At 39.0% G+C, this 72,089-nt stretch overlaps 1 protein-coding gene and 1 non-coding gene across 2 annotated transcripts; one reads left to right on the top strand and one right to left on the bottom strand.

The window, feature by feature from the left end:
- Positions 1-34,083: 34,083 nt before the first annotated feature.
- On the bottom strand, positions 34,084-51,739 carry Tasl (TLR adaptor interacting with endolysosomal SLC15A4). Its single transcript, XM_028857914.2, has 4 exons — positions 51,479-51,739; positions 37,504-37,575; positions 37,000-37,041; positions 34,084-35,509 (listed from the first exon to the last, which is right to left on the bottom strand). Exon 4 carries the CDS (start codon positions 35,506-35,508, stop codon positions 34,612-34,614), a length of 897 nt encoding a protein of 298 aa, XP_028713747.1. The 5' UTR covers position 35,509; positions 37,000-37,041; positions 37,504-37,575; positions 51,479-51,739; the 3' UTR covers positions 34,084-34,611.
- On the top strand, positions 40,769-40,909 carry LOC114683599. The gene has a single exon (XR_003733176.1). It is a non-coding gene; the product is annotated as a U4 spliceosomal RNA (small nuclear RNA).
- Positions 51,740-72,089: the final 20,350 nt, after the last annotated feature.

The raw sequence follows: 72,089 nt of genomic DNA, 5'->3' as shown, positions 1-72,089 counted from the left end.
GTTGATATCATCAGTGTACTCCATTGTGTTCCTGTTTGTATGCCAAATAATAAAATATAGATGCTTCTATAGTGTTGTCATGAAAAGGCTAGTTGGCTGGTAGCCAAATTCAGGTAATTTTTATTATTTTGTGAAAATTATCTCCCAGGTTACTTGGGTCTATATTTACAATTAAAAAAGAGATTTCAGTATTAATACCTTCACAATTTGGTTATTTTGGGGGGAGTATTTCACATAACAAAAATGATTAATTCTAAATAAAACTCTTTTCTAGGAGATATATGAAACATATACAGCCACACATAAATACCCTTGTGTTTAAAGCTCAACTGTTGTCATTCTGCGGCCTTTGTATAAACAGTCTACTACTTGTTTCTTCCTTACCCAAAGACCATGCAGTTTTCATAAACAAGACTTGTCATAGCAAATTCCCCATCTTTCTGTAGCTTTCTTATTTTAGTCCTACAAGTCACTTAATAGAAGTAGTCTATCCTTAGCTACCAAGGCAAATATAAAATCATTTAACTATCAACATTACTTCACCCTCCATTTACAACTAATTCACCCATACAAGCCAGATTCTTCTTATTTTAACTACTTCCTCACACTCTTGGTTCAATGTGTCCACTATTTTTTAAAGAGCTCTAGTGATGTTACTCACATTACTTTTTTTTTTTTTTTTACATTGTCTCTCTGTCATCATTTTCAGGATTTGACCGGCATCAGAGCATCACAGCATCACATTTTCTTCTCCTTCTCCTTCTCCTTCTCCTTCTCTTTCTCCTTCTCCTCCTTCTCCTTCTCCTTCTCCTTCTCCTTCTCCTTCTCCTCCTCCTCCTTCTCCTCCTTCCTCTTCTTCCTTCTTTCTTTTTTTTTATTTTTCTTTTTTTTTTGGTTTTTCAAGACAGGGTTTCTCTGTGTAGCTTTGGAGTCTGTCCTGGAACTCGCTCTGTAGAACAGGCTAGCCTCAAACTATGCCTCCTGAGTGCTGAGATTAAAGGTGTGTGCCAGCAATGCCTGGCCACATTGACATTTTCAACAAAGATTCCACCTAAGTTCCTAGAAATGGTTACTCCTGTCAATTCCTGGAACTCTTTTATCTCCAAGACAACAGTGTCCCCTTGTATACCCTTCAACTCCCTTATTTGCACTTTCATTTCAGACCAACTGATCAAGTGTTACATTCTCATTGAAAAGTTTATCCATAGTTCCTGGTATTTTCATTCAACCCATTATGTTTCTTCCGGCTTTGCTCTATATCTGATTCAACTTTCACAACTGTTCAATACCACCAACACTTCTAAATTAAGTATCCCTTCCTGAGCAATGAGTCAGCTCCTGCCTCTGAGTCACAGTCTCATCTACTTTCTCTAGTCAGAAGCAGCAGAATAGAGGTTAGCAATTTTGTTTTGTAAGGAGCTAGACAGTAAACATTCTGAAGGATACATATAGTCTCTGTGTCCATCACATTCTTTGTGTGCTTTAAAGAAAAAATAACTAATCAAAGAACATAAAAATAATCTCATCACACAGCTACATGAGCTGGATATGGCCCTCTGTAATGTCCACTCTAACCTCTATGAAGGAATCGCTATTGCAATTGATTTCTAAGTATATTCTCCTGTTACAATGTTTTCTTCTGTTTAAATTCCCACCTCTATCTCTCTGCTCCATTCAACAAATGTTCCAAACCTCCCCTTTATATGAAGCTTAAAGGCCATCTCTGGAACTGAACTTACATATTCCATTATACCATCTTAAAACTCTCTTTGGGCTTGAAAAAAATGGGTCAGCAATTCAAGGTATTTTCTGCTGCCTTTCATAGAACTTGAGTTCAGTTTCCAACACCCACATCAAGTGGCTCACAATTGCCTATAACTACAACTGCTGACAGTATCCACTGCCTTCTTCTGTCTCTGTACCTGCATGCATGTGCAAAGATACAGAGAGAGAGAGAGAGAGAGAGAGAGAGAGAGAGAGAGAGAGAGAGAGAGAAATATATATTACATTCCCAACGCCTACATAACCAAATCCAAGTGTTGAAATGGTAAAAATTTTGGACAAAGAATTCAAAAGTCTACTTTTACAGATGATTAATGACCTCAAGGTGGATTTAAAGGAACAGGTAAATAAATTCAGCCAGGCAGTTCAGGGAGAGATGAGAACTCAACAACTATGATACAAAATATAGCAAAGAAACAGAGGTTTTGCAAAGACAAAGATACAGGCAAAGAAAAACTGAATAAATCAATATTTGAAATCAGTGGATCACTGGTCCCAGGAAAGGAGGAGGAGCTACAGGCCTAGAGATGAGCATGTCAGGCCAGATGGGGACTGTGAGTGTCACAACTCACGTCCTTCAGTGGGAATCACCAGTTACATAGCACATATGTGGGTAATGATGAGAGTGCACAATTCACAGACACATTTATAAATCCTGTAGGAATGGTTAGGAATATGACCAATGTAAAAGAAATATACGGATTTAAGGGGTGGAGGATGGGAGAGGTCAGAAGAGAGAATGTAGAAAGTGATAACTAACATGAAAAGCCTTTCAAACCATCCAAAGGGAAAACCAGTACAATAGAAGCTTCCTGAAAAATACATGTACATGTTTAAGTGAAATGATAATATGAAATGGAGGGACAACAACCCAAACTGACAGTATATGCTACCAATAAAAGCCTTAGTACCTGGAACTTCTTTTTGAGTTACTGGCCAAAGGTTTCTCATAGACCCAGTCCCTAACACTATAGGCCATTGCCTATGCTGCTGGTAACCCTCTACAACTTGACAAGAATTTCAGAGTAGTTTTAATTTGCTGAACACACCACATAGTTATGTCATGGTACATAGAGAAACCCAGCTGGTACTCAACTGGAAGCTTCACCCTTACTGGCTAGGGTTCACATTACTAAAATGTACTATAGACACTACCGACAGAAAAAAGAAATAATCAACCTCGTATAGCTATGAACCCTCTGAACTCAATAACCACCTGGCCTCAAGGTATGCTCACTGGCACAGTAGTGGTAAGAATGTTATGGAATGAAGCAGTTTTTCACTGGACTTAAGGTTCATCCTATGAAATGGGATCTATAACTGATACTGCCAATGAGGCCAATAGCCTGTGACAAGATAGGTCTTGGGGCCCTAGTGTGTGTGTATGGGGGGAATCAACCATTATTATTCTGCTAAATACACTAAAATGACTCTTAATGACATATTCATTGATCTGTGCATCACTCAAACCCTGTCAGAAAAGCTTCATGAAGTAGATGGCAATTAAAATGGAGACCTAAAAGTAGACCACCTGAAGAAAGTGAGAGACTTTGAAATACCCAACCTAACACAGGATGTCAAACCTGTATGTCAGGATGTATCAAACCCCTGCTGTCAAGGCTCAGGGATCTATGTGGAAATGAGGACAAAAAGACCGGAAGAATCCGAGATGGTAGAAGTCTTCAAGGAGACAGGATTTTCAGTATCTAACAAGGCAGATACAGAAAGGAGCTCACGAAGACTGCAACAGAATGAATAATCCTTGAACAAGCTCAAGCCTGACAAAATCCTAGAATGGAGGAGGGGAAGTAGGAACAAAGTCCCAGCCCTAGCCAAGAATCGATTTCCAATGGAGACCTGCTGGATAAGAGAAGATCAGATTTGTACGCCGGAATGACACTGGCTACCATTCCAAGGCAGGCCCCATGTTCCAAATAGTCTGAAAACACTTATCAGACTCCCATTCTTATGTGCTTTGCTCTCTTTTATTAATTAATTAAAAACAGGAATTCAGGTGAATAGGGAGGTATGGGAAGATCCTGAAGGAAATGGGGGCAGGGAAAGTATATGATCAAAATGAATTATATGAAATTCTCAAAGAAAAGCATTAAAATACAAAATCTAAAAAAAACATTTTAAACAAAGGTGCCAATAAAATGGAAGTTTTAGGTACATTAGAATTTCAATAGTCAACAAATAGTCTAATTTTCTCAAAAGCAGGCTTTCATTAAATACCAAGCATCACTGACTTATCACAGTGAAAATTTCTAGCAATTTAACATTAGTCTACATTTTTATTTGTTTTCATAAAACAGAAAAGAGCCTTTCCTTCTGAAAACACTATACTATTATTCAATGTATAGGAATCATCTTGTAAATTGATGCAGAAAAAAAATGTTAATCACCTGGGGCTGCTTCTATACTTTTCAAAGCTGTGGCTCCATCTTTCCAAGGTCTAGTCACTCCTCTGCTCTTTGGTTTCTTTTCAGCTTTTTTGAGAAATAAAATGAAAAAAAACATGTGTTCTAAAAGCTAGAACATGTTAGGTTCTTGTATGCACGCCAAATATTAAAGCTTCTAGTAATAATTTATACATTCTAATATAGTGTTGTCATAAATAGCATTCATTCTCATGTGATACACAGTTTCTAGTTACCTGGTGGCCTAATTCACACAATTTTAATACTGTGTGTGACAATAACCTGCCAGATAAATTGTGACTATGTTCAGTTTAAAAACAGATATTTCAGCACTCAGGAGGCAGAGGCAGGTGGATCTCTGTGAGTTCAAGACCAGCCTGGTCTACAGAGTTAGTTCCAGGACAGGTAGGGCTGTTACAGAGAAACCCTGTCTCAAAAACAAACAAAACAAAACAAAAAACAGAGGTTTTTCAGTAATCATGCCTTGACAACTTCTTTAGTATAAAAACTATAGTTTACATAGTAAACATTATTAATTCTAAAATTGTTTTTTGGCTGGTAGAGACCACATAAACACACACACACACACACACACACACACACACACACATACTTTTGATATAAAGCAAGATGGGATTTTATAGCTAAGAGAGCCTACATTAAAATCAGATATCAATTTAATAGCCTAATGATACATGTAAAGGTCTTAGAAAAGTAAAAACAAGCCAAACTAAAAATTCCTAAGAGAGAAAAAGACTAGCCCTAAAATTAATGAAATGGAAACAAAAACAACAACAAATAATTGATATTTTAAAAGATAAATAAGACTGATAAACCTTTAAGCTAGCCAAAACAATGAAGACTCAAATCAGTAAAGATAGGGATGAAAGTGGTAGTATCACAATATAAAGCACTAAAATCCAAGGATTTAAAAATATAGAATTAAGTAATGAGGATAATGTTCAAATTTGAGGAAGTTTACATGCAAACCTCAAAGGAATACAATTTAAAGTAGTGTTGAAAATAAGCACCAATGTGTTCTCGGTAAGCCAATTTTTAGGTGATTTAGTTTTCTTCCATTTTATTGATATACATGTTTATTTTGTTTGACCTCAAAGTAATTGCTTTGAGTAAAAATAACTGAGTTTTCAATTTTATAGGTTAAATATACATTCTAGCAAAAAAAAATATCTACACCAAATATTTGGAGGAGTACTTTCTGACAAATTTCTTTGTTCTTTAACATTTCTTAGAGAAAATTTGTCTACTAATTATAATAATAATAGGATAAGTAAATAGAAACAAATCAATATAATTCTATATACATGAAAACAATATGATACATGCTCTGTAAGATGTTTCCAGTTGGTCTCTATGAGTAGTGGCAATTAAAATTCTAAGTTTTAATTAAAATACCCTAAAGCTTATATACTAAAATATTAGCAATCATTATTTCTAGAAGAAAAGCATATACACAATTCTAGGTTAGCCTCTGATCACTGCTATCTTATTTTCTGAATGTTCTGTAATAAATACCAATTTGTAATGAAAAATGCAAAATGCCTCAAAAAAAGATGAACAATGTAGCCACTTCTGTAAATAACAGAATCAGCTTTTCTGAAGAAAAAAAAAATTTGATAAAGCACAACATTCCACTGAAATAGTCATATAGCTGGCTCTATAGTAAATCTGTAGATTTGACCACTGATGGATAATGCTAAGAAAAAAATTCTGCATCATTACTGAACATATACATACTTGTCCTTATTTCTTAAATGATATAACTATTTACACAGCACTTATATTGGACCAGGTTAAAATATTCTAGTGACAATTTAAAATATAAAGGCGGCGGCGGCAGTGGCGCACACCTTTAATCCCAGCACTTGGGAGGCAGAGCCAGGAGGATCTCAGTGAGTTCAAGGCCAGCCTAGTCTAAGAGTAAGATCCAGAACAGGCACCAAAACAACACAGAGAAATGCTGTCTCAAAAAAAAAACATAATAATAATAATATAAGATAAAATATAAAGGATGGTATAAATAGGTTATATACAAATACTCCACCATTTTATATAGGATTTTGGCATCCTTGCGTTTTGCTATCTCTAGAGGCCATGGAACCAATCCCCTCAGGATACTGAAAGATGACTGTCTATGAATGAAGCAGTGAGCTTTAGAGTCCTCAAAACTAGTACACAATAATCTACAGCTCAGTCTCAAGCAACTTCAGAATTCAAGTGTAGATTAATTATATTAAGTAGAAGTCCTTCAAAATGCCTGACTTGTCATTCCATAAAGGAAAGGGCCTCTCTGTTGTCCAGGTAGCTGAATTCTAACAAACACACAATGCTACCTCTATTTACAAGAATAGGTGTTCTCTGTTATGTTTTAGCCATCCATCTACACACATACACCTCAGTTCCACAGATTTCCACTTATAATTCTTCTTGTGTCATCATTTAAACTTCTAGCTACCATTTTCCCACACAGTGCCCCCAAGAAGAAAAAAGATGATTTTTTTGTTCCCTAACTTTTCCATTTTCAAATATTTATTATTTACAAACCGATTGTAACAAGGAAAAAGAACTAGCTACAAAGGAAAATAATGTGCCTAAAATTTAGTGGTAACTGTCCCAGTTTTTATTTTAAAACTTGGTGGGTCTTGCATCAATTTCTCAATTCTTTTCTGAAGATTTACACTAATTGCCCATTTATCTATCACATATATTCCAGGACTCTAATAATATTAACAAGTCTGGACCTTAGCTCCTCCATCATCTTTCCTGAGTCACTTTGATGTCCCAAATAGATATCTCTCTAAGAATCAGTAACACATTTTCTAGTACTAAAAACATCTAAACACATAATAAAAGGTGACTCCTATTTAAAAGGAAGTGATCCATTCAGAAAACCAAGGATTCATGGGAACGACTTTACTTTGGAAGGTGTCAAATATAGCACTGTCATTTGAGAAGCAATTACTTGCCATTTCTAAGAGATTTAAAACATTATGCCTAGATAACTAAAGCAAAAATGAACTATATTTAAAGGCTCTATCAATAGCTTTGATTCAATCCTATTTCAAAACTTGGCTTGTGGATTTAAGTTATTTTTAAAAGTTACAGAAGGAAAAAACTAGAATGGTTATTGAGGCCTATAATCCCAGCACTTGGGAGAGGGTAAGGGAGAGAGAGAGAGAGATGGAAAAATGGCTGTAATTCAAGTCTGGCCTATAATAGAGTGAGATCTTGTCCTTGAAAAACAAAAACAAAAGTGTCTTTTTTTTCTCCTTGGCATACATTCTATACTAAATTAAAATTAGATCTAACAACATTTAGATGTTATTTCAGTCTTGTCATATAGTTGTGTCTCATAAGTATTCAGTCTAGTAAAGAAGTAAAAAAAAAATCAATAAACAAGAAATCACAATCAGAATTTAGAAGGGCTTTAGAGTCAGATTTTAAAAGCATGAGTTTTCTGCTTGTAAATCACAGAAGCATTGTAAACTATTCCCTTCAGCTCTCTGGGGAAATATTTTCCATGGTGACTATTTTATTTCACAACTGCTACTAATATATACTTGACAGTATTAAAAAAGTACAATAGCTATAATCTTTAATATTTTCAGAAGAAAGTGCACACAAAAAAAGCAGGTTTAGGTCAATTGGAAATTCATTAACAATATAAGCTTTGAAAAAATCACTTGAATTTTAAATCATAGTATCTTTTTTCTTCCTGAATAATTTCTAACACTGACTTCCACTGTGTTGTTCAAAATAATCACAGCAGGAACTGCTACAAATTTCACAAAGAAAAACCATTTAAATGTTTTGATGTAATAACCAGTAAAATGTTATTCATATTTCCATAGCATAAAGTTTTTAGTAAGTCTCAGTCAATGTCAGTGGAAAATTGTTTATGGTCATATTCCTAAAACTTAAGAGAAAAAATATACTTTCATTATAAACTGCTCATCTAAATAATTAAATATTACTTATAATCAGATTGTTCCTTGCTTTTAAAAAAATACAAGCATTTTTATGGTAGGAATAAGCAAAGACTGAATTTTTCCCCATGCATTTTAAAAACAACTTTTGAAAGTGACTATTCAAATAAATAGTGCTAAAAGTATCAATAAGTAATATTTAAAACAGGACTGTCTAAAGTCTTTGGTATATGTAGTGCACAGAAACTAATAAGGCAGACAATAGATTTCTTTAACCAGATTTTAGCTACAATATAAAGATAATCCCTACCTTTATAAATACCCCAGAGTGACAAGCTGCTGCTGTATTTACCATTAAGATGACTTAGGTTCCACTTCATAGCCTTACTCTTTCTAACCAGGATTAAAACTGTATTTCTGGAGAAAAGGACTCAACAACAAAGCCCATGTTGCCTGAGCAAGCCTGTATTTCTAGCAAATGGGGATGGAGCTATTTGCATTGTTGATTTAAGGAGGGAGGAGTGAAGGGAATAGATAAAGGGGGCTGGTAATGTAATTTGTATATTGTCTGTGAGCTGTTGAGACAGGGATCATCAGTCACCTGCTCAAACTCCCTTCATTTTCGCCCTCCAAGAAGGACCAAAGGTTACCCTGGGTCAGAGGATTTGGAAAGAAATGAAAAGATACGCAAAATCTAACTACCAATCCATTGTGTCTGTCGAGAACGTTATCCTTTTGAACTGCATGTTCCTTTAAACAAGGCATTTTTAATAGCCTTAAGAGAATCCTGCTAAAATATATCATAGCACAGAACCAAGGAAGATTTCAAAGTCTAGGCACTCCTTGTAATTACTGTAATACTTAGCAAGAAATATTTAAATCAGAGAAAAACCTTTTTATTTATTCCAAGCTACTTCTTTGCATCATAATAGCTTTGTCATTCACACAAGTGAAACACGTGATCCAAGCTGTTCATACAAGACAGAAAATAATCATGTTTTAGATTTCATGCCATTTTGCATCTCTAGCTATTTCATTCATACCTAACAAAAAGAATGTTCAGTGTACTAAGTATATTAATCTATACTGCATTACAAATCACACAAAGAGCAAAAATATAAATGAGTATTTGAATGTCAGTCAGCAAGACTGGCACACTGAATTTTGTTTAAACATTTTTGTGAGAATTTTATATGTACATATAATGTATTATGATCAAGTCTACCTTGAGCTCTTTACAGCCTTCATTATATGAACATCTACTATTATCTGTTCCACCTGACAGAAAACTACTTAATGTAGTTTTTAACTAAACACACACAGTCCTACAATAATAAAATTGATAAATACATGGTTTAAAATGTACAAAAATATTAATTTTGAAATTTAGATAGGTAAAGCATAAGTTGTAGAACATACATACTCCTTTAAACAAAGAAAACAGCAGCCACAACTTAAATGTTTTGATGTGTGTATGTTGGGGGGGTAATAAAAAAGTAGAAAATAAAGCTGTTTCTTATTTGCAAATTAAAGATGTGAAATACCTCCCAAGAGACAAACTTTGAAACAGTTAGGAAGAAAAATGCTAAATGCTACTTTTCCAAAATAAGGGAAGACTACATAAGAGAAGCAGTTACACATTTTTAGAGGATCAAATTTAGATATCAAAATCTACTCCTTTAAAGTTTTAGTTAAGAAAAAAAAAAACCTAAGTATTTATGCACTCCTGCATGAAAGTGTAAAATAAACATTCAAAGAAACAGCAAATAATACAAAGATAATCATGGTTAAGATCTACTTCATTTTTCTTTTACTTTAACCTTAGGAATGGTACAAATTAAATAGTAATGCAGCTACACCTCGCTGAATCTATGTTTGCCCCTCCTCCACAGTTCCTCTTAGAAGAAATTCCTCCATACCCTAGAGATCCTGCAACTTTACAGACCCAAATCATGTGACAGTCTGCTTCTTGCTCTTCATGCTAGTATATAATGCTACAATTGGCCACTCAGGCCAGAAGACCAGAAAGGAAAGAGAAAGCAAGGGGGAAATCAACCAAAAAGTATCCATCCAACAAAGGATAAACTGAAAAATCAGTACCTAACGTGATATAACCCCAAACACAGATGACTAGTAGACCAGCATAAGAACAATATCTGTAAGCACAAGACAACTTCACACAACTGAAGATAATTATTACAATCAATAATATATAAATGTGTAGCTAAATTTTAAAAATTCATTGTTTTAGAAATTATTTAAGTTCAAATTTAATATACATAGTTTATGTTTAAAGTACTTAAGGATTGTTAAAGCAAAGAAAACATTTACAATAGAACTATTTCTTTCTTTCTTTTTTTTTTTTTTTTTTTTTTTTTTGGTTTTTCGAGACAGGGTTTCTCTGTGTAGCTTTGCGCCTTTCCTAGATCTCGCTCTGTAGACCAGGCTGGCCTCGAACTCACAGAGATCCACCTGGCTCTGCCTCCCGAGTGCTGGGATTAAAGGCGTGCGCCACCACCGCCCGGCTAGAACTATTTCTTAAAGACTGAATAATTTCATCTTAGGAATATTACTGATGCTAATTTTTTTAACTAATTAATTTTTGTTTTATGTGTATGTTTTGTCCGCATGTATTTCTATGCATAATGTGTATTCCATGCATAATGCCTTCAGCAGACCTAAGAGGTTGTCAGATACCCTGGGACTGGTATTTCAGAAGGTTGTGAGTTGATATATAGGTGTTGGGAATAAAACCCAAGTCCTCTGGAACAGCAGCCAGTGCTTTTAAACACTGAGCCAATTCTCCAGCCCCTGGGGCACTTTTTTAAGCAGAATTTTATTCTTCTGAATGCCTCAAATGACAAATGTATATCCCCATCCAAAAAAAGAAAGAAAAATATTTTCATACATTAAAAAAAAGGGTCATTCAAGTTATGATCCTAAATTACTGGAATGTCCTGTCTGTTCCTTCCTGTATTATATATTTGTAATGACTGGTGACAAACTTCTATAACATGCTGGAGACATGGGAGGGCCAATATGAGAAAAATAAATAGTAGTTTATAAGGAATCATTAAATGTCTATCAGTATATAAATGATCTAAAGGCAACTGAGATTTACAAAGAAGATATGAGAGTGTGAGAAACTGAAAAAAAGAAAACAGCAAGATCAAATAAATTGTTCAAAGAAAATCACAATAGGCCCTGTGTTCGCTTATGGAACTGTCTCCTCCAAGTTGCTAAAAGACACAGCAACACATATGCAGTGCTACCTTTGTCACTAGATACCCTGTATTGACAGTCTTGCAAAGAAATTTGATCTGTTGTGACGTCCCAATGAGCTTTGAAAGAGTACAGGGTCATAACAAGAGCCTGGAAAAGAAAATGTGGATAAACAAGAAAAAAAGCACAGATTTACTAACCCCAGGAAAGCCCAATTAAAAACTCCATTATTTTGGATCATAGCAATGTTCAGAATTTAAAGAAATGAAAGAAGTTTTAAAGCAAATTAAACTTTATTACTGTTCTCTAAATCAAGTAGTATTTGTTTCACTGCAACTTTATTGCTTTTAGTGATTTTTTTCAAAAGTTGTAAGTGCTATGAAAAAGCAATTGTTTATAAGTTAGAAAACATTTATAGTATATTTGAGAAATACTCAAAATCAATATAAAATTTTAATTTACAAAATCTGATTGTCTTAGTATCATTTATGCCTTTTGAAAATAGTTAAAAGTAAGGCCCCTAAATTATTAAGTCAATAAAGACTATTGTTAGCTGAAAAGATTTATTCATTTTACAGTTAAAAGAACTGAATTCTATTTATTTCTTTTTAATTCCTATTTTCTATTTTCAATTTTATTTTTTTGCTGGGGTGACCTGAAAAAGTGCTTTTCACCTGCTAGGCAAGTACTCTTAATGCCAAAATTACATCCCTAGCCCAGGATATTTCTATTCTTACCTTGGCTTTGTAAAAGAGTGTTTTAAGACCTGTTCAGTTACTTCTAAGAGTTTTTAGTTTTATTTATAAAACTAGGGTGAAAAATTCTAAACGGCTATCTCTAGTATCAAAAAACAAAAACAAAAACAAAACCCACAAAACAAACAATAAAAAAACAAACCAAAAACTAAAAACATTTTATTTGGAGGCTAGAGAGACTGCTCAGCTGATAAGAGCACTTACGACTCATGCAGATGACCCAAGTTTGGTTCCTAGTACTCACTTTAGGTGGCTGACAATGTCTGAAACTAAAACTCTAGAGGATCTGATGCCCTCTTCTGTCTTCCATGGGCTACTTCACTCACATGCACATACCCACAGACACACACATACACATGTAATTAAAAATAAAAATCATTTTTTAAAAAAGACTTCATTTGAATCGCCTAAGGGACAACAGAATAAGTAAGGGCAATAAAAATGATTTCAAGAAACAAATATAAGAATTCCAAGTATGCAGCGAAGAGTTTATTGAGATTAGGAGCCATTTAGTTCCTCCCTAACTTGATGATTTTCTTCTACATAAAGAAGCTTCTAAGAATGCTGTACTCTAATCAGTTGTCAGTATGTCTAAAGAGAAATCTAAGAAAGGATTTCTTCTTTCAAATATGCAAAAAATAATCATAGGAGGAAAATATGAGAAACAGACAGTAGGGAAAAGGGTATAACTGAGCAGGTAGCTCTTTAATATTATGTTGTTTGTTAAAACATTTTAAAGGCTTTATTTCACAAGTTTAGTATATAGTAAGATACTTGTTAAAACAACTAAAAATTATCTTTAGATAGGCAAATCTCCCCTTCATTCACTTTTGTCCCATGGTATTCTCTTCTGCTTTACTTTCCTACAAAGGAAAACAATTAATGCCTTATTTTAAGTACCATAAATTTCGGAGAGGTAATAGTAGCAAAAATGTGTTTCAGCATCAGATCACTTCAATAAAATGATAAGGTAGCTGTTAGCTAGAAAAGAGTGTATGAGTAATAATTGCTAATGGAACATGGGTAGGTATAGGGCTTCATTTTAGGGTATCAAAAATGAAAGGGTAAATCAGAGATGATGGTAGGTTGGCAGTTACTGACTTTTGATTTAAGGCCATACCAGAGCCCATGTAATGTTGCTGGGAAGTAGAAAAATCATAAATGCAATGAAAGGTTCCATGAATCAAATCTCCTAACAAGAATTACTTGTTAAGATCCAAGTAAGTACTGTGGTACAGGCTTTTAATCTCAGTACTCAGGAAGCTGAGTCAGGAGGATCTTATATTTAAAGTCATCCTGGATTATATAGTGATATTCTGTCTCAAAATTCAAGTAAATTAATTTTAGGGGCACATTGCTTGTTAGGAGGCCTGATAGATTTAAACCACTATTAGTTAGTTTGATTTTTTTCCCTGCATGTCCTCAACATGTCCCATACTCTAAAACAAATATATTATTAGACTGTCCTTCTACCAGAAGAACTCAATCAAGGCCAAAATTGAAATATTAATAAAACACAGAATAAGCATTATAAAAAAATATCAGGTGCATAGGAAATCTCAATACAGAATGCCAACACTATATGCCTGTTGTTACAATGTGATGGTGTATAGACTGAATATCATTTGGTAATTAAGGGAATATACTTATGAAGTCACCCACAAAGACTTCTGTATCTCTAACCTAAGAGATTTATTTGCATTTAAAGCCTCAACTCCCACAACTTTGCTTCTTCTGATAGTTTTCTCTCACCAATACCAACACTTCTCTCAATACTTAGCTGTGCATCTATTCTTTCACTCAGTGGCCAATAATATACTACACACCTAATTTCCCTTCCCCTTGATACTCACTGGTTTGTACTTTCATTCACTTCTTCCTGGTGTAGTAACACAGCTGTTCAAATTGTTTTGTCATTGGTATACTTTTCTACCATAATAATACATAATGTCAGATATAATCTGGACTGTTTTCCTCCTAAATCACCCTCCTGTTTCAACTGGCTATCCAATTAAAAAATATAGAGCTTTCTGCTGTGGGAAAATGCTCTTGTACACTGTAATGATTTGTTACTCCTATTGGTTTACTAAAATGCTGATTGGCCATTAGCCAAGCAGAAAGTATTGGCAGGGAGACCAGACTAGGAGAATTCTGGGAAGAGGAAAGGAGAGCTGGGGTCACCAGCCAGATGCAGAAGAAATAAGATGAGAATGCTGGACTGAGAAAAAGTACCAAGCCACATGGCTAAACGTGGAAAAAACTATAGGTTAATTTAAGCATTAAGAGCTAGTTAGTTATAAGCCTGAGCAATAGGCCAAACAGCTTGTAATTAATATAAGACTCTGCGTGTTTATTTGGGACTGAATGGCTGCAGGACTGGGCAGGACAGAAACTTCCATCTACAGCTTTCTATGGGTTAACACTAAGATCCTCCACAATTTCAAAACCAGCAGACATATATCACTCAAACACACCCTATACACTAACCCAAAAAGATTGTTTCAATGACTCCTCATCTTATTTTGACTACACAGAATACCCTTTTCTGCTTTTTGAAATACTACCAGTGTTTTGAGATCATTAATAAATACAACCTATTTTCTGAAAGCTTTCGTGTTTCTTTATTCAATACAAGTATCTGGTTCTAGATTTGGTTTATTCATTTACTTAAGTATGATATAATTCCTATGATGTACTTGGTACAATGTGGATAGAAGATACACACTCTAGAGTTAGCAGTGGAGAACATGCCTAACATGCCTATAATCCCATCACTTAGGAGGCTCAAACAGGAGAATCATGAAGTTGAAGCCAGCTTTGCTAACTAGCAAGACCTGTAACTGAAGGAAGGAAAGAATGGCAGGAAAGATACACAGTTTACTACATAAAAGCTGGGAAATTGGGGCTAGAGAGATGGCTCAGTGATTAAGAGCTCTGTCAGTGGACTGGAGTTCAGTTCCCAGAAAACATGTTCATGAGCTCACAGATGCTGTAACTACAGTTCCAGGGGATCTGAAGCCATCTTCTGAATGCCAAGAGCATAAGACAGACAAGAGCACAAACACAAATCATGGTAATAGACAGACCCAACCCAGACCAGACCAGAATGGCACAGACCAGACAAGACCAGACCAAACCAGACCAGCACAGACCAGACCGGCACAGACTGGCTGAGACCAGCACAGACCTGATCAGACCGGACTGGATCAGACCAGCACAGACTGGACCAGACCGGAAAAGACCAGACCAGATGCAGGCAGGCAGGTAGGCAGGCAGGCAGCTTGAGCACACATGCTATCTTTTTAAAAACTGAGCGTTGTGGACTATTATTTTAACAGGCAATGATGTGTTACATTTGGTTATGCTCTGGAATATTACTTTAACTGTGTAAAGGTGTGTCACTTTTGTTTATGCTACATTTGTTTAATGATGTAAGGATGTGTGTTTAATTATGTGAGGATATGTTGCATCTGTTTCACCTTGCTTGCCTAAGGCACCCGATTGGTCTAATAAAGAGCTGAATGCACAATAGCTAGGCAGAGAAAGGATAGGTGGGGCTGGGCAGGCAGAAAGAATAAGTAGGAAGAAAAATCTAGAGAGAGGAAGGACAGGAGAGAACAAGGGACATAACATCCAGGGCAAGCCTGGCAGACGTCAGCCACCCAGACATAGAGAAACAGTAAAATCAAGAGTGAAATTAATTCATACCACTGGCAAAAAATAAAATGAAATGATTCCTAATGATATTCTGCTATACTCATAGATTGGTGTCTAGCCCAAATGTCATCAGAGAGGCTTCATCCAGCAACTGATGAGAACAGATGCAGAGACCCACAGCCAAACATTAGTTGGACCTCGGGGGGATTCTGCAGAAGAGGGGAAGGAAGGATTGTAGGATTGAGAAGAGTCAAGGACATCACTAGAAACCCCACAGAATCAACTAACCTCGGTTCATAGGGGCCCAGACAGACGGAGCCAACAGCCAGGCAGCCTGCCTGGAACTGACCTAGGCCCTCTACAGCATGCTACATTTGTGTAGCTTGATTTTCTTGTGGGACTCCTAACAGTGGGAACAGGGGCTGTCTCTGACTCTTTTACTTGCTTTTGGGACCCTACTCCTCATACTGGGTTGCCTACTCCAGCCTTAATATGAGAGGAGGGGCCTAGTCTTACTGCAACTTGATATACCATGGCTGGTTGATATTCGTGGGAAATCTGCTCTTTTCTGGAGAGAAACAGAGGAGGAGTGGATGGGGGTTGGGGAGAAAGGAGGTAGGGGAGAGATTGGGAGAAGAGGAGTACGGGAAGTGCAGTCAGGATGTAAAAATAACAATTAAAAACTGAAAAAAAACAACCAAATTAAAAAAAAGAATGGGTATATTTGCTACTGTCAAAATTGTTTATTTAGAACTCCTACAATGGTTGAACCTTATAGAAAAACAGATTTATTCATTCAGCTGAAGTAATAATTGTATGATAACCACGATTAATGTGAAAACAACATGAACTACAAAGAAATAAATTTATTGTCATCTGAGATGTTCAAAGAAATGGGAATTTTTTTTTATTAGTTTAGGATGCTAAAATACACACACATGTATATTCTCCTTTTTTGCTCCCTCTCCTCCCACATTTCGTCCCTTGCTCCCTGTGTGTGCATGTATGTGTGTCTTTTACTCTCACTTTTCTTATCCTCTCATTATATCTATGATGCGCACAATAGCCTTGATCACGGAAAACAAAAATTCATCTAAAAGTAATAATAAACCAAGAGTGGTGACTCATGCATTGAATTTCAAATGGGACACTGGGTCACAAAAATTGGTACAGATCTGAGGCCAGGCTGGGCTACATAGTAAGTTCCAAGACAACCTGGATTATACATTGATATTCTGTATCAACACAAAGAGAGGCTAGTAATAGCCCCCTCATGTGTTTTAGGGAGCATCAAGTGAGCACACACATTGACATCCATTTGTGAATCATAAAGTCCTATATACGGGCTGGAGAGATGGCTCAGAGGTTAAGAGCACGAACTGCTCTTCTGGAGGTCCTGAGTTCGATTCCCAGCAACCACATGGTGGCTCACAACCATCTGTAATGAGATCTGATGCCCTTTTCTGGCCTGCAGACATACATGCAGGCAGAACATTGTATGCATAATAAGTAAATCTTTAAAAAAATAAATAAAGTCCTATATACATATGAATGTCATCATACTAAAGTTCTATTCCACAAAAGTGTGAATAGCATCAGTAACTATGTTTTTGGCACCAAATCAAAGCCAATCAGGAATCCAGACTTGTCTGGCTAATTGTTAGAACAGGTGGTCTGAAGTTTATTTGCATAAAAGACTGGGAAGGGTCTATAAAATACTCATTTTGAGGCTAGATTGAGACACAGTAACAAAGCAAAGAAAGAGATTAATGTTGCTACATCCAGAGACTATAGACATCTAAAGTCAATTGTGAAGATCTGCCCTGGTGTGGTAGCACATGCTACCTATAATCCCAGCACTCCGGGGATGGAGGCTGTAGAATGAAGTGTTGAAGGTTGTCTTTCATTTTATATGATACCTTACTTCAAAACCAACAACTCATGAAGCTCTCCAACTGACACCAGAAGCTGTGATCACTGAGAGTGACAAAGTGATGGCAATCATTTTAACTTTTCCTTCCAGCAAAAAGACTCCTATGTCTTTAATTAGGAAAGACATCTGTCCCTGGCACATGAACTGGCTCTTTGGAACCTATTCCCTGTGATGGGATGCCTCTCTCAGCCTTGATGCAGGCAGGGAGGAGCTTGGTCCTGCCTCAAGTTGATATGCTACGCTTTGTTGACTCCCATGGAAGGCCTTACCCTTTCTGAGGAGTGGATGGGCGGCGGAATGGGATGAGAGGAGGGAGGGGAAACTGGTTGCTATGTAAAATAAATTTTAAGAATTTAATACATAATCAAAAAAGAAAAAAAAGAAAAGGCATCTATAACACAAATCTAGATGACTGCTTTTCGGCTGGAGCACAGTGAAGTGCATCTGAGCCATGTTTTAACAGTCCTGTAGCAAAAGGCCAATACACAAAGTGGGGAGTCACAGAACATGAAGAAATGTTGACATGTTAAAATTCCAGAAATATCTGGATAGTTGTTGGAATAATATACAAGGATTGGTAAGAAAGAAGGCCTACATCAACTAGTCTACCCATCAACTTGGAAGACAGAATTCACACAATGACAATATATAAACAGAACCGATTAAAACGAATTATTAGTTGGGCATGGCAGCTCATACCTGTAATCCCAGCACTTAGGAGGCTGGAGTAGGATGATTGTATTAGCTTGAGTCCAGCCTAGACTACATGGTACATTCTAAAACAACATGAGCAATAATGAGAAACCTTATCTTTAAAAAAAGACAACAGAGGCAAGATGTTGATCAGTTGATATATTCTTTGTCTAGTGTGCATAAAACCCTGGATTTGATCCACATACAATTGAGCATCATAGCATAGGTGCAGTGGGATGTCATTCTGTATGCTGTGAATGTGTGTTGCTCTGACTGGTTGACAAATAAAGTGCTGATTGGCCAATAGCCAGGCAGGAAGTATAGGTGGGATAAGCAGACAAGGAGAATTCTGAGAAGAAGAGGGCAGAGTCAGGAGTCGCCAGCCAGACACAGAGGAAGCAAGATGACAAGGCAGAACTGAGAAAAGGCACCACGCCACGTGGCTAAGCATAGATAAGAATTATGGGTTAATTTAAGTGTAAGAGCTAGTCAGTAATAAGTCTGAGCTAATGGCCAAGCAGTTATAATTAATATAAGCCTCTGTGTGTTTACTTGGGGGACACGAGTAGGAGAGATTTGTCCTGACCGATGGCTGGCTGAGACACAAGAAATTTTTCAACTACACATATGTCTGTATTCCTAGCAAGGTAGAGGCAAAGAATAATAAGTCCAAGGTTCTCCTAAGTTACACAGCAAGTTTCAAAGGCAGCCTAGAATTTGTGAGAACTTTTCTCCAAAAAGGGTTTGTTTTAAAAAATGTTTTATCTCAAAAGATTTTACATAAACTATTTAGAATTACTTTTCAGTAAAAAAAAAAAAATCTGCAACCTGCAGGGCTACAAGCACCACAATTTGAACAGCAATGATTTTGAGAATAAGTTTCCTTGTTCTTATACATACATGCACACACACACGCACACACACACACACACACACACCGAGTAAACTGCATTGAATTTTGAGGTGTTTATGTCTGAGAGCCATAAGCTTTACAAATTTTGAATCTTTGGTATCAAGAAAAAGGAAAATAACTGACCTTTTCTATTACTCAATTTCCCTCTAGAATTTTTCTGAATTTCATAGGTAGTAAATAAAATTCTACAATTCTTTTCTTTAATATCCATGGTCAGACATTGTGTTTTCAGAATTCTGTTAAAGCAAAAGTTTTCAAGACATGGGGGGAACAATTAAATGCAGATCTTGGTCATTGGTATACAGGAGTAGAGTTCCTCCAAGACAGATTTTTCTCTCTTCTTGATAGGCTTATTCCAGTTGTTGGCTTATGTATGTTTGACAAGTGGGAAACATGAAAATTACCATTACCCCATTTTGTCTTGAAATCTTTTCACTTTCACTTGTACCCCACGAAGTAGACATCTTCATTTATGATTCAGAAATGGAAGAATTGTGATAATAGTGTGGATTCCTTTAGCCAGAATTTTTACTTAAATTAACAACATGAATTTATTAAATGCAGCTATAATAAACAAAAAATACTGAAATTATTGTACAAGTATATGTCTTTAAAGACATTTTTCAATAAACAGGTTAGTGTTGTTGGGATTACTAAATCTTAAACCCATGAAAACGTTTTAAAAATATATACATGAACATGGATAGGAGCCAGTCCAGTGAAACTCAGTGGGTGACACACACACACAAACATGAAAGCAGGAAGGTGGCTGCTTGAGAAAAACAAGGGTTCCATGGCAACTAAGAGGGAAGATGGAAGAGGGTAATGAGTGTCAAAATGACTAAAATTCATTGTATGTATAAAGCTGTCAAAGAAAAAGTAACTAAAATATTTATAGTATAACATAAAATATATATAATACAGTCTAAGAAAAATTGTAGTATAGCATAAATTCTCAAAATAAGTACTATAAACTGTTATCACCAAATATAGTTATAAAAATAAAGACAAAAGTCATTTCCACTTCCATTACCTAAATATAATGACTTAGACTATGTCCTTTCTTTCAACCTACTTTCTATAGACATTTTTAATTTTTATTACATTTTATTTATTTGTTTGAGTGTGTGAATTGGTGTGTGCATGCTTATGCTAATAGCCTGAGGGTTACTTTTTAAAAACATAACAGAACTCATACAGGAGCTATATTAGTATGTAATGGTTTTTCCGCTTAATGTTACAGCCTAAGTATTTTCTATATTGCATAATATTCTCAAGCGGCCTTTTACATAGAGTAACAAAATAATTCACTTAATTATATACTGTAGATCACTTTAACATCCTCTTTTTAATTAATATTTAATGATACATAAATGTTAATTTTCATGATAATCATTACCTTGGATAACAATAAATTGTACAAAAAAATGATCTTGCCTATGCCATGTCATTTACTCTAACTCTTTTTTATTATGGCTGATTACTGTAGCTGTGATAAAATACATAAGGAAACAACGTAAGAGAAGGATTAATTTAGGCTTAAAAGCTTCTGAGGTTTTGGTCATGGTTACTTCACCCCATCACCACAAGCCCGTGTCAAGTCAAAGAATCGTGACAGAGAGGATATAGCGGCACAGAATGTTTCCTCTTCTGGTGGCTGAGCAGTAGAAAGAAAGTGTACCTGGACTATCTGGCTTCCTCCTCCTTCTCCCATTATCTCATCCAGGCCCTAACATGTAAGATTGTGCTAACCACAATCAGGGTAGGGCTAATTTCTTTGATCACCTTTGTAAATGCTTTCAAATATGCCCAGAAAGGTGTTTTCATAAACTAGCGTCTCTGAGTCTAATCAAGCTGATAACCACAATTAACCACTACCCCTTTATTTTTTTTATAAGAGGCATACTTTTTTTCACTTTAAAACTAGAGTAAAAATTAAATTTATTCTAACATAATAAGCTCAGTTGTTGTAACTTAAATAATGGTTCTGAATTTTATTTGGATAAGCTTTTATTTTGGATCATTCTTGCATGTATTTTCAGGGCACTAGGGGAAGAAAGATCATATCCCATCTCTAGTTACTCTATTGGCATCTGCTGCTCAAGTGTGTTAGGAGTCAAACACAGATCCTCTGCAAGAGCAGCAAGTGTTCTTAACTGCTGGGCTGTCTCTATAGCCCACAATCCCCACTTTTATGTCATACTTTAGATCAACTCAGGGTTTTGTATATGCTAGATAAGCACTTTACCAGCTAAGGTTCATCCCCATTCCTAGCCAGGTGGACTCTTTCAGTGTGTCCATTGATCTTCAGCTACATAATAACATATCATCCTAGAGTATCTAATATTTTGAAAGGATCTAGTTCCTGATGCTGCTGGAAAAAGTTCCTTATTCAGGTCAAGCTCAAAGGAATGCAGCTTAGTTTGTTCATTTCCTTATTGTCATTTGGCAGGTAAATTGGGGGCTCACAGTCTCACCATTCATAAGCCTGTTGGATGATGGAGGGAAGGGGAATTACTGGCCCCTATAACCCTTGCTTTCTGGTTGGATGACTGGAATTTTCCTTGTGGAGAAAACTGGATTCCAAAAGCAGACATAGAACAAACTTCACATGACATTGTTTTAGCGCCATTGTTTCCATTATGGCAGCTGGCGTGCAGCTGGTTAAAGCAGATGGAGGAGTGTACTATCAAAGGGCATAGAGGAAAAGAAATGTTATGTGGCCACTTTCATAAGCTACAACGTGCTACCATTACCACTCAGTTACAGACCCTGTACCATGTAACCTGCTCTAGGGTACTACCCAGTTTGTTTTTCGGCAGCTGGTAGGGTTGAGAACACAGAAGCAATGATAGCTTTGGAATACTGCCTCCAGAGCTTTCCGACTAACTAGCCCACTGTCTGTTGTTTATGGGGTAAACCAGGAAATGAACTGTGCTGGCTTTATCTTCAACGTCTCTTGGAGATATGAATTCTTAAATGCAGAAAACAGAATCCACTGAATACTTTAAGCACAAAATGTCTATCAAAATGTCAGCTGTGTGATATTAAAGTAGAAGCAGCCATGTTGTGGTTGAAGGTTTAATCAATAATGGGGGCAGGGGGAAAAAGGAGCAGAAATAGTGGAGATAAGGTAACCAAAACTGTTGATGTATGAATATGATTTATGGGGACCCCTAGTTGTTGCTAAATGAAATAACTCTGGGGTTTTTTAAGGACTTTGAGTGGAGGTACCAATGGGTGGATAATGCTGTTCACAAAAGCCATGGATTATTAACCAAAATCCTCAGTGCTAGACATGGGATTTCTTCCAATGATTTATTGGTCAGGAAGGTCCCACTGGACCCCTCGAACAACACAGGATGCTGCTTTTGGTTGCTCCCCACAGCTAGATAGTAAGACCTTATTATTGAAGACACCACATGTTTTTGTTGCAGGACACAGAGACATTAATCAGAAGCTGACCAGGAAACTTCTTCCCTGTTGGCTAGCTTTCATAATGCCTGAAGGTGCTCTGCCGGCCTCTGGGGTAGAAAAGACACCAATAGTATTACCTAGTGCTAGAATCTGCTTGCTAAATTGCCTGCAAGTTGAACACTAATGCATAAACCTCTAAAAGCACAGGAACCTACATAGGCAATTTTTATTCATTTCCAACTTATATTTTAGAGGAAAGTAAAGCTAGAAGCTGTTTGCAATGGGTGCAAAGTGACCTAATCTGCAGTACAGTTGGCTGCCCTTATCTGTGATTTACTTTTCATGGTTTCAGCTATCCACAGGCAACTGAAATCTGAAAATATTTAATGAAAATCCACTAATAAGCAATTCACAAACTGTTAAGTAACTTTTTAGTATGTTATCATTGTTCTGCTTTATAATTCATTGTTGCTAATCTCTTATTATACCCCACTTATAAAACGGCTTATAGATGACTCAGTGGGTGTCTGTTCCATAAGCTCAGCAACTTGAGTTCAAGCCCAGGACTCACACATAGAGGGAGAAAGAGAAAACAAACTCTACAAAGCTGTCCTCTGACCTGCACATGCATGTCATGGCACATTCTCTCATATATACATGTCAGCACACACATAATAAGAATAATCGATAAAAGTAAAAAAATAAATGGTGTCATGGGTGGATGGGGGAAAGAGGCATAAATAAAGACCCATGCTATCTGTGGTTTCAGGCACCTACTGGTAATCTTAGAATGTTCCCCTGCAGATAAGAGAAAGCTTCTGCTCTTTGTCCTGCTTTTAGTTGTGAATTCAGTTCCCTGAATTCACATGATCAGAGGCTTCAATATTCAGTCCTGATGCTGGGAGATGTTACAGGACATTCATTTTGCTTATGTGGATCACAAAAAGAAGAGGTCCAATCTGGAGCTCACAGCAGCAGTTTCCTAAGCATGCTGACTTCGTGATGTTAATATAAACAACCTAGTTCTGAATCCAGGAGCTCCCTGATTAGCCAAGAGGTAACAATAATGCCTTGCTGGTGAGGTTCTTTGGTGAGTCTGTGGGAATGGCCCCTGAATTTTTAAACTACAATATTTTACTTCAGCCCCTCCTGAAATTCTATAAATAATCCTTTTCTGTTTGAAATAGTTAAAATGCAGGGTTTTGTTTTTGTTTTTTTACAATTGAACACTAACCTAACCAGTTAAGACAAACATGGTATGTACTCACTTATAAGTGGATATTAGGTATTCAGTAAATGATAATCACACTATAATCCATAGACCCAGAGAAGTTAAATAAAGAGGATAGGTCTAGGGGCAATGCATGGATCTCCCTGGGAAGGGGAAATAGAATAGATTTTGTGGGTAGACTGGGGACAGGTGGGGATGGGAACAGAACGGATCAGGCAGGGTTGGAGAGACAGAGGGAGAGAGTACAGGGAAAGATGACTGGAATGGGGGGGCATTTGCGGGGAGATGTGGAAACCAAGCACATTGGAAATTATGAGGGTGACCCTAGCAAGGATTCCTAGTTAGTGGAGGGTATGGAACCTGAATTGGCCATCCTCTGTAACCAGGGCAGGCCCCCAGTGGTGGGACTGGAACACTAACCTAGCCATAAAACCTATGACCCATAACCTGTCCTGCCTGCAAGATGTGCTGGGGTGTGGGATGACTCATGCCTAGCAGGCTTGAGGCCCAGCCAAGTAAAAAAGATACTTTCTGAGAGCCAGCCTGGGTCTGCCTAAGGGCCTACACAACAGCAGCTGAGACATGATCTGGAGATGACCTGGACCAATGAGAGGCAGCCATGTCACACCAGCAGATGCATATTCATCAGACCTCCCCCAGGGAAGAGTAGAGGGTATATAAGGCTTGCCTCTAACTGAATAAACTGAGCTTGTTGTTTCGACATTCTCCCCATTCTCCAGGAGTCTGTGTGCCGTTGACTCTGCGCCTACTTGGCCCCCTCCCCCAAAGGGAACAACAGAAAGGACTCTGTTACACTGTGGCAATGGTGGCTCAGAACTTATGGGAGTGGTCAACCAATGATTGATCTAACTTGAGGTCCACATCCACTCTGTGAATGGGAGCCTATGCCTGACACTGCCGAAATGGCCAGGATCTGGAAGCTGGATGGTTCAGAGACCTAGGGTAGAACCAAACACAACTGACAAAAAAAGAAGAAAAAGAATGTCAATGAAATGATTCCTAATGATATTCTGCTATACTCATAGATTGGTGCCTAGCCCAACAGTCATCAGAGAGGCTTCACCCAGCAACTGATGGAAACAGATGCAGAGACCAACAGCCAAACACTAGGTGGACCTCAGGGAACCCCATGGAAGAGGTGAAGGAAGGATTGTAGGAACCAGAGGGGTCGAGGATACCAGGAGAACATGGCTCACAGAATCATCTAAGCAGGACTCATAGGGACTCACAGAGCCTGAAGTAGCAATCACTGAGCCTGCATGGAAATTCACCAGGCCCTCTGTATACATACTATGGTTGGTTTTTTTTTTCTTTTTGGACTATTAACTGTGGGAATAGGGGTGTCTCTGACTTGTTTGCTGTTTGTGGGACCCTTTTCTTCCTATTGGGTTGCCTCATCTAGCCTTGATATGAGTTTTTTGTGCCTAGTCTTAGTGCATCCTATTATGCCGTGTTCAATTGATATTCTTGGGAGGCCTGCTCCTTTCTGAAGGGAAACAGAGGAGGAGCAGATCTGGGGGAGATGGGATGTGGCAGGGAGGGACTGGAAGGAGGGAAGGAAGGGGAGACTGTCATCAGGATGTATTATATGAGAAAATAATACCTATTTTAAAAGTTGAACTTATGTAAGTAAAGAGAAAAATGGTGGTCGCCAGGATCTTAGGAAAAGGGGTGAATTTTAAAAGATTCTGAAGTTTCAGTTAGTGTGGTTGTTTGAATATAATTGGCCCCCATAATCTCATAGGGAGTGGCATTAGGAGGTGTGGCTTTGTGGAGTGGGTGTGGCCTTGTTGGAGGAAGTGTGTCATTGTGGGACTGGCTTCGAGGTTTCCTGTACTCAGGATACCACCCAGTGTCTGAGTTGGCCTCCTGTTGCCTGCAAGATGTAGGACTCTCAGCTACTCATCCCGCCCAATGTTCGCCTTCATTTCGCCATGCTCTCCACCATGATGATAATGGACTGAACCTCTGAAACTGTTAGTGAGCTCCCTTAATTAAATGTTTTCCTTCTAAGAGTTGCCATGGTCATAGTTCTCTTCACAGCAATAGAAACCCTGAGACATTTAGATGGAATAAGCTTTAGTGATCTACCATATATAAACATGATTGTAATCAACAATAATGCACTTTTAATTTCAACATTGTTATAAGAACCAGGTGTGGTAGTGTATAATCCTGGCCCTTGGGAGGTAGAGACAGGAAGATGACGATAACCTGGGCAATGTAAGACCTTATTTCAAAACAAAACAGCTGAAGCTGGTGACATACACCTACAGTCCCCGTTCTGAGGAGACTGAGGCAGGAGGATCATAAGTTTGAGGTCAGTCTGGATTTCTTTTTTATCTTTGGCAATTTGTCTCAAAATTATTTATTTGTTTGTTTGTTTATTGGTGTGTGTGTGTGTGTGTGTGTGTGTGTGTGTGTGTGTGTGTGTGTGTGTTTGCTACACGAGTTCATATGTACATGTGTGTGGAGATCCGAGGACAACTATGGTAGTCAGTTTTCTCCTTCCACCTCATAAGCCCTGGGGGGATTGAACTCAGTTTGTCAAGCTTGGTGGCATGAACCCAGTCTTTTTGCCCGCCATCTTTGTCTGTTTTTAATCTTTTTATTCTTGCTATAACAGCCCTACTTCCTCATCTCAAACACTACACATACGGTTATAGCAGGTCAACTAAAGATATTATATATACATATCATATTAATAATACACCATATTAATAGTAACTACATCAATAGTGAACTGTATGAAAGTACTTTAAGAATATCTACATATTTACAAATAAACAATGTATATAAGTGTATATTTTAAAGTATCTGTTACATATATACTTATAATTACTCCCTTAGAATGTTTAATTTCCTAAATATTTTCTACTAATGAAATTTCTATCCACAATTAGGATCCCTTTCTAATATTTATTCATTCCCCAAGAAAGGAATTTTGACTAAGATTGAATTATTTATTGCCTAATTTGATTAATAAATAATGATTTCTTATTGTCTCAATGAACATTTTTATATACCAGAATACTTGAACCTTTTGTACATTTATTAAATATACTTACATCTTCTTATGTAGTCTTCAAAGTTGGAAAGGTTTTGAGTGTATAGTAAAACCTTACCTGGATTTAATTATATCTCTAGTGAATGAAACTGTGAAAGTCATTTTTCTTAAACACACAGAGACTAAGTGCTGCCATAATTAATTTTTATTAAATTATTTGAGCTCCAATACCAAATTTAAGGTAACTGATTCTTTTCTAATTTTTTATGTGTGTGTGATGTGTATGTGTGTGGAGATGCTTGTGCCCTGGCATGTGCTTGAAGGATAGACGACAACTTTCAGGAGATGGTCCACATTTCTGAGGCAGATTTCTTTTGTTTCTGCTGTGCTGAGTAGTTCAGGATAGCTGGACTGTCAGCTTCTGGGTGGGGGTACTCCTCTCTCTGCCTCCCATTGTACAATAGAGTGCTGGGATCCTAGAAGTGGGCCACAATAATCCATTTCAATCTTGTGTTCTGGCCCTTGAGACCTGCATGGCAAGTGCTTTTTACCCAAAGAACCATCTCACTGGCCTCGTAATTGGTTCTTTTCAATAGTTCAAATACCTAAGTTATCATCAGTTTGAATATTTCAAACACCTTGTGTAGTAGAGAAAAAAATGAACAGGTGTTTGATTAGAGAACTTATGCCTATGAAACGCCTCAAGTTCCAATTTGACCATCAATCAAGATACTGAACTTGAATAGCTTGAATCCCTTATCCAACATCAATCTCTGAATGATCACAGCTGTATTCAGTTCACCTCAGCTAACCAAGGTGGCCATTGCCATTCTCCATGCACTTCAGCCTTCCCAGTTAGGAGTACAGGAGTCCTCTCTTCACCGGTCTGCAAGGTGTATTTTTCCTGCTCTCTTTGCTCTCCTTGTGCTGGTCCTGATCCACTCGCTCATTACACAACATCACAACAGACCTCCTTTTGAAAGTCTGCATTTAAGAACACTGAAGCCAGGCCTGGTCTGCAATCTCAGATACTCAAGAAAGAGACTGAGGCAAGAACACATGTTCAGTTCCAGCTTGGGCAAGGTAGTGAGAGCTGGTCTCCAAATAAATGTTAAAAGAGGGCTGGGTTGTAGCATGGTGGAGAAGTGGGTTCGATCCTCAATACCCATTACTGGGAAAGACAAAACTTTTTTTTTTTTTTTCGAGACAGGGTTTCTCTGTGTAGCTTTGTGCCTTTCCTGGAGTTTACTTGGTAGCCCAGGTTGTCCTCGAACTCACAGAGATCCGCCTGGCTCTGCCTCCCGAGTGCTGGGGACAAAACTTTTAATCGTTTCATGGTACGTGACATAAATGGCAGTAACTGGCCCAACAGTAACTGACCCAAGTAAGCACACACTAGATGACAGGATTACTTCATGGGCTCCAAGGACGTGAGAATACAGCTATAAAACAAAAAGATCCCTGCCATCTACGAACCTTACAATCATCGATCTCTTCCTTGTCTGGCTCCAAACTATGTCTCTCATTTTCCCCTCAAATAATCATTATTTTGGCATTTAATTTTTTAGATTTTTTTCTGGCTTTAAATTTTCTTACAAATGAATTATACAGTGTATATTTTTTGTTTGGCTTTCATTCAAAAACATATTGGCAAGAAAAAAATCCATATCATTCTGCATGGCAGTAGTTTATATGTTTTTGGCTGTTATATAATATTCCATCTGGTAAACATGATTTATCTATTAAAAAAAGAAATAAAGGAAATTGTAAAAAAAATCTTGGGAAGTTCAGGACCTGGTCTGGGGACTGTCAGTAGTGAAATCAGTGTGGTCCATAAATAATGCCTAGGATCTGAGGAGACAGACTAATCTCTAGCAGTCATTTACAAAACGTGTCCTGTAATCAGCCTCAAAAGATGCTCATGAGGTGGGGCTTATTAAAATTCCCTCTTTGGGGGGGGGGGCTTCAAGAGATTCTTCTGAGATCCTTCCAAAGCCCAGGATTACATAAGAGGCAAACAATTGACTGGCACAGGACTCTTCAGTGCTTCAGCTGTGGATGAGTCAGACTTTCAGGGGTGGATTTCTGATGCTGTAATTTCCTTTGAGTTGCCTATGCTCCTGTAAGTATTCCCAGTAAGCCCACTGGTTCATAGGGATGAACTTCAATAGAATTCTTTCTTTGAAAGGCACTATCAGTGCCTTTCCCATCTTGGGTGAATGAATTTTTCCTCGTGACTCCTTAGGGAAAGTCGTGCATCCAAAAAAATTTCATTTATTTATGTATAAAGCATTATGAGCTTTTCAACAAGGGAAACTGGGTGTGAAGAATGGGGTTGACAACAGGAGATATCTTCACGACTTGTGCCTTCCCCCACTGTGGTGCTGGGGAAACAATCCAGAGCCTCACGCACTCTCACACTGCCACTGAGCTACATCCCAGGACCTAACATTTGAATTCCTCTCACGTGATACGTATGAGTTTATTTCTTAGTCACTTGCATTTTATCAAATACAATTGAGATGTGATTTTTGAAATTTTAGAATTTAACATGTTACCAAATCAATACTGGGCGTGGGTGGAGGGGGACCTTCCAGCATCCTTCACTCATTTCTTCAGAACTCCAGCTTCCCCCGGGTTATCTGTGGACCCGGACTGCTCCTGCAATACTGTAGCTGTTGTACCTGTGCAGCTTCCTAAAGCTGCTCTTCAGGATGAGCTACTCCTCCTGATGTCACTTGGGCTGTGCCAATGTGCTGTGGGCTGCATCTGGCATGTTCTGCTGCTGAACCTTATTTGAGGTTCTTGCACCTACATGCTAATAAAGCGACAGTCTTATTAGAGTTCAGTCATGCATTGTTGACTCATTTGTGGATTTCCTTTTCTGTGGAATATGTTAATGGCAATAAACTCATGCACTCCAAAAAAGGAGAGAGAGGAAATAAAAGGAAAAAGAGAGATGAGGGAAGGGAAGGTTATGTTGGTAGAATGGAGAAGGTAAGGAAAGAACAGGAAAGTGACGCAGAATGAACTGAAAAGGCAAAGGGGGCCTGTATGAAGGAAGAGAAAGAGATGAAAGAGGACTGTAGAGTGAAAGTGAAGAAATTGTCTCTTTCCATTGCTTCTTCTCCTTAGCTATCATCATTAGACTAGAGCTAACTCTATCTTCTCGTTGGTCCTAGTCAATTAATGCCATTGGTTCAGAAGTTAAAGATTTCTGTCAGTTATTTCTTCCTTGGACAGGACAAGAAAGCAGAACTGTAATTTCTACAACTTCCACCTCACCACATACTTAGGTGTAATTAGTAATACCTGCCCTTGTTTTGCTCCCTCTTTTTTAGCTTCTTTCTTTCCTCTGAAGAGCTGACTTTCTCAGTATGAACTGTTGTTTTCATTTCTCCGATAGCTTACATAACTACAATGGAAATCTTTGTGGCACTCATCGAGACTTTGTCACATGATTAGTTATCCAAAGTCACTGCCAAAAGACAAAAGATTTATTGTCCTGTGTGTAAGCCCTTTAAGTATCTGCTGCTTCTAGATTACAAGTCTGAGACCTGAGTACATAGAGTTTGAGCCCAGCAATGGCAACATATTGAGACCTGCTTACAGAAAAACATTTCTATTGCAATAATAAATATATTGAAGCTGTTGCTATATGCATAAAACCTACACACAAAAAAGGTATAGATAGATAGATAGATAGATAGATAGATAGATAGATAGATAGATAGATAGGTAGATATGGAAGTATAAAGGAGGTCAGTTGGGGAAAAGTGGGTCAGCAAGAGTAGGAAGGGTTGAGAGAGGGAAACAGAGGTGACTATGATCACAATACATTGAAAATATGTATGGAATGATTAAAAAATAATAAAAACTTTAAAGGAAATAAACTAATTAAAAGTTTGACTTTAAAAACATAATGCAAACAAAATAAAGCGAAAGTTCAATAAAGTAAACCATTCTTCTGATTGGGATGTGCAGAGAGCAGAAAAACATTTTGTAACTTGTCCTGTAACTCAAGCTGAACTGTTCACCCCTACACCTTGACCCTTGCTTCTCTGTTTCAAAGGAATTGGTTAACTTTATTCTGCAAAATAAGGTAAAGACCTGCCAACCTGGGAAAAATACAGACACCAAAATATAGCATCAAATGGATTCTCAGTGAAAAACAACAAACCAGTTGGTTTTCTAGCATTATTTCTCAATAAGCAAAAGAAATTAGCCATGGTGATGTTTTATTACACATTGTTTCCATGTAGCATTTGCCTGCTGATAAGCCCATTTATTCAATTAGTTTACTTCATGGGGAGGAAACTTCAATATTGTTCTTTCTTGCCACAATTATCTAATTTTCATATTGGTTGTCTGTGACTTTGATCAGCAGATGCAGTATCCAACATTATCCAAACACAGCCACCCATTTCTCAAATATTACTCACATGCTATGTCCAAGCAGGGTTTGGGATGTAGGGTAACATGAATAGACTCAAACTTACGTTCTGGGGAGAAGATATAAAATAAACATATAAGGAAATGAATGAACATAATTATTATCAGATTAATTAGTTGGCTCCTCTGGAAGTAGAAAACTTGAAAGAGATGTGCGTAAGAGAGGAGCCAAGGCTTGTGTTGTAGGCTGTAATCCTAGCTACCTGGATGTGAGGCAGGATTGTCTTGTGTGAAAGGCCTAACTTGACTACAGAGTGACTTGAAACAGAGCCTGGGCAACTTGTCAGACTCTTTCTCAAAGTGAAAACCATAAAGTGGATAGAGAGGAGAACTCTGGTAGAGTGCTTCTCTAGTTTGTATGAGGCCCTGCCTGGGTTTCACACCCAGGAACAAGAGCCAAAAATAAAAACAGGAGAAAGCATATGGTAGTTGTTAAAAAAAAAAAACAAAAAAAAAAAAAAAAAAAACAGGACTTCTAGCTAGGCATAGTAGTGTGTATCTGTCCTGTAATCTGAGCTCTGGGATGACTGATATATTAGCAACATGACTTCGAGATTTCTTGGGTTCCATAACAAAAACAGCAACAGCAAAATAAAAACCCACAGAACTTTCAAACTGAATGGAACTGAATTCAAATTAAGTTCTACCATCTACCATGTGGTTTGGGGCAAAATATGTAAATACCTTTAGCCTAGCTGGCTTATCTTTAAGGAGATAAATCTCTCTGCCCTTTGATTATTATGAGAAATACATCATTCATGAAAATGCTTAACATGCTCTAGATACAGAGTAGGCAGTTAAGGCATAATATTAATTATGATTAATTATGATGATGATTAATTAGTTATTATTAATATTAATTATAATTTTGGTGATATATTGATACTAGTGAATAAAATTTCGAAATAATTGCTTTAAAATCAGGTTTCCTTGCTTAATAGTATATGCTATGAAAAATATATTCTTTCATTCTGCATATACAAATATGGAAAATCCTAAAAGATTGTTTAACCCAAACTCTTCCTTTTGAATGTGAAATTCCCACTTCAGAGGCTACCACCATAGCTGCCTGGAGTTTGGATGATGAAGACTGACTATAGACTTCTGGTCTGAAAGTTGCCCTCACTGAACCACCTTGCTGCTAGATGCTTGAGTACAAAAGTCAGCTCTTTTGTTTCAGTTTGAAACTGTTTTAAAGATTCACCCTAACTCCTTCTGGCAACCTCTGCATTTGTTTCCCTCGTTTCCTCACAGAAGTTCTTCCTGAGACCTATTCTCCATAAGCTTGCTCCTTAACATCCTTTGAGAGATGCCTCCCTGCAAACCTAAATCAAGAATGGGCAAAGCACTGTTGTTGAACAGGGTAGGCAAATGTCTGTGTAAAGAGCCAGATAGTCATAAGAGTATGGCTATGTCCCTGCCATGTTCTTTCAACTCGGCCATTCTTGTGTGAAAGGAGCCTCAGACTATATAAAGTAAGTAAGTAAATAAATAAAATCCATAAATAAATAAATAAATAAATAAATAAATAAAATCTAGTAGGCAGTTCAGGATGTATATCAGTGTTAGTGCACTTGCCTGTCATGAGTAAGGCCTTGAATCCCATCCCCAGCACTTCCAAAATAAATGAATAAATCAAATTTAGTTCATATACATTGAATTTCTAGTTTGAATTTTATCTAAGTTTCTCATGCTCTAGAATATTTTTATTTAAGCATTTGGGTTTCTTAAACTATATTAAAAATTAAAAATAATAAAAATCTGCTGGATGTGGTGTGGTGGCCTATGCCCTTAATCCTAACATGTGGGAGGCACAGGCAGACAGATCTCTGTAAATTAGAGTTCAGCCTGATCTACATAGTGAGTTCCAGGATAGTCAGAGCTACATATTAGAAGGACCTTGCCTCAAAATAAAAAAGGAGGAGGAGGAGAAGGAGGGGGAGGAGGAGAAGTGGAAGAAAAGAAAAAAGAAAGAAAAGAAAAAGAAAGCCCATGCTAGCTCACAAGAGTTCAAAACTATCATAAGGTTTGGTTTGGCCAATGGATCATAGTTTTCCAACTCCTGAACTAGATAAAAGATTAAGTGAGTAATGCATACATGAAGCTACTGTTTTAATAAACAAATATACAGAACTTGGTATTATGGAACCCTAGGTCTTGTATGGAGCATAAGAAGAGCTTTTGCTGGCTCCAGATCACAAGAACATATGAAAAGGGAAAATGGGGGAGGGAAATATTCACAATTACTTTTGAACATTACAGCACCATGAAAATTATATTCAGCAAAATAAAACAAAACATTTTAATGTTCACAGTGGGAGGTTTTCTGCTGAAAAAAAAATGCTATCTGTATCACTAAATAGAAGTAAGGGGTTTAAGTCATTGTCAAAAATAAAACTACATCCAGATGTGATGGTGCATGCCTAAACTTATTTATATACACTGAATTTCTATTTTGAATTTCATCTATGTTTCTCATGCTCTAGAATATTTTTTATTTAAGCATTTGGGTTTTTACTTGTGAGATAGAAGCAAGAAGATAAGGAATTCAAGATCATTGGCTATATAATGATTGCAAAGCCAATCTGAACTACATTGAACCTTGTTGCAAAAAAAATTTAAAACAATTGCAATTTGTTTGGTATACCTTTAATATTTATGAAGAATATACCTAAATGACCTACTGATACAGAATAGAGAAAAAAGATACAAGCTTATACTTGGAAAAAAACGTCAGTCCACCCAAATTTAACAAACTTCTTGTAGTCCATTTCTTTCTAGAAGAAACAACCTAGAGGAATTTACATGAATATGAAATACATGTTTAATTCCCAATCCTGAAACCTGTTAGCTTTTTAGTTTGGCCATACTATTTCCTTTTGTTCCCGATTCAGCACTCCTATAACTGAATTGTAATACCTTCCTTCCTCTGTAATCATTTTTATGTTTGCTCTGTTTCTGTATAAGCCTGCCCTTGAAACCATTCCTCATGGTTCCTCTTCCTGCATTCCTTCAGTATGTATAGTATTATGTGATTTCCAAACTTCCCTTTACTAGTCTTTAATTCCCCTCCACAATTCCCTCCATCACATTCTCTGAATAAATGAATACAGTATTACTTTGGGATTGATGGGAATGAGAGGAATTGACAGGAATCTTCTCTATGGAGTTATATTACTATACTGAGAAATATGGAGACTAGGGGTGCTGATCTCAGAGGATACCAACTGCAATAGGTGGCTAATAACTATGTCCTTGACTTTTGAGGTGTCCAGATTCTTCTCTCTAGATACTTGAAGACTAATTTGGTCCACATTTGTCATGATGAGTTCTGATGCCAGAATCTGGGTAGGAGAACTGTCATGAAACACAGTGTCCATAATGTATTGCTTATATAACTCCACGACTTTCTGCTCCAGGTACTCATTGAGCACTGCATTGGAAATAGGCTTCTGCATTTGCAGGCTGCTTTTCTCTTTGATGCTGGTTATTCTCCAGTAGGATGAGCACCTCTGGATAGGTTTGAAGGGAAATTCAGTGGGTTGAGTGGAAATGGAGTCCTCCATGGACAAAGAAATCTCAGATGACCTCAGCAAAGGACCATCTTGAAAGCTGCTCTCTGAGGGAAAATCTGCCATTACTGAGTTAATGGCCATCACCTGTCCCCCTGCAATATGTAGGTCATTGTAATTTTTGCAAATACTTTTGCAAGAAGATGGAACCAAATAGGTCTCCCTGATCACATCTCTGCAAATGTCAACTGTGGCCAAGGTTGGACTTTCAAACACAGGGTTGGGGTTTGCCTGCAGCACTGTTCTTCTCTGGCTTCTGTTGTGGTGACTCCCTCTCGCATGCACTGATGAAATGAACTTGCCAGAGGATTTGCAGCTCACATACAGACTTTGGACTTGTGTTTCATCCACAGAGGAATATGAAAGAGCAGCAACAGAACTTGTCTCCTCTCCCTGTTCCCCAGCCACCGGTTCATTACAAGATGCACAGTTCCAATGGATGTCATTCCAGTAGGCAAGTCCACTAAGATAACCTTCTGACAACATTCTGGAAAGAGAATTCATGAGAAACAGTGGGAGACAAGAAGACTGGAAAATTTTAATTGGCGGTTGACATACCAAAAATGAAGGATGATGACTTCATTCATTCATTCACTGACCAGGCCATCACTAACTGTGTACCTGATATATACCAGGCCTATGATATATGCTGGAGATTCATTTTTGAAAAGCTATAACCCTTCCTTCTCTTATGGAAGAAAATAACTGGATACAAATAGCCCCAATATTATATTACTGGAGATTATAGCAGTGGTAGGTACAAAGGTAGCATAAAGAAAAGGACTCTAACATAGTCCAGGGCAAAGGGAGGACTCAGGATGAGGCTTACGGCATGTGGCATTTCAGCTCAACGGTAAAGGGTATGGAGGAGTTGGGGCTTCCAACATAAACCTATAAGAAGACACTGTGGACTAGTCACTGCATAAGAAAAGGCTAAGAAGAAACAGGCCTGTACAATAGCCCTGAATCTGATTGCCAAGGCCGTGGGTGTTGTGCCCAGAAAAGGAAGTGGAGAAACTGCCATCTGGAGAGTCACATGGCGAGTGTGTTATGAGAAAAAGATTGAAGAAATACGTGGAAAATTCTACTGAAACAAGAACTGTAATGTCGCTCACTTTATAACATTTTGTTCTGGGGGATTAGATAGCAATTGGAATATAGGAGGGATTCTAAAAATATTTGGTAAGTTGATGAGACAATTGACAAGAATTCTGAAATGAATTCATAATTGATACATTATGGAAGAACAAAGTTTCCCCATCTTTTAAAGCCATGTTGGTTTTTTCTTTTTATCCCTCTCACTTTGCAGAATATATCCTAGAAATGTCTACACTCAACTGACAAGTTTACCTCTACCCTAGTTATTAAAATTCTTTCCTGACAGTATGCCTTCCCCTCCCCCTCTCTCCCCCCTCCACATCCTTAGCAGTTGTCATTGAAGTCTGGGGTAGATAGAACAAGCCAGAAACCAGCAGCTGCATTTTCTAAAAAAAGGACCTCACTGGCATTCCTGGAATTTGAGCAACAGGCAACAGTGAGAAGAACTGGTTGTCTTTGATCCCAAGGGCTGGGCTACTAAAGCAGACCTGTCAATTTGACACTGAAAATGAAAAGTCAAAAAGAAGGACCATTTAAAAAAGTACAAAACATTATGCTTTTCAGATTCAGTCCCTGCTTTACATTCATGCCGCTTTGCAATTAAAAAAAATGTATTTTTTAGGGAAATTGTGGTCAGGTGTAATATATAAGAAAAGAATAAATAAAAAATGTACAAAGATAATGTTATAAATATCTATATTTTCAGAATTATTTCCAGAGTATATTCATCAAATTCATCAATTGTTTAAATGTTCATTATTCTGTAGGCAAAGTTATGCAACATGAAAATACAAAGCTAAGTTTTCAACCAATCTGTGAGTAATAATGCATGTATTCTTAGGATAATTAAAAGGATAAAAAAGAAAATGTGATGCTTACCTTAAAAAATACTTTCCAAGTACAGTTCAATAAAACTAGTATCTAGATGAAAAGAAAAAAATGTAAATACATGAAAGGATAATTAGCCAAACAACGAAGATGACCATAATGGCCCTAACAGTGATGAAGCTAGTTCCCCATCCTAACCCCTCAGGCTGTAACATGCCATTCTGCATATATTTTCAGAATATTGTGAGTCAGGGCAAAAGCTCATTGATGACTTTTGAATTTCTATATGAACTTTAGAAAATCTTGGCAGTGACTGTCCTGTAGACCATTGGGAGAGTATAAAGTAAAAATAAAAATAAAAGTTGACAGCCAGAGCCTGTCTCAAAACAAACAAGCAAACAAAAAGTAGAATAAAATTCAAGCATGGTAGTGCACATCTGTAACCCAAGTTGTCATGTAGAAGGACATGACATGTTTTTGATATCATGACTCCAAAATAAAAATAAGTAAATAAAAATTGCAGTGATTCTTCCAGCTTGAGAAGCCTGCACTCACCCCGTAAGTTTATGAGTTTTCAATTCCTTATTTTGTCCTGTCTCAGAATTCTTTCTTTGATGGGAGAAAGACCTGAAAACAAAGGATAAAGATCTTAATCTGGCCCCTTTGAAACATCGTTAGCCTCCACCATCTGCAACACTGTTAAGTGATTAAAAGAACCTTGACTGACAAAGTGTATTTCATACATATTAGGAAACTATGAGCCCAAATTTTCAAGAAGGGGACGAAGATTCCCCCAAAAAATAGCAGAATAGGCATATGGATGTGTTGAGGGTTTTTTCTATCTCCCCAATTATTGCCATTCAATTGCTATTCAATAGACCTAACAAGTTCAAAAGAAAGCAAATATAAAAACAGCAAATAATCGAATCAATAAATGTGCAAGTGAAAGGAACAGACAGTTATCCAAAGAAGGACAATACCTTTACCTTTAGACATCAGGGAGATGCAAATTAAACTGCTTTGAGATTCCGTGACACTCTAGCCAGAATGGCTATCATCAAGATAACAAACAACAAGCACTCCCAAGGATTTGGAGAAAGAGGAAGCCTTAGATACCACTGATGTGTGTCTGTGAAGGTTAATATTGATTGTCAATTGGCCAGGATCTTGAATTACTTAGAAGACAAACTACTGAGCATGCTTGTTTGTCTGAATTAGGTTAGCTTTTGAAAGTGCCTGTGGTTAGATTAGGTTAACTGAGATAGGAAGACACATTTTAACTGTGGGTGTTATCGTTCCATGGGCTAGGATCTCGGAGTAAATTCAAAAGGAGAGCAAGCTGGGCACTAAAAATCTACTATTCTCTGTATCCTGACTGCAGGCCAAATGAGAGCAGCTGCCTGCTGCTTCTCTCCTCCTGCTGCTGCCATGACTTCCCCACCCTGATGCACTATCACCCTGATGCACTATGCACATGCACTCATGGAACTGTGAGCCGAAATACACCCATTCTCCCTTAAGTTGCTTTTGTCAGGACATTTTGGCACAGCAACAATAAAAGCCATTAATGCAGAATCTGAACTGGTACAGCCACTCAATACAGAGGTTCCTAAGCAAAAACTAAAAATGAAATTACCATATGACTCAACTATACCACTCTTCCTAGATAGACACCTGAGGAACCCTATGTCAACATACCAGAGACATTTGCAAATCCATATTTATACTGTACTGTTCACAATAGTCAAGATACACACTCAGATACCTGAATATCCATTAACGATAAATGGATCAAGAAAATGTGTGTGTGTGTGTGTGTGTGTGTGTGTGTACAACAGAATTTTACTCAGTTATAAAGAATGAAATTATGATACTCACAAGAAATGAGTGGAACTGAAGATCATTATACTAAGTGAAACAGACTCAGAAAGACGTCATTTTTTATACAGAATCTAGATTTAAATTACACACACACACACACACACACACACACACACACACACACACGCGTGCGCATGCTCCTGCCTGCACACAGCATGAACATAAAAAGGTGAAAAATATGACTAAAGCGAGAAGGGGGAGCAAGAGAAGGTGATGGATTACACGTGTCGTGAAGGAGAAGGGTGGCCTGTTTGGGAGAGAACGGGGCGACCAAGAAGCGGAGGGGGAGAGAGATGTCAGTGAATCAAAACAGAAAATTCTTTTGCATGTATGTGTCCTAATGACATCCATGTATTTGTATGCTAACCAGAACATCCAACACCCTCTTCTGGCCCCCTCAGGCACCAGGCACATGTGTGTTACATATGCATGGATGTAGGCATTCACACATACCCATAAAAAATAAAAAAATAAATCATTTTTTTAAAAGTAGGACTAAGGGACTAACTCAGTGCCATAGTACTTATTTGCCTGGCCATTGCCAAGTTCTAGATTTAATCCAAGTTCCACAAAAGAAAAAATGATTTAAAAACTACAGAAAAATATTTTAGAGTAACTAAGAAGAAGAAGAAAAAAAGAAGGTGGCACTTCCTGTCCAGCTGGACTGTGGTGGTGAAAAGAGGCTGTGAAAAGCGAACTTTACTGGGCTCAGAAGCACAGGGCTGACTTAGAAATACAGCGGGCAGGTTGAAGGTGCTGTAGACAGGAGCGAATGTCAACACATGTGACTAAGTCTCTCTTGTCTCTCTCAAGTGTGGTGTACTATATTCCAGAGTAACCAAACCTTAAGAGCTTTCCTTGAAGAGCGCACCTTTCTTATCCCTGTTTGCATTCAGACAGATGCCAAATCTCCCATCGTTTAACATCCTACTCTTCATATTCATCGATCGGATCTGACAGAGGATTCTCTCAAGGTGTGGGGATATTTATGAAAACTACTGATAATCTCCACTCCTTCACAATAGTAGAGGAAGGTCTAGAATTGTGTTATTTGTGAAGAGGTTTGTTGGAGTCTTAATTATGGTAAATAAGGTCACCACCAGTCTAGCTGAGCATGGGAAGCCAAGGAAAATCATGAAATGTAAAACCAGCGTGTGTTATGGGCTTTAAAAAAATGTCATTCTTGTATATGAAGCCAAGTGCAAATTAGTAAATTGCTGAAGCAGAAAATTCATCCTAGTATCTAAGGATAGATTTACCCCTGACCAAAGGGAGTGAATCCTAGGAGAGAAGAGTGGGTAATAAAGTCAGTGAAATCCATTGAGACAGACAAGGCTGAATGTATTCCATTTAACCTCAAAAAACATGAAGCACGTCTAATCAAAAAAATCCTAAATCTGAAATGCTCCAATGTTTTTGAACTCCAACATGACACCATAAATGGACAATTCCACTCTTCATCTCATGTGATAGTCTAAGTTCAAGTGCACTAAAAATATCGTATAAGGTTGTCTTCAGTGTCAGTATGTATATACAAAGGTATATATGAGACATGAATTTTGTATTCCCAGTTGGCTCCTTTTCCTAAAATATATCGTTATGTATACGCAAATATTTCAAAATCTTTACCAAAACACTTCTGCTCTCAAACATTTAAGATCAAAGTTTCCCAGCCCGACATACCAGGAAAACTATTCAGAGTTTGGTGAATTCTAACGCTAAAGAACAAGGTGAGTCTCAGTGAGATGAGAGGCTATAATTAAGGCTCCAAGCTAGGACAGTGCTGGATTCATTCCCCACCTGACGCGGCGCTAAGAGTGGGACTGCAGCTGGGTGAGACAGGGAATGCCTATGAGTGCCCCAGAAGCAAGCATGGTGGAGCACTCCTAGACGCCTAGCACCTACAAGGTAAAGGTGGGTGGCTCAAGAACTCAAGGCCAGCTTTGCGCAGTGGCAATATCATAGCCAATGAGGTTTATCCGAGGCGTGATTATTGCTAATTGAAAACTTTTCCCAATGCCCCGCCGTGACGACTTGCAATATAGTCGGCATTGGCAATTTTTGACAGTCTATACAGAGAATTAAAATTAATTAAAAAAAAAAAAAAGAATTCAAGGCCAACTTTGGCTACATAGCAAGTATGAAGCCAGCCTGGACTATATGACACTACCTCAAAAACAACAAACAACAAACAACAATAAAACCTCTCAGATGCGCAAATGGAGAGATAAACCCCAAATAACGCTGAAGCCAGGTCTGGTAGCTCAGTCCTTTAACCCTAGCAGACTACGGTTAACCTAGGGGATTAGGCAAGAGCACTGTGAGTTTGAGACCTGCTTGGGTTACGTAGTAAAAAACCAGCCTTCAAAATAGAAATAACACCTCAGAGTCTGGATATATCGAGATATGGCACTAGCACTGTCTGAAATGGGGTGGGGGTGGGGGCTTAGTTCTTCTTGAGCCTACAAGAGATGGGACAACTGACTACAAATATCTGTGCACCCAGAATGCCTAGTGTGATGAAATATATTTGTAAACCTATCACTTGAGAGACAAAGACAGGAGCAGGCCAGCTTGGTCTATATGCCATGATCCAGGCCAGCCAGGGCTACATTGAGAGACCATGTCTGAAATGACAGAGACAGAGAAGAGGGACATAGACTCCCACAGAGAGGTAAGTTACTTAAAGTTAATACCGAAATCAGCCTCCAAGTATAGGAAGTAGGAATTTACACCGGGGGCCTGAGAAACTTTGTGGTATTTGTAATAATACTCCATAATGTTCACCATGTTACACTGTCACATTATCTTTGTAAAGACTGCAGGAGTTTCAGAAATACCGAATAGATCTCTTCAGTTTCAGGTATTAAATTGAACAGCTTTGGAACAAATGTATCCAAAGTTACCAGGCACTCAGACACGATCAGTGAGAAAACAGAGCTTATAATTACATTCCTTACTTTTCAAACACTCAGCTGTCTCTGTGTAAATTATTACATTATCTCTAGAGTGCCCTAAAACTTTACTATTGCATGAAATTAGGAAGAGGGCTAATGGATTTACCCGGAATCTGATCTTCCTAAAAACTGGCAGCAGAGGGCAGTAGAAAGCACGTCACGGAGGTTTGTGAAATAGTCCTGAAGCTGTGCAGACTAACACTGCACAAAAATTACAAACAAACAAACAAACAAAAAAAACAGATACAATCTATTTGATCAGCACTTTATGGCCCACGCCTGTAATACCAGCACTCTGGAAACTAACATGAGAATATAGCTGTGAGTTCGAGGCCAACTTGTGCTACATAGCAAGATGCTGTCCAAAAAGGGTCAAGGCTAGTAAGATGGTTTAAAGGCATTTGCTGCCAAGCCTGGTGACCTCAGTTTGACTGACTTGGTAGGGGGTGAGGACCAACTTTGGCAAGTTATCTTCTGAGCTCCACACAAGTGCCATGATACACACACACACACACACACACACACACACACACACACACACACACACACACTTTGTTTTAAAAAAAGAAATAATTTCATCTTGTAACCACAGTTTAAGGCACCACTAGAATGAGTACAGTGTTATGTATCACAGAATCCTAAAAATCACAAAACAGAAAGAGAAGAGCTTCCTGGGACTGTTTCAGTTTTTTTCTAGCATTTTTCTTAATTTTTATTGCTTTGAAACTTTAAAAAACTATCACTATATCTCAAAGACATACTTAATTTTATTTGAGGCACTGAACCTAATGAATTATGTTTTTGTTTGAAGTTTTGTTTCTCATCTTAGAGAATGTGTGTGTGTGTGTGTGTGTGTGTGTGTGTGTGTGTGTGTGTTTAAATCTATGACTGCTTAAATGTGAAAAAAGACATCCAAGGACATCTGCTGATGAGATGTTTTGGCAAATTTAGCCTGCATTAATCATTACCAGACAGTGGCATACCAAAATTAACCTGATGTGCAAATTAAAAAACTAGAAGTACCGGCTAAAGTGCAGTACTTTGTTCAATCATTTACTTGGTTTTCTGAAGAAATTCAGTATAAATTCTTCCTTCTAGTCAGTGTGTGTGTGTGTGTGTGTGTGTGTGTGTGTGTGTAATGAAACTTGTTATAACTTGTGTATATAGAAATACTTTTAACTTATGCCCTAGGAACACAAACACAGGATCAACAAGAAGACCTAATGATAGTACATGTCTAATCCCAGCACTAGGGAACCAGAGGCAGGAGGATCACAAGTTTAAGAGCAAATTTGCATACAAATTCTAAGCCATCTAGGGGTACATATGTAGTGAGAACCTGTCTATACTACAAAAGCAAAACAAAGCAAAAAGAAAAAGAACTGAAGAGGGTAGGACTTTGCAAAGGGGGCATCTAAAAATGCCTGTTAAGGACAGTAAATATTTAAAGTATTATAGGTCATTCGGAGTCTGTTGCAACTCTGCCATCATAGAAGAAAAGCAGGCACAGACAACATGCAAACAAATTGTTATGGCTGTGTTCCAATTCAACTTTATTCATAAAAACAGAGTCCTGGGCTGTGGCTTGCTTAACCTTGACCTCAATCAAGTTTCCTCCTATACACCAGCTTTCTGGCTGTGGTAGCTCATGACTGTAGTCCCAGCATTTAGAGGCCTGGAGCAGGAGAACTGGTTGCTTCAAGGTCAGTCTGGGCTAAGTTATGATGAGTTTCAGGCTAGCTTGTGCTTCATAGTAATATCCTATCTTAAAAATACAAAATAACAAACAAACCAAAAGTGGACACAGATGGTCTTGGTGGGACATATCCTAACCCTATGCATTGGAAGATCGAGGCTGGAGATCACGAGTTCAGGACCAGCATGGACAAAATATAGAGACCTGGTCTCAAAAAGAAAAAAGAAAGGAAGAAAGAAAGAAAGATAGAAAGGAAAAAACAGGAAACAAAGAGGAAAATAAAAATGCAGATACAGTAAATTGAATAGGACATCATGATAGCAACTTTGCTTTGGTTGCTTTCTATATATTATTCCTAATCTTTCAACAATATAAGATATTAAATATTAAATCATAGCTGTCAAATGAGAAAGCTGACAAGGTGATAGATGTGAATATAAAAATATCTTATGGGGAAAAAGATGGGATCAGCAGGAGTGACAGGGAAATCCATCAACGTTATGGGGGGATAGCATCAAAATATATAATATACATGTATGACAATGCCAAAATGGAGCTCATTACTATATATAATTAATATATTATACACTAATAAAAACTGTATAAAAAGAAAACTGCCCTTCCTAAGGTCATATAACTACTGTCTACTGAAGGCAAGATTGAAGGTCAAGTTTATGAACTCCAAAGCTTGTGTTTAGAACATATTCTTCTGCTGCATAGTTGAAAGTAGTTAATATCTATCACACAATTATGATACCAAGCACTTTTGTTCCTCCAGGAAAATGGCATCATCCCTGACTTCAGGTAATGACAGCAGCACTTGCCAAGTAAAAGAAGGATGATGCAATGAAGTATAAATTTTGTATGCCAATGCTCATTGATAAATAACTTATCCTCCACCTTTGAATCTAACAATATTAATATTTTCCTTAACTAGTCGTAATACTGCAACCTAGAAATATATGTCTTGATTTTACAACTACCTTTCACGAGATAATTTAATTTTATCAATATACTGTTTACACCTCAACCAAACAACTACATATGTCAGACCCTCATGTGTAGTCTGTCTGCTTAATCTCATCTTTGCCTGCTCCCCACAGGACCCAAGACCCTAGCTATTCTGAGACTATCCCAGTTCTACCTATCCCAACTACCATCCTAGGGATATTTTATTCTTCTGTCCTGAGAGCTTAGGCTCTACAGTTATCCCTGGTCCATCTTCCATAATCTTCACATCTCACCTCAAACACTTAACATTTCCAAGACTCTCTCTTCCTAAATTATAAAAGGATTTGAGGTTCATCTCTTCCTTATCACAAGATATTTACCAGAGTTACATGGAATGTTAATAAAACCCAACCAATACCATAATCACTAACATAAATAACTGAAACAGTGTGCGTAACAAAGGAGTAACTGGCAATAGCAACAAGAGAGATTGGGATGGTAGTGAGCTAGAACATAGCTCATCTCTTACAGAATACTTTCAGTAAGGACAAACTAACACACCAGAAGAGGTTGGACTGCCATGGGTACAAAGGACACCTCCAGGAGTAGCCAAATACGAATGGAGCCAGTGGGCTGGAACCACCACCCAGCTTTGTATTGTATAATCTGTGGGGGGGGGGAGAAAGTAAAATGTTGGCTGCTGTTTCCTAGAAGATCTTGAGTCAATTTCTGATCTTCCCTCCCCCACCTCTCCAATGCTAGCACAAGAGGCAGGCACTATCACACTTCATGCATGCCAAGCAAGTTCTCTAGCTGCTGGCCTATACCACAACTAACTAAATTGTCTTAAATTAGCTTAAACAAATTTATTCTCTTGCTAACAATGTTTCAGATTATTTCCACTGAAATCCTCAAACACTTTCCTGATTTTTAGAAGTTTTCCAGTAGAGGAACCAATTCATCCTTATCTCACATTTGATACTGAAGCCAACTGCCTTAAGATTGTGGCTAGCAGTCAGGAGTGATGGCACACACCTGTAATCCCAACCCTGGAGAAGCTGAGGCCGAAGGATCAGAGGTTCAAAAGCAACCTCAGCCACAGAGTGAAGTTGAGGCCACCCTGATTTCATGAGATCCTGTCCCAAAATCTAAAAACAAAAACAAAAAAAAAACTAAGTGAAATAAAATATATGTTCTTTCTGGACATAATGGCACACATCTAGAATGCTAGCCCTGGAGAAGCAGGCAAGGAGAAGTGCTTCAAGTTCCAGGCCAGCCTACGCCAGTCTACATAGCAAGTACCGGCCAAACAAGGATATATAAGTAGGCTTATCAAAAACAAAACAAATAAAGACAATAAAAACTTGGTTCTTTAGAGCTAGAAAGAATGAACCTCTTAATCATACATTTTAGATGATCTCCTGAGTAGTTCATCGGACTCATCCATATTTCTTGTTGTATTATTAATGTGTGTGCAGTTGAATGCGTGTGTGGAGGTGTTCCTGCATATGGAAGGCAGAGATGAAACTTGCATGCCATTCTTCAGGCACTGAACACCTTGTTCTGTGGGACAATGGCTCCCACTGACCTGGAGTTCACCAAGTATGATAGGCTGGTGCCCTGGGTCTCTGCTTCCTGTGCTCTGGGATCACAAGGCACATTACCACACTTGTTTTTAATGTGGATTCTGGAAATCAAATTCAAATGTGCAGCAAGCACTTTACCTACTAAACTATCTCCCCAGCCCCATATTATTAGTTTTTTTTAAAGTCAGCACACACAGTAATGGGTTTCCTTATCACATTTTTGTACATATGTGCCATTATACTTTGTTCTTGTTAATATCATCCCTTACTGCCTTCTCCTATCTTCTCTGCCTGCCTTTTGCTGATCCTGTTCCTCTCCCATTACCCTGTCTCTCCCCTAAAACTTCCCTCTTAAGGTTTCTTCTTCCCCTATCATGACGTCCTTCTTGATTTCAACACACACACACACACACACACACACACACACACACACACACACTCCTAGACATATGAGAGAAAATATGGTGTTTCTTCCTGGCTTACATTGTTTACTTAAGTACTTTAAGTACTGCTGATTTTACTACAGACATCATGATTTCATACTTCTTTACAGTGGGATGAAATTTCATTGTGTATATATGCTGCATTTTCTTTATCTAAGTATTGGTTGATGGACAGACATCTGAGCTGGTTCCACTTGTCCACTATTGAAACTAGAGCAAGAAACACAAACATGGAAGTATCCCTGTGCTACTGTGCCTTAGAGACCTTCAAGTGTCCACCTAGGAGTGGTCCAGCAGAGTCATATACTTATCGTAAATTGGATGTTTTGCTTAAGACAGGGTCTTGAACCTGTGATGATCCTCCTGCCTTGGACTTCCAAGTTCTGGATTACAAGTGTGAGCCAATACACTTGACTTTTTTTTTTTTTTTTTTTTTTTTTTTTTTCGAGACAGGGTTTCTCTGTGTAGCTTTGCGCCTTTCCTGAACTCACTTGTAGCCAGCTGGCTCGACTCACAGAGATCCACCTGCTCTGCTCCGAGTGCTGGGATTAAAGGCGTGCGCCACCACCGCCCGGCAATACACTTGACTTTTAGTTTTAGTTATTTGAAGTACCTTCACACCGGCTTCCACAGTGGATTCACAGGTTTACCATGCCGCCAGAAGCACAGAAGGGCTCATCTTTCCCAACATTCTTACCAGCATTTGCTTTGCTTTTTTTTTTTTTTGATTTTTCGAGACAGGGTTTCTCTGTGTAGCTTTGCGCCTTTCCTGGAACTCACTTGGTAGTCCAGGCTGGCCTTGAACTCACAGAAATCCCCCTGCCTCTGCCTGCCTCTGCCTCCCAAGTGCTGGGATTAAAGGCGTGCGCCACCACCGCCCGGCTTTTTTTTTTTTTTTTTTTTTTTGATGAAAGCCTTTCTGACAGGAGTTAGATGGATTCTCAATTCAGTCTTAACTTGCATTTCCCTGACTCATTCATATTTCAATTCCTGCTACAAAACAACATTTGTGATTAACTATTCTTCTGCAACGTATTTTCTTAAGACAGGGTTTCATACTGGGTGTAATGGTATATGCCTGTATTTCCAGCACTCAAGATGCTGAGGCTGCAGGGCCACCACAAGTTCAAAGCCAGCCTGGGATACATGGGGAAATTATCTGTCAAAACTAAAAGAACAAATAAAAACTCTTCTTTTTCCATATTAATTTGACTAAATCAGTAAATAATTTCTGTTTGCATGCTGCTTGGATTCTTATATTCAAAGGTAGTAGCTACATCCAAGGGCTTTACCTGATTATAAAATACTGCATTTCCAGCAGTGGTGGCGCACGCCTTTAATCCCAGCACTCGGAAGGCAGAGGCAGGCGGATCTCTGTGAGTTCGAGCAGCTGGCTACAATGAGCTCAGAAAGCGCAAAATACACAAGAAACCTGTTCGAAAAACCAAAAAAAAAAATTCTGCATTTCCGAATATGTAAAATTTGGTGCAGAAGTATTAGTAAATATATATTTTAATAATTTTTCTGTTTCTTTATATTCCTTCTTACCATCTGATATATTGGAAATCAAACCTTATGACCACTTTTCAAGAATATTTTAAATGCATTTTATGTAAAAGAGATTTTCAAAATAAGGAACAACTTTTCTAGGTTATAAATTCAAGTTTCCTTCCTTTTCTTTTTTGATACTAGATGTCATTCTGTACTCTGGATCATCCTGAGACTCTCTATATACATCAGGCTATCCTGGAACTCATGTAGGCAGTCCTGACTCAGCTGCCCACTGTCAGAACACAGTCAAAAGAGTGACCCATGGTGAACGATGCCTTGGGGAACTATGAGAGAGACTCCGGGAAAAAAGGCAGAGCGCCTTTAACCTCAGGTGCGTTCTGTTCCCTGGATTGTTCTTGGACATGATTTCGTGCCTCCTGCAACAAACATTTACATTCAATTTATAAGACATGTTCATTCTTGTTGGATGTCAGAACATAGCTACAGAAGCCAATCTGGTCAGTGTGCCCTGAATCTGGATATGGCCTTCTGCCTTGCTTTTGTGTTTTCCCAGATATGATCTTGGTACGTGCCAGGCAATTGTGTTTAAATTGGTCTGTCCTGAGAAAGTTCTGGGAAAGGGCTGTTCTGTCAATATCTAGTATGTGCTTACTAGTGTTTATTTACATGTCTATCTGATCATGTTTTTCTGAACTCAAACAGCCTTCCTTGGATCAGCAGTATTAGACTGTATGCAGTCCACAAAACTCTTTCAGGTCCTCAGATCCCAAGTCTCGAAGACAGATCTGCATAGGTCGATGGTAGTTAACACCCACATTCTGGCATTACAAACATGAGCCACTGCCCTTGGTTTGGTCTAACAGTTTTGGTGTCATAAATATATTATCACCATGTAAAGGGATGCTCATATTCTTAGGAAGCATACGCTAAAAACTTAGGACTATGATGTTTAATGAATCCAACAAAATACTCTCAAAAAGTGTCAGAAAAAGGAACAGAGACAGAGAGAGATGGAAAATAAACACGGCGAAATAATACACCAAACAGATGTACTTTATGGAGATATGGGTGCTCAATGTATTATCTCAAAAGAATAGAAAGAAATCATTGTTTTTGAGCTTGAGAAGTTTTTGTAGTTCTGGAGAATATTATAAATCTATTAGACATTCACATCACAATAGATTTTTTTTGTTTTTTTAAAAACAAGATATCTGAGCGTGGTAGTGCTTGCCTCTCATGCCAGCACTTGAAAGGTACAGGCAGAAATATCAGGAGTTCAAGACCAATCTCAACTACATAGGGGTTTCAAGGCTAGTCTATACTAAATGAGGCCCTATCACATAAAACCAAACAAAACATAATTCCCATTGTGGTATGGCTGTTTAAGACAGATTTCAAATACTGTTTATACCAATAACAAGCTTCTCAAGCTCAGAAACAACTGGGTCAGACAGGCTAATGTAACAAATGCTCTAAGAGTGTCAGGATGAACAGTCTGATCAACCCAAGTCTGTATTTAAGTATAGACAGATGTGCACCAAAGAAAGGATGTTTCAGGTCTAAAAATGATTAGAACAAAGTCCACTCACGAATGCATTCCTCGTCTTTAGTACCAAAAAGAAAGCTTCCCTTAAATCATCCAGATAACAATTTAAAAAGCAATATCACTACAAAACCATATTCATTTTTAGTATGTTTTGCCACACAAAACAACACTGTCACAACCCTGCTGAACTGAATCGAGACTGAAATTCAATGGGAATGTACTCTGATTTCTTTTTCCTTCTCTAGAAGTCATCCACAACTGAGGTCAAGAGCAATGCTGTCCCTGCATACTCTGCTTGCGTTGTTATGCCTTCTTGTTAAAATGCAGGCTCTAAACAAGGTAGCAACTAGTGAAAGAGGACTCAAAACATATAATAAAGCATTTGAAGGCCTTGCGATCTCAGTACTGCGGAGGCTGAAGCTCAGGGCTGCCGTAAATTTGTAGACATCTTGAGCTACATAGTCTGCTTTAGGTCGTCCAAGGCTACATAAATAGACTTTGTCTCAAAACGCGCGCACGCGCAGACACACATGTATGTGCGCACATACAATTTTTTTTTATCAGAATCAAATTCATTGGTGCTTGTCTATAATCCTAGCACTTTGGAAACTGAAGCAGGAAGTACACAAGTCACAGTCCAGCCTTCGTTAGCAAGGAAGAAGCCATCTCGAAAACTAACAGGAAGCAGTCACAGAGCCTCAGGCATGCAGTTTGTCTAAGCTGCCCGCTCTTCTGGCTTACTCAGAAAAGTATAAAGTTTCCTTCTCTCCTTTTCTACCTCTGCTCTAGACATGCTTATGAAAATGCATAAATCAAATGTCATGGTTTTCTCTCCCCCCCCTTCATCTTCCTCCTCTGGACAGCTGCTGAGATTTACAGCTTGCCTGCCCTGGAGTTTTTCTGTTAAACACTAATAAAATTGTCTTTGTGCTTCCAACTTTTAAAAATTAATTGATTAAAACAAATTTTAAATGAGTTTGACCAAATCAGTCAAAAATTTTATATTGAAAAAGAACACATCATCCTATGCCTAGTGGCTCATACCTATAATTCCAACATTTCCATGAATTCAATACTAGCCTGGTCTACAGAGTTCGTTCTCAGTCAGTTAGGGCTACATAATGAAACCCTACCTCCAAAACAAACAAACAAACAAAAATCAATCAATCAAACAAACAAATAAACATACATAGAATTATTTTGAGGAACTAACTACATGAATCACGTCTTTGGGTTACGTGTTAACATTTAGCAGACTTTGCACATGAAATCTCTTGCTGCTTTGCTCCTACTAAAGCTTCTAGCTTCATTGCTGATGAGTACACTAAAATCTTGTTCCTCAGCAGGTATGGTGGGTCACACCTGAAATCCCAGCGGGCAAGAGGCTGGGGTAAATTGCTGCTAGTTCACAGTCAGTCTGGGCTACAGAGTGAGACCCTATATCAAAGAAAATAAGTAAGTAAATAAAGAGAGCATTTTAAAGTTTGGCCTGAAACCTATAACGCCAACTACTCAGGAGGCTTAAAAAGTTCAAGCGCTATTTGGTCTATCTGGCTAGATTTTAATGGAGCCCCTTTCTCAAAAAATAAAGGTTTAAATGTAACTCAATAGTAAAGTATTTGTCTAGCATGTGCAAGGCCCAGAGTTCAATGGCCAATACTATAATACAAACAATAAGAACAACAATGACAAAATAAATCCAAACACTATTTTAGAAATATTCAAAATCTCCAAAACAGCATAAGAAGGTCAGGAAAGGAAGTGTTTAGCCTAATTTTTATTGTACAACTGTCCAGACTCACTGAATAATTGATCAAGTTCCTAGTCACTCTAATTTAATAAGCTGGAAAGCCTTTGCGATGGCACCAGAGTAGGCTGATGATAAAAAGCTAAGAATGTGTAGGAAGAAAAAGGAGAATAATTGATAAGAGAATCAAAGGACCCAGTGCCTTCCTTACCTTCACCAAATAGTCTGCTCCTTGGATCCTGCCGCGACACGATGACTGATCTAGCAGAGAAGAACTAGCCACTTGAGGCTCTTCCCCCAAAGTTCTCAAGCCTCTCACTGAGGAGACCACCGAAACACTAAGCTGCTCCCTTCTTGGTATAGCTGAGACCATGGAAAAAGAGTTGTTTCACTTAAGTCTAGTTTGTGCTAAAGAAGGAGTGGGAAGTCCCAGGAAATGGGCAGGAGGTAACTGACAAAGCCGCATAGGGCCACAGAATGGTGTTTCTTCCTCTTTTTTGAAAAATGAAACCTATCTGTGAAACTGTCTCTTGTTAAAAAAAAAACGTTGATGGTTGCACATTATAGTAATAAAGTATCTGGTAACCCTCTTGCAAATGAGAGCAGCAGGCACACATGACTTTTAAAAAATTCTGTTTCTTGATTAATCATTAATAATCTATGATTTTAAGAAGCATTATTTCTCAGCCCAATGGTAGTGGCATACACCTTTAATCACAGCACTTGGGTGGCAGAGGCAGGCAGATCTCTGTGGCTGAGGCCAGCCTGACCTACAGAGCAAACTCAGTTGCAGGACAGCCAGGGCTACACAGAGAAACCCTGTCTTGAAATAAACAAATAACACACACACACACACACACACACACACACACACACACACATTTCCTTATTGTTAAATAAAATGTTAGCTGGGTTTAGTAGTTCATGTCTTTAATCCAGGGGTGCGGGGTATTACTGAGGCAAAAGAATTGCCAGGAGTTTGAAACTAGCCTGTTTAAAAAGAAAAATAAAGCTGAATTTTATCTCAGCACCCCAGAGGCCGGAAGATTGCCATAAGTTCAAGGCCAACCTGGTCTACATAACAAGTTTCAGGCCCGGCAGGGCTTCACTGTGAGTCTCAAATAATAATACATCCAACATGCCAGCCATATAGCCTCACAATTGTAATCTTTACACATGAGAGGCTGGGACTGAAAGATTACCTTAAGATCAAGGCCAGCCTGGGCTACATAACAAGTTCCATGCCCATCTGTATTACAGAGCAAGGCCCTATTTCAATTTTTTAAAAAAGTAATTGAAAGAAATTTTATCTCTCCACTCACCAAAGATCAAAACTGTGATAATATATTGTGTGGACATTCTTGTACACCTTTGGTATACTTTGAGGGTTAATTCACTGCATCTATCAAAATTTTAAACATTCATATGTGAATGCAGTTTATTTTCTAGTTCAAATATGGTATAAGCTATGTCTTTTTTAGCAGACTTTTAAAAATGGGTCAGTTACTGTGGGCCAGAACCTCAAACAGTGGTTTTCAAAGTCATTTCCCTGGTTCCCCCTAACTGACAAAGAATAACTCTCCCTAAATGACGGTCACTCTTTCTTCCCTTCCCAACTCTGACCGAGCTGATTTCCAATCCCTTCTTTTTGAAAGTTTCTGCTTGGTGAGGTTGCTAAGTTTTATGCTTTGTTTCAGGACTTACTAAGTCACATTTTGAAAAGGAGACCAGCAATTCCTTTTCTGTTAGAGTCCTTCACCGTTTCCAGCATGATTTCATAGAACATTATTCAGATCTGGTTGAAAAGACAAGTTCTTACATGTGAGCCATAATAACTCGACTGGGCCCACTCAAGGCCCCAAGGGCAAGTTCAGCTTCAGCAAAATCATAAAATCAGGCGTAGGGATAGCTCTAGGCCTTGGTAGCACATCAAGACTTTACCTGTGATCAAGAGGTTCAGTGCACCTTCAGGGACAAACACTGCTTAATCTCACCCTAATGGAGGCTCAACCATGACCATGTAGGGAGCCTCCACTGGTTCTCATCTAACCTCAGGGAGAATTCCTCGTGGGGGTTAACAAAAGTTCAACTAACAATGCCATAAAATACCCAAGAAAAGATAATTCGGTTTGTCCATGTTGCCCCTTAAGTCATATGTATACTTTTGTATATTTCAGAAGTCTGTGTGTGTGTACGTCCATGCCCTATGTGCTGTGCTCTGTGTGTGTCCCCATGATCTATGTGCTGTGTGTGTGTGTGTCCATGCCCTATGTGCTGTGTGTGTGTCCATGTCCTATGTGCTGTGTGTGTGTCCATGCCCTATGTAGTGTGTATGTGTGTGTAGCTCCATGCCCTATGTGGTGTTTGTGTGTGTCCCCATGATCTATGTGTGTGTGTGTGTGTGTGTGTGTGTGTGTGTGTGTGTGTGTGGTGTGTCCCCATGCACTATGTGGTATGTATGTGTCCCCATGATCTATGTGGTATGTGTGTCCATGCACTATGTAGTGTGTGTGTGTGTCCCCATGCCATATGTGGTGTGTGTGTGTCTCCATGGTGTCTGTGGTGTGTACGTGTGTGGTGTATATGCATATGTGTGCAGGTATGCCAGAGGAGGATGTCATGCACCCTGCTCTGTCACTCTCTGCCTATCCCCTTGAGGAAGGGCCTCTCATTCGACTTGGAAGTAGTCTGGCAGCCAGAAAACTCCAACAATCTTGCTATCACTACCCTTTACAGCAATTGAGTTGCGGCTGCTGTGCACAAAGTCTGTGTCCATGTTTTGCAGTAAGTGTTCTTACTCATTAAAGCATTTATCTAAATCCCATTTTCTTTTTTAGAAAGAATCTCACTCTATAGAATTAATTGGCATAAAATTCACTGTGTAACCTGGGCTAGTCTCAAACTCATGATAATCCTCTTGTCTCAGCCTTCTGGAGCTGGGATTAGAGGCATGTGTCCAGGAAATACATTGTTTTACTCATATATAAAACCCAGTATGATGATTCACACTATCATCTTAACATCCAAAAGGTTGAGACAGAAGGATTATCACGTTTGATGCCACCCTGGTCTATATTGAAGGATTCTGTTTATAACAAGTGTGTGTGTGTGTGTGTGTGTGTGTGTGTGTGTGTGTGTATGTGTGTATACATAAATACATATATGTAGCTGGAAGGTTTCTCTGGTCCCACCTGGCCCCACAGTCCCATAGCCACTTATAAAATAATCATTCAGTAGGCTGGGGGTGGGGGGCAGGAGAAGGGAGGGGGACCTTTGATTGATGTGTAAAATGAGTGGAAATATTTTCTTAATAAAAAAGAAAGAAAAAATAATCATTCAGAGGCTTAATATTAATTACCAATTGTATGGCCTATGGCAGGCTTCCTGCTACCTAGCTCTTATAACTTGACCCATTTCTATTAGTCTGTAAGTTGCAACGTGGCCGTGGCATTAGTGATCTGCCCGCATCTTGCTCCTCCTTCAGCAGTGGCTGGCATCTCTCCCTTCTCTCCTTTCTTCCCTCCATATATCTGTGGAGATTTCCCACCTGCCTCTAAGCTGCCTTGCTGTAGACCAATGCACCTTTATTTATCAACCAATCAGATCAACACATATTCACAGCATACAGAAAAACATCCCACAGCACATACACATATTTGTATACATAAATATACATATATATGTAATAAGACTGGAGTGGTGGCTCATGCCTATAATAACAGCATGCAGGATGCTGAGCCAGAAGACAGTTTAGTTAGGCTTTCTGTCAAAATCAAAATTTAAAAATGCATGGAGCGTCTTCAGTGGTACCTTGTTTGCCTAGCTTGTGAGGTTCTAAATTCAATCCCCAAACTACAAATAAAAAGACTTTCGATAGTTGGAGTTTGGTGGAATGCTTTCATGAACCGACCAGTTGTGTGTGTGCATGTGTGACTAGATAGATATATACTTAATATATACTTAGGGGAAGGCAATAATAGACTTTTCTGATAGAACGTGATGGAAATATCTACTATTATGGTAAAATTACTTGGAGACAAGCCGAGGATGGTAGTGGTGGAGAACTGACAATGATTAAGGTCTGGATGATACAATAACAGAAAGAGCTTGGAGAGCATTTTCACCCCAGCAGAGGTAACTGGATGATAGGAATACTATCCATTCAGAACAACGGAAATGAAGACAATAACCCTTACCTGCCATTTAACAGAATGACACAAAATCACAAGAGTTCCCCTACAAAGGATGTAATTCTAGCTCATTAGAGTCAACAAAGATCTAGCAGTTTAAAGTCAATTTCGTACACTCAGCTCTTATAAAAGAGAAATGGTAAGCTAACTTGACCGGCTGCCTACATTTTGATTAACGATTCTTTTCTTGGAAAGGATAATTTTTATAAAAAGTGTCAGAAACCAAATGTGTTTATTTGTTTTTTATTTGAGGTTTTTTCTCTCAGCTTCCACTGGTCTGGAACTCCCTCTGTAGTCCAGGCTCACAGCAAACCCAACACTCCTGCACTGACTCCTCTTTATGTGTTTTCTCAATGCTATGGGAATCAGCGAGTCTAGCGACCTTCATCCGAGTGGATATATAATCATTCACGTTTCAGGAGGACTTCACACTGGTCACTTAATTCCTTCTCTTTTGAAATGGTTTTTGAGGGCCACCGAATGGCTCAGCAGGTGAAAACTCTCCCCACCAAACCTAACAGCCTGGGTTCTAGCGCTGGGATCTCCGTGGTGTAAGGCAGAAACCAACTAGCACCACTTGCCATGGGACCTCCAGAAGGGTATGTGTCCATAGGTAAATAGAAAGGTAATAAAATAGTTTTTTGAAAAGTTGATGGACCGCCTGGTCATCGTTTGAATGGGAAATGACTGCCATAGGTTCAGGAATCGGAACACTTGGTTTCCACTCGGTGGCTTCTGTTAGAGAAGGTTTAGGAAGTGCAGCTTTGCTGGGGAAGTCCGTCACTTGAGACAGGCTTTGAAAGTGCCCAGTCTCATCCCACTTCCAATTTGCTCTCTCCCCTTTGGGCTTCTGGTTGAATCTATTATCTCGGAGCTTTCTCCTCCTGCTGCCAAGCCTCTCTGATTCCATGCCTCCACACTACGATTAATTATTCTCCCTCCAGAATCATAAGCCCAAATAAACTCTTGCAAAAGTCACTTTTGATCATGCTGTGATAAATCACAGCATCAGAAAATAACTGAGACGTGTATGTAATGAAAGTGACAGCCGGTGGTACGAAAAGATACACTGAAATCAAACCTTTCTCCCTATTAGAGACTACCTCACAGTTCTGCTTTCCCAGAGGCAACCATTAGTGTTGGAATTTGTTTTATTTGATATTTGAGGCAGTTTGGAAATGGTCTCACAATGTAGCCCATGCTGTCATGGAACTCATTCTGTAGCCTAGCATGACCTCAGACTCACAGGAATCCTCCTAGTACAGGCTCCTGTATGCTTAGCTATTGTTACCTTCTGGGATATCCATTCCAAAGATTACATATATGCATTACATTTATATTATATATATATTACATTTTATATATACATGTATATATAAAATACATATATATTTCTCCTGCCTCTTACCAATTTCTTTCTCCCCTCTCCCCTGACTCTCTTGCTTGATGCAGGGTCTCCCATAACCCAGGGTGGCTTTGAACTCACTATGTGGTTAGTCAAAGCTCAAGGCTGGCCTGAAACTCCTGATTCTCCCCCTTCCACCTCCCAAGTGCTAGGAGTATGTACAGGCATGAACACCAAGACTAGCTTTTCGGTTTATTTTGGTTTTGAGGACAGAGTGACCTATAATGCAGGATGCCTTCAAACTCTTATAGAGCTTAGGCTGGCCTTGAATTCCTGATCTTCCTGCTTCTGCCTCTCTAGTACTTGGGTTACAGGTATGTGCTACACAGATGGGTACTATTTTAACATCGGAATGCCATAGCAGATCGGTTTTGTCCTTTCTAACAACTACATTAACTTCTGGTGTATGGATGAGTCAATAATGATGTATTTAACCAGGGTTTTTTGATGCAACCCTTAGATCTCTGCACCATTACCACCACCTAGTTGGTTTTGTGTCGTTGCACATTAGCAGTTATTTTCCTGCCTCCCACTTCTCCCTTCAGATCCCTGTCCTTGGATTCCTGTTACCGATCTGTTTCCTGTAACTTAGGTTCCTGATCTTTCTTTACTTCAGCATCTCATTTTGGTAAATTCATCATCATTTGCCACATTTTCCATTTTCTCCTCTGGATGACTTAGCTATCTGTAGCTCCTATCTTGGTGTTTTTATTTTATGAAAATTAGAATTTCATTTATGAACACTTGACTACTTCACATAAACAATGATAAATACATATCTTCTGGTCAAAAGTCACAATATTACCTTTATAGCATTACCCAATTCAGTACTTTGTAATAAAATTCCCCTCTTATTCATCTTATCATTACAATTAGTCACCAGTGCCCTCCAAGTCCATACAGTAGACCAGAGAGAGTCATTTATAACTGAATTAGATTTGTGCCTCTAAGGAAAGTAAACCAGAATAATGAAAATCATTAGTTCCCATAAGGTATGTTATAAAAATAAGACTTTTCACAGTAATGTATAATCTAACATCTTGCAAACTATAGTCCTTTTTTCCCATATTCATTTTCACAGTTTATCTTAGTAAATTTATAATTACTATTTTCTGAAGTCATAATTACCATATTCTGTAACATTTTAGTGTTCTTCCACAGCAGATTATTCATTTTAATTGCATTCTACAAAATTAACATGAACATGATAGAATTAAGGAACATATTCTATGTCCCATAAAATAAAATTAGTATAACACTTAAAATTATTAGTTATACTCCAATGGATTTAAATGTTACCAAAGAACTCCATAAGGTAAGATTCAGGTCAGGACTGATTATCTGGAGGACAGGGTGAGAGATTATAATTGCTTTATTAAGTACAGCATCCTGAATTCCTATGAAGTTGTAATAGCTTCTTGTGCACTAGAGAATTTGTTATTTAGGATGTAATTGATTATAATGTATACTGTTTTCTCTTGGATAACTCCCATTTGCCTCCTCATAGAGATTTCATTTCAGCATCAAATTATCCAATGATTACTGCATTTGTAAAGTTTCTGAAGCATTTCAAAATTCTTTTAGTTGAAAAATTACTTTAAATGAAATACTATACAAATTTAAGTGGAAAAATTGACTTTCATTATACGTCTTTCATTTGAAAGCCATTTACAGTATTTAGAATGCTTCATCTTTACTGATTGGACACCGCCCTTCATCTGGTGGTAAAGTAAGTACCTGAATGTTTACAGAGCAGCATGAATGCTAGGTGGTGGTGGTGGCGGCGGCGGCGGCGGCGGCGCATGCCTTTAACCCCAGCACTCAGGAGGCAGAGGCAGGTGGATCTCTTTGAGTTCAAGGCCACCCTGGTCTCCAGAGTGAGTTCCAGGAAAGACTCCAAAACTACACAGAGAAACCCTGTCTTGAAAAAATCAAAAAAAAAAAAAAATAGCATGAATGTATGGTTATATTCATTGGATTCTGCTTTCTGGGGTTTTTCAAACTTTTTTATTTTTATTTTTTATGTGTTAGTGTGGAAGCATGTATAGAGGTCAGAGGTTAACTTTGGGGAGTCAGCTCTTGCCTTCAACATTGTTGAGGCAAAGTCTCTCTTCCTGCTTCTGCTGCTGAGCTGGCTGAAGAGCTGCAAGCTAGCCTTTCTGTGAGCTTCCCATCAAGTCCCCCATCTGTGCAGCACTGTGGAAGAGATGTAGGACAGCATGTCTAGTCTTTTGTGTGGATTTCAAGTACGAAATGGGTCATCAAAGTACACAGCTAGCTAGGACTTTTGCCTTCTGAGCCATTTCCCTGGCCCCTGGGCTTCTACTTTCTAATTGTTACCTTTTCCTCTTACTTGGTACAATTTGCCTTAATCAGCAAATATTCCTACACCAAAATTTAAATCCTTATCATCAGCTCTAAGTTAAAGTACACCTGAAAATGTATGACAAGATACGTAGATGTGTGTGTGTGTGTGTGTGTGTGTGTGTGTGTGTGTGTGTGTTGTTAAAACTACTTCCACTGCAGAGGTAAGCAACATGCATTGCTTTTTCTGAGGTCCCCAAAGCAAAGCACAATTCAACCAAAGTTCACTCTGCAGAATCAGTGAATTTGTTGGGCTTCCTTACAGAGCAGGGGTTATTTACGGGGGTGTGGGTACTCCTCCTCCAACAGACCACACCTGAAAAAGCCTTTACCCAACATGGAAGAGGGCTTACCCATACTTGCACAGATGAAACACCCATACCCTAGTCTTCCTTGGGTTACATAGTCTAACCCCTTCTTGAGGCCACATGTAATTAAGGCAGACTTGTTGACAACAGGAGGTAGGGAGCAGCTGGATACTCAAATGAGGGACTCATTCTCCTCCTCAACCCTGCATGAGGGGAATAAACAATCAACAAAACCAGCCGGAATAATCCTTTTTACAAAGGGATGCAACTGAACTCCCCAAGATGGTGATTGCTTGGCTAAGAAGACAGTCACTCACAATTGGCCTGTATTTGGTACCTGGCTTGGTGTTTGTTTCCAGTAAGCATGTTTGGAGAGAATTCAGCCCCTTTCCCGAACTTAACATTTTCTCCCTTGTCTCTCTCCCAGTTTAATTTTCAAGTTGATATTTGCTCCTTAAGTCAAGATAATACCTGATTTCCTCTGCCAAAACTGGTCTTGAACAACTTCTTCCATTTTCTAGTTGAACAACTATCTCCACTCGACTGACGTTGCTTATTTACCTATTCTTTGAGGCTCACACAAATTCATATACTATATAAACCCTGCTTAAGCTTCATAATAATTTACTTCTGAAAAGACCAGGCAACAAAAGATACAGCTAATATCTTAATAGAGAAACTGCCTTGATTTTAATTTTAAACACAAGTTTATCATCTTGTTTTATGTGCATTTTTCACAATTTTGAAAGGAAAGGGGGAAATTGAATCATTGGTATCTATCTGTCCTTGTTGGTGCCTCTGTAAAGGACCAAGTTACATGAAAATGAAACACTGAACCAAAAGCCTAAAATCAATTGTATGTTGAGATACGATGTTATTTCAATTCTCTTTAACATCCTTGCCTCTGTGTATTTAGATTACCCAAGCCATAAGGCAGAGAATGAGCACAGTAAGCTTTCAAATACCAAGGTGGTAGTTATTTACCACTCTACTTGGTGGTGTGAACCAGGGAGAGCCGGGCTTAAGAATTAGGAGGGCTAAAAGTCTCATGCAATAGCCAGCTTTATTCAGAGCATCAGACAATTTATACTCTGAGAGTTAAGAAGAGTCACCTGAGTAAAGTGTATAATCACCACATGTGGCAAAGCATGTTTTTCCATGGAGACATATGAATAACAATAGCTGAAGTAAACTTGCTCCTAGCCACTACACCTGGGAGGAGCTTGAAAACACACTCCAAGAACAATTCCGTTTTTTGAAGAAACTGAGGTCACAAGACCCTTGTCTTGTTTCCTCACAAGCACTCAGAGTTCTCCTCACACAACTCCATTCTTGGACCGTGTCCCGACAGTAGTGCCTTTTTACCATGCTTCTCTCCTCCAACCTGCTCTAGGACAACGGCTTTGGAAAGGAAGGATTCTAACTAGCTAAATATTGTTGTGTATCCAGGCTTTACAGTTTTTACATTTATTTATTTATTGTGTATGTGTGTATACACATGTGCACACATCATGTCATATGTGTGGAGGTCAGAGGGCAACCTGTGGAAGTTGGTTCTCTTCTTCTACCCCATGGTTTCTGGACTGTGTGTTGTTTTATTTCGTTTGACTCTGTTTGTTTGTTTTGATAGTCAGGTTTGGAGCAAGCACCTTTACCTACTCACCCTAGTCACCAAGCCTATGTCCGGAACTTTGTTAACATAGTTAACTTCCGTCATCACGTGGCTGATATGAAATGACAGGCTTCATTGTACATGCTTACTGAGCAGCTTCTTCAACACTAACCCAGAAGGAAAAGGACCCAGCTTAATGGTCAAACATCTGCGTCATTTGTGCAGGGCCCTAGTTCAATTATGACTATCAAGAAGGAAACAATGGGGCTGCAGAGATGGCACTGGCTCATCTTCCAGAGGATTCAGGTTCGAGTCCCAGCACCCACATGGAAGCTCACAGCCTTTTGTAACTCCATTTCCAGGGGCTCTGACACCCTTTTCTGGCCTCCTCAGGCACCAGGCATGCATGTGGTGTATAGATATAAATGCAGACAAAACACCCATAGATATAAAAAATGTAAGCATGTACTTTGTTTTCATTTTTGCTATTTTGTAGTTTTATAATGTATTTCCTTTTCTATTACTTTTAGCGCGTGCATGCGTGCGTGCGTGCGTGCGTGCGTGCGTGCGTGCGTGTGTGTGTGTGTGTGTGTGTGTGTGTGTTTTAAGGAAATGGGTGCATGGCATGGCATATATGTAGATGCCAGAAGAGAACTTGTGGGAAATGGTTCTCTCTTTCCACCTTATGGATCCCCAGGATACTGAAGGCCACCAGAAACACGTGAGGCCTGTAGAGGAGAAACTAGAACCTCAGCCCAGTAACATTGTTTCACAGGGCAACAGAGAAATGAAAATAGTATCATCAAGTTGTGTTTGTTTCTTTAAAATTTTTGTTGGGTGTGTGGGGGTGTGGATGAGGGATGCTGCCTCTGGACCAATCAGAGGCACACAGCAAGCAGGTGTGTTTGCAGGAGTGGGATTTTAAGGAGAAGAAGGGAAAGTCTGTGCTAGGGTCAATTAGTAAGTCCTGATTGGGAATGTTAGCCAAATAATGGATTTTGATTGATGGACCATGGTGTTTTATCTAAGGAATGAGTCAGTGACCCAATAAGGGAATGGACCTTGGGGCTAGTTTTAGCAAGGGAAACAGAAGGGTAAAAAAAGCCTGCTGGCACCCTGTTTGCCATGCTCAAGCCTGTGTTTGCCATGCTAGAGAGCCCTTAATATTAATGCTCCATTAGCTTCTCTTACCCCTTCCCATCACTGATGCCCCCCTTCTTCCTGGCTGTGGATGTGCAAGCTTTACTCCGGTTGTCGCAGCTGCTGTTTGTACATTATGTTCCCAAGACAGGGTTCCATAGGACTTTCCCCCATTCTCTGGCTCTTAGAGTCTTTCTTCCTCCTCTTCTGCTGTGTTCCTTTGACCTTAGAGGAGGTCTTAGAGATGTCCTAGTGAGGATGGGGCACTCAACAGTCGCTTCTTCTCAGCACTTTGACCAAAAGGTGGTATTAGAGGTGGACACCACCGTGGTCAGTCTGCCTGCAACATCTGTCCCCTCATTGGTCTCTAGGGTTACTTTGGCTAATCTAGCTGACCAGGCAGGTTTTCCTAATGCTCCTAACCACTCCATATGTTCTCCCCACAGAGATGTATGCCGTGTTTAAGAGGACAACAACTGTTCATCCATGAAGTTTATATGTGAATCTTCACTCTCCTCTTAGGACCCAAAATGAAAATCCCTCAAAATGTTTCTCTTTTTTTGGCATTTGGAAATGAGGCTCTATTTGTAGAAAATATTTTATTTGTAGGATGTCTAGTACATGTATAATGTAGACTAACATGTTTGATTTATGTAATGAAATCATCAAAATAACCCTGATATTTATTATTATTTTTATGGTTCAAAAGATCGAACCCAGGGTCTCGTGCATGCTAAGCAAGAGCTCTATTACTCTTTTACATTTCAGGCAAGTACGCTTATTTTTAGAAATAAAGTTTGGCTTTTCAGAGAGAATGCCAGGCCTATAATTTCAAAACCTGAGAGGCTGATACAGGGGTGTGTTGAATTTCGAGACTAGCTTGGATAACAGAGTTAGCTCCTCTCTCTCTCTCTCTCTCTCTCTCTCTCTCTATATATATATATATATATATATATATATATATATATATATATAACAATCACTTACAATGACAAAGATTATTTTGTTCAAGATTTGCATCAAAGTATATGATAGACGTTTGGGCCCAGGTTTTTTTTAACTCCACAACTAGAACACTATGGGAAACATAATCTACATGTTATATGCAAGTGTTTTAGGGTATGTTTAAAGAGAAATAATGAAAAGTTTATATATGTGTCTTAGGGTTTCTATTACTGTGAAAACACACCATAACCATGGCAACTCTTATAAAGGAAAACATTTAATTGGGGTAGCTCACTTACAGTTCAGGGTTTAGTCCGTTATCATGGTGGGACATGATGCTGGAGAAGTAGCTGAGAGTCCTACATCTTGCAGGTGACAGAAAATGGTCTGAGACACTAGATGTTGTCTTGAGCACATATGAGACCTCAAAGCCAGCCTCCACAGTGACAAACTTCCTCCAACAAGGCCACACCTACTTCAACAAGCCACACCTCCTAATAGTGCCACTCCGTATGTGCTTATGGGGGCCAATTACATTCAAACTACCACAATCTATAACAATCAATACAAATTGGACATATCCAGAATAAGACATTTTTGAAGTGTGGCACAAAGCTGAATGTAGTGATATAGTTTTGTCATCTCAGTATCTGGGATGCTGAGGCAGGAGAATCCATAGTTCATAGCCAATCTGTACTAAATTTATGAGACACTGTTTCAGAAAAAGGCAAAAAATGGGTGGGGGTGGGGAATATGATTCAGTTTGAAGTGTCTTACATCAGGACACTGGGTTTAATCCCAGCAGCGGTGTATGTCTATAGTCCCAGGTCTGATGAAGGAGTGGATGGAAGATCCAAAGTTCAAGGTCATCATGGACCACATAGAAACTTTGAGGCTAACCTGTCTTACATGAAACTGTGTCCCAGAAAACAAAATGTGAAAATAAATGTATGTATCAAAGGAAAACACAGACTGCTGAGTTAAATTGTTATAAAATAGAAAAGGGCAAAAAGTCAACAATCTACTTGTACAAGCTTAGTTTAGATTAACTTTCATTAGTCTATTTTTCTGTATTAACTATAGAAATACTTCAAATAGAATACCACAGGGTCTATATTGATGTCTGTGGTCCATGTTGCCACAAAAAACCACATGGATGCCCAGGGTCTGAGCCATAACCTCTGGCCATGAGGGCAGCTGAGGGCCATGCTGCCTCCAGGGACATTCTGATCTGAGTGGCCTGCACTGTCACCCAGGGCCATGGCGTCATCCAAACCAGGGCTGAAGCAGAAGGCCATGTCTGGGTCCAGGGCCCTACAGCATCCAGGGTCTTAGTTGATGTCCAGGGCTCCTGTTGTCACTGAGAACCATGCAAATGACCATGGTCTGGTCAGCTACCTAAGAACATGTCAGTCTTCAAGGACTGTGCCATGCCTGGAGCCATGCTGATCTGGGTGGCTGGTGCTGCCACCTGGAGCCATAGAGATGTCCAGGCACAGGCCACTGCCTAGAGCCATGTCTAGGTCCGTGGCCCTGTGGAGACTGGGGTCTGGGGTGATGTCTGTGGCTCCAGCTGCCACCAATGGCTCTGCAGATACCTGGGGTCTGGTCAGCCACCTGCAACCATGTTGGTGCCTGGGGGCCATGCTGCTAGGGCCATGTTAATCTGGATGGCCTGTGCTACCACCATGGCCATGCTGGTGTCCAGGGCCGTGGTGCTGCTGAGGGCCATGTCTGGGTCCATGGTCCTGCTGCAGCTGGGGCAGTGGTGCTGTCTATGGCCTGTGTTAGCACCAAGGTCATTGGAACCATGCTGGGCTGAGCTTGCCCTGCCCTTCACTGGCCCTGGGATGGCTGGCCCTGCCCCTCGCTGAATACTTCGGCAGGTGAGCTGGCCCTACCCCTCAGGGAAGAGCTGGCCCCCACACTCAAGAAAGATGGCCCTACCCCTCACCATAGGTGTGCACCTCGCCTGGGCAGCACACTAGAGCTGACCCTGTGATTGGGGATTCAAGTGAGCAGACTCTGAGGGCCTGTGAGCAGGAGAACTGGCCCTGCTCCTTGCTGTAGACTGCATTGGGTGAGGCAGTGAAGGAGAGCTTGACTGGGTGGTGATGATGACAGAAAGCTAGTGAGCTGACCAACTCAGTTACCACCCAGGCCCAGAACCAGGGCTATGAGCTGGCCCACCCCAACATCCACCAAATCTATGAACTGTTGGATGCTGTGGAATAATCCCTTTGTATACTGTGAAGATCTGTCGCTGTGATTGGTTTAATAAAGAAGCTGACTGGCCAATAGCCAGGTTAAGGTTAGGCAGGAGAGCCAGACTAGGAGAATGCTGGAGGAAGAGAAGGGTAGAGTCAGAAGGGTCGCCAGACAGGGAGAGAATGAATTGAACATACAAAATGGGATAGAGGGAGATAAATGGGATTGGAATGCATGATGTGAAAATCCACAAAGAATTCATAAAAGTTAAAAAAAGAAAAGAAAAGAATTCCTTACTTTTCTGTCTTTACTTCTCAAGTGCTGAAGTCACATGCATTCATTACCACATCTGGCTTGTGGTTTTAAATAGTATCAGTTTCTTTAGTCCACAGTTCTGTAGGAGGCAGAACTGTGGTTTGGACCAGAATGAGTTGATCTCATCTGGAATTGCTCATTTGTCTACAGCAGCAGTTCTCATCCTGTGGGTCAGAACCCCTTTGGCAAACCTCTAGCTTTAAAAGTATTTACATTATGGTTTATAACAGTAGCAAAATTACAGTTATGAAGTAAGCAACAAAAATAATTTTATGATTGGGGGGTCAACGTAACATGAGGAACTATATTAAAGGGTCACAGCATTAAGAAGATTGAGAGCTCACTGGTCTATAGTGAGTTGAGGAATGGATGTTGCCAGAGACAACATGTCTGGGATAATGAGGGAAAATAAGCCACCTGTCTAGCAAGTAAATGAAGTAACAACAGTATGAAAAAGGCTAACATCCCATTAATCAAAACAAAATTAGACATAGGCATAGTAATGGAAGCCTATAATCTCAGCATTTGGGAGGTGGAGGCAGGGGCTCAGGAGTTCAAAGTCATCCTCAGCTACATATACAGCGAGTTAACCGCCAGCATGAATTACAGGAGACACTGTCTCCCACAACCAAAGGCCGGAGGATCACAAGTTGAAGGCCTTCTTGTGCTAAGCTAGTGGATTTGAAGCCAAGCAAAATAACTTATTGAAACTTTGTTTTAAAAATATAGCAACATAAACGGGACTGGGTATAAGGCTCAGCTGAAAGGTGTTAATCATGAAGCCGCCATGATAGGTGTTCAATCCCCAGGACGATCAAAATAAAGGATGTATGTTTATGTTTTTCTATTGTCACGACAAGCAAGGAAACTTATAGAAGGATGGTTTGGGGCGGCTCACTGTGGTGATATTGTGTTCCCCAAAATATTGTGTACCTTAATAAACTTATCTGGGGTCAGAGAACAGAAAAGCCACTAGTTAGGCAGTGATAGCACACGCCTTTAATCCTAGCATTCCAGAGATAGAAATCCCTCTGGATCTCTGTGAGTTCAAGGCCACATTGGAAATAGCCAAGCATGGTGACACACGCCTTTAATCCCAGAAAGCCAGCCTTTAATCCCAGAGAGTGGTGGTAGAAAGCAGAAAGATATATATAAGGCGTGAGGACCAGAAACTAGAAGCATTTGGCTGGTTAAGCATTTGGCCTGGTAAAGCTTTCAGGCTTTGAAGCAGCACAATTCAGCTGGGATTCATTCTGGATGAGGACTCAGAGGCTTCTGGTCTAAGGAAACAGGACCAGCTGAGGAATTGGCAAGGTGAGATAGCTGTGGCTTGTTCTGTCTCTCTGATCTTCCAGCATTCACCCCAATAACTGGCCTCAGGTTTGATTGTATTAATAAGAACTTTTAAGATTCCTGCTACAGCTCACTGTTTTAGGAGGATAAGAGCCCATCGCCATCACTGTGGGAAGCATGGCAACAGGCAGGCATGGCCTTTGGAACAAGCTAAGAGCTCATATCTAGAACCCCAAACAGGAGGCAGAGAGACAGGGACTGAGCCACTCAAAAGCACATGGCTTTTGAAAGCCCAAAGCCTGCCCCAGTGACAATACTTCCTCTAGCCGTGCCACAACTCCTAAGCCTACCCAACCAGTGTCGCCAACTGGAGACCAAGTATTCAAATGTACAAGATGATGGGAGATATCTTCTGCAAACCACCACAGGAGGGAGGGAAGGAAGGGAGGGAGGGAGGGAGGAAGGAAGGAGTCACATAATAATCTTTCTCATTTTTAAATTTTCGACAGTGCTGTGGATGAAGCACAAGCCCTCACACACGTGGCCTACCCCTGAAACACACACCCCAGCTCAGATTCTATTCTCCTTCTTTTAAATTTTATTAAATATACGAGTCTCATACTGTAGCTCTGGCTGTCAAGATTGGACTCAGTCTCTCAAATATGGGGATGACAGGCCACATCCAGTACACAAATTTCATATTCTACCTCTTACTAGAATAAGTTTAATATTTTGGGCATTTGAACACCTTCCATTTATAGATAATAATTGAGAAGAATTTGGAAAGTATAAGGAATGAAATTCTGAGAGTGGAGTCTGGGCAAGAGAGGAAAAGCACTGTCTTCAGGGTCTATTTGAAGTCTCTACTTGTCTCATTAAGTAATTCAAAATTTAAACTTGTCAGAGATGGAAAGTGAAGCCTTATTAAGCCGGGCGGTGGTGGCGCACGCCTTTAATCCCAGCACTCGGGAGGCAGAGCCAGGCGGATCTCTGTGAGTTCGAGGCCAGCCTGGGCTACCAAGTGAGTTCCAGGAAAGGCACAAAGCTACACAGAGAAACCCTGTCTCGAAAAACCAAAAAAAAAAAAAATTGCATTAAAAATATTCCAGGTGGAATTATTATTTAATGCCCTTTTGACTTTGAGATTTAGATGTTATCACTGGATAGATATTTTTGGATTTTGTTCTGATTTGGTTTGGTTTTGGTTATTTATTTATTGGTTTGTTTGTTTGTTTGTTTGTTTGTTTATATGAGATAGGGTCTCATTATGTAGTACTGGCTGTTCTGGAACTCTATATATTTGCTAGACTGTCCATAAATTTTCAAAGATCTCCTTCCTCTGTTTCTCATATTCTGGGATTCAAGTCATGTGTGACGTATCTTTTGGGTTTTAGACTTCTTGAAACAGAATCTTATGTAGCTCAATCCATCTCACCTCAAATTCACTATGTAGCCAAAGCTGGCTTTGAACTTCTGATTCTCCTGTCTCCACCTTCCAAGTGCTGGGATTACAGGTGTGTGCCATCATGCCCAACTGATCACTACAATATTCAATTCAGAAAATACTTTTTTCATTTATTATAAAACAGATTTTAGGCATTTGCCAGTTAAAAACCAAAAGGCTAAGTAGTTGTGTGACTTCCATATATCTGTCTCTAACCAGGAAAAGAATGACCATGGCTAAGCAGACAAGAAATTATTATTTCACACTAACTGCATTCTTACTGTTTTACCATAAGAGAAAAGATTGAATTTTTCAACTAAGGTAATGATTTATTGGTATTGCTTTTCAATTAGATGGCAACCCTCAACAGATTCATTTTCATTTTTACTGGTAGCTATGCTATTGTAGAATATATACTAAATAACAAATTAATGTCTTATAATTACATAATTGATTGTAAACTATACTGTGACATTTTGAAAATGGGTATTTTTTCCAGATACTGATTATATGTTTCTTCTTTTAGATTTTACGTCTCACAAGTCTCATTTCTACTATAGTTATAAAGAGTATTTAAGTATTCATAATAAATACATGCAGATTATTTTAAATGTTAATTAAGAAATATAATGGCATCCAGAGCTCATGAGGTCTCTCAACCCTACACAAAGAACTACAGACAACTAAGGAATGCTGGAAGTGAGAGAAACAGTCTTTCCCAGGGAAGACATACCAGTTGGTTTTCCAGTACCAAATGGTGAGTTCTGCAAACATATATATAAGTAACATTATACAGACCGAGCAGGTTGTATTTATGTACACAATTAATAAAAAAGAGGCTGTGAATTTGAAAGAGAGTAAGGAAAGGTATATGGCAGGCTTTGAAGGGAGGAAAGGGAAAGGTTAAATGCTGTATTTAATATCAAAAATAAAGGAATACTTAAAAAGAGAAAGAGGGAAAGTTGGATTTAAGGGTACATTTCCTTCAGGGAAGTTTTGCTTCTCCACTATGATTTCTCATAAACTACTTTGTAGTCTTCATTCCAAGGTAATTCGTTTGAACTCCTCCTTGTACCTATTTGCCTTCTTACAATCCATAAGGAAATGACACTCTATTTACAAAGCTTTTATCCCCAGTGCAGGATGATCAAATCAAGAAAAACTGGTTCTTTCTGAAGTCCTCTGACATTGGTCTCTCTGAACACTTGAGCTAAGGAGTCAGTTGCAGAATTCACTCAACCAAGCCAAATTTATAAACTTCCCTCAGAACTGTATGAAGTTTGTATTGAGTAGCCTGAGAGAAGACAAGAGTCCCTCCACAGAAGAATAACACCTTGACAAAGGACTTCTGTACCACATTTTCTTTATCCATTTTTCTGTTGGGGGCATCTAGGTTGTTTCCAGGTTCTGGTTATTATGATCAATGTTGCTATGAACATAGCTGAATAAGTGTCCTTATGGTATGATTATGCATCCTTTGGGCATATGGTATTGCTGGGTCTTGAGGTAGGTTGATTCCCAATTTTCTGAGAAACCACCATACTGATTTCCAAAGTGGCTGTAAAAGTTTGCATTCCCACCAGCAGAGAAGGAGTGTTGTCAAAGGACTTCTGTATCCTTGTTCCTTTGTGAGTCTTGTTTGGTAGGGAAGGGCCGGTTACTTTATTTTGTTTTGTTTCTGATTTTTGGAGATAAGGTGTTCCTCCATAGCCAAGGCTGGCCTGGAAATCACAACAGTTCTCCTGCCTCAGCCTACCAAGTACTAGGATTGAGGGTATGATCTACCACACCCAGCCTATTTGTTTGATTATTTTGAGATAAGACCTCTGTAGCTCAGGCTGGCTTAAAATGAACTATGCTGCCCAGGCTTGCCTTCAATTCATGAACTTCCTTCCTCAGCCTCCTGCATGCTCACATTATAGTTTCGCATTACCACACCTGGGTCCTTCAAGTTTTAAAGTCAATTCTGCAGGAAAATATTACTTTAAAACATAGCAGCCCAAGAATCAACTTGATTCTATTGAGACACCTGATCAGTTGCAAGAACACAGCCAGTTATGGCTTCTGTCACATCTCCTGGAATCAGGAGACAAGAGAGGACCAAGTTTGACAAAGACCAATACCGGGTTATTATTCAGGCCTTTGAAAAGAACCAATATCCTGATCAGAGAAGTGGCCAAACGGATCTAGATTCAGAGCCACGAGCCCATGTGTGGTTTCAGAACCGGAGAGCACGAATATCAAAGAGAAGCCAGAGAAGCCCCAGTGGGATCACAATGTGCCTGAGTTAAGTTGTTCAGATCAGCAAGGCCTTTCGGGGGTCGTAGGAAAGATGGACAGCTTTCCTGGGGAACTGGAGTGTTCCAATTCTAATCAAGTCATTCAGTGGAGGAATACTGATGTCCTGGATGGGAATGTACCCTCCCCTAACCTGGAGACTCCAGCAAACGAGCCAAATGAGCCTTCTGGAGACTTCTGTTGCTCTTCCTCTTTGGGTCCAGCTCTGTTTCCACCTCTTACTCCCAACATCTCTTTCCACAGCTGGATGCTGGTGTCGCTAGAACTGAAAATTGTCTGGAGACACCCAAGATACTGCTATCTGGGGACTAGACCCTGCGGACACTAGGGTCTAGGGAGCTGTAGGGAGCTCTAGGAAGCTGCCATTAGCATGGGGCTGGCATCCTCTACCAGCTCCAGATCCAGAAATGGCACCTGTACTTCTAGGGGTTTGGGAGCAACCAGAATCCTACCTCACCCAGCAGCTCTGGACACATTCAGCTTCTCCCCTTCTGAACTGGCATCAACCTCAGCTACAACAGCCAATGACGAGGCCTGCTGAGTGCCACGAGCAATTTCTATCTCCCTTTTCCAGACAGGATCTGTATTGGAGGCCACAAAACACATGGCCCTCAACCCCAAGCCACTGTGGGGTCTGCAGCTCAAACTCTCCCACAGGAAAACAGGAAGCAGCCTAAGTAAGAGCCCATCACCGGGGGACCAAGGAACTAAGCTGTTACTTATCTGTAGCACAGAACACTATGCAGAGTTGAAAAGGAATGCAAAGATTTGAAGACTCTTTCACAGACAGGACTTCCAGGCATACTTTTCGGAGAAATGTGATTATGTCAGTATGGAAATGCAGGGGAAATAAGACAAGCAGAAGATCCTGAAGCTTTCCTTTGATGGAAGACTGAAAAAAAAAGTTTAAAAAAAATCCCTTTCCTGTGAGAGGTGTGCATAAAGAGTCACTTGCTCCATAGCTGAGGAGCTATCTCATGCTACCGGGATAGGAAGAGTCAGTTTCAGTTTTCTTTTATGATGTGACAGCTGAAATATCATCGACACTCCAGCACAGCCCCCCCCCAGGAATATTAATATTCTGTCAACACAGAGTGAATTCGGTGGGTTTGAGAGAAAGAGACATGGAATTGGGTGGGTAGGGAGGAGGTAGGGGAGATGAAGGGTGAATTGGGGGACACGATGAATATGAAATTATGTCTGAAATTATTAAAGAATGAATAAAAATATATTTTAAAAATTTTTCTTTTGCATAAACATGGAAGAAAGCAAAGACAATATTCTCCAAAGTAACTAAAAA

Source organism: Peromyscus leucopus, chromosome X, assembly GCF_004664715.2.
Source record: "Peromyscus leucopus breed LL Stock chromosome X, UCI_PerLeu_2.1, whole genome shotgun sequence".
Classification (NCBI taxonomy): Eukaryota; Metazoa; Chordata; class Mammalia; order Rodentia; family Cricetidae; genus Peromyscus; species Peromyscus leucopus.
The sequence above is the reverse complement of the archived record's forward strand: the minus strand, read 5'-3'. Positions and strand labels throughout refer to the sequence as shown.

What these genes read in the sequence shown, in the direction of transcription:
- Tasl (XM_028857914.2), bottom strand. Translation starts at nt 35,508, where the DNA reads ATGTTGTCAGAAGGTTATCTTAGTGGACTTGCCTACTGGAATGACATC.